The 72089-nt window shown below is 41.4% G+C and overlaps 2 protein-coding genes across 2 annotated transcripts in view; both read right to left on the bottom strand.

Moving 5' to 3' along the window:
* LOC120557118 (V-set domain-containing T-cell activation inhibitor 1-like) overlaps positions 1-9612 on the bottom strand; it is a 19046-nt gene extending 9434 nt beyond the window's left edge. Inside the window, exons 1-2 of the mRNA XM_039797151.1 lie at positions 9438-9612; positions 8653-8910 (exon numbers count right to left, since the gene is read on the bottom strand). Coding sequence (XP_039653085.1) covers positions 8653-8910; positions 9438-9510 — 331 coding nt within the window. The 5' untranslated portion in view covers positions 9511-9612. The remainder of the gene's footprint in view (positions 1-8652; positions 8911-9437) is intronic.
* A 17657-nt stretch (positions 9613-27269) lies between these two features.
* On the bottom strand, positions 27270-55083 carry LOC120557665 (butyrophilin subfamily 2 member A1-like). The gene is made up of 10 exons (XM_039798211.1): positions 54792-55083; positions 53834-53935; positions 51550-51765; positions 41390-41518; positions 40098-40373; positions 34428-34523; positions 33645-33968; positions 33066-33193; positions 28912-29128; positions 27270-28242 (listed from the first exon to the last, which is right to left on the bottom strand). Exons 2-10 carry the CDS (start codon positions 53904-53906, stop codon positions 28154-28156), a joined length of 1548 nt encoding a protein of 515 aa, XP_039654145.1. The 5' UTR covers positions 53907-53935; positions 54792-55083; the 3' UTR covers positions 27270-28153.
* Between the last annotated feature and the right edge of the window lie 17006 nt (positions 55084-72089).

Genomic DNA, 72089 nt, shown 5'->3' with positions numbered 1-72089 from the left:
TCACTCACTGTGTTTCTGTCTCAGGAAAGGACTTTGTTCATGTGGCTTGGGAAGTGGAAAAGTTGCATACAGTTACATTAACTACATTTTTTTAAACTGTCTAAAATAAACTGTTGCATCACAACAGTTTTCATGTATTCTGAATATAATCTGTGTTAAATATAAAACCAATGTTACATGCCTTCAAAATATCAAATATTTCTAAATCACAGTGACTTGTGTCTGCAGACAAAGGTTTTCCTAATTAGTCTTATTATATAATCTACATTATGAAATAAATGATTAAAATGCTTTACGATGAATCACTGAAACATCAGCCTAACTTCTCTTTAGTTAGAGCTAAATGAATCTGATATAACTGCTTAAACACAAAATAAATCTGATTATTTGAGACCTGAACATGAGCTCCAAGTTTTAATGGAGACGTGTGTTTGCTGAGCCAGTTTAAAAGGTGGAACACAATGCAGATTAAAGTTGATTTTAGGACAGCAGAGATGCCACATTGTTGGAAATGGAAGCTAAAACAATTTAATTTAAATAACAACTTACCCCTAATAAACAACAACCAGCATCTGCAGCAGTGTAGCTTGAAGCTGAAGTTCTCAAACTGGGGTCCAGGGACACCAAAATGTCCTTAGGGGGTGTTCAGGGGTCTCCTCCAAAATAAAAGCGCAATCTCACTGCAATACATTGAAGACTTGGCCCTGTTTACATCTTTTTAATAACCTTGAATTTAGACATATTTTATAAATATATATATACTACTCTGAAAAGAAGCGAGTATAGTAAACATCTCAAAAACCCGTTGGCATTACAGCTGTTATTATTTATCAGATGGGATCAGGAAGAATATGGGGGCTCGTATAGTCTAACAAATACATTTAAAAATTCACAACAGACCTCAAACCAGTAAGGTTACTGACAGCTGGCAAGGAGTTACATGGGGAGATGTAGCAGTAGCTCAACTAATATTAACTTCACGTATTTGTGTTTAGGAGCAAAATAACAACAGAATTATGATCACAAATTGGACTGAAGTAGACCTTCAATAAACAAACTACAATGAGCCGGATCCACAGGAAAAGCCTCCACCTACAGGAGTCAGCTGGAACACCTGAACACAACGGCTGGGACTGACAGTTTCTGAAAACTAGTTGGCAAGCTGACAGAAAAGATGAAATATATAACTGCTGGAAGTCTCTCCTAGCTCACACATGCAAACTACCAAAAACTGAAAAAAACAAAACAAAGGAAGAAACCGATTCCAGTAATACGCTGTGTCTTGACTTGCATGAAGAATTTTTCACTTTTATATGATTAATAAAGTTAAATAACTCAGGTCAGCTGAACACATTAGGAGCATGATGGGGGGTTAGAAGTTGAGCTCATTTCACAGGAAAATGTTGGAGACCACTACTCTAAATTAAACTCAGGGAGAGGGCTCACTCAGAATCTACTACAATCTAATAATACATAGTATCTGTTAGGGGTGGTACGGTTCATGAAAAAACATCCGAACCGCTTGGTTCACTAGTCTCGGTTCACTAGTCTCGGTTCACTAGTCTCGGTTCGGAGCGTGTGTGTGCTGCACGGTTCGTCAGTACACTGTTAATGGTCACTAACCTCTTACTGCCGTAGTGCCCACTTTCGACACCTATGTTAAAACACTTACAGGAAATGACCAGCAGGATGAGTTTGACGAACGCAACCCATGGCAGCTGATTGGTCTACATGTGGTACTGAGCCGCCCCTATACTTTAACCACATTCCTTCTTCATTGTTGATGGTTTGAACTGCCCCTATGCTTTGTCGCCACCCACTTTCATAAACGGTGAACCGTTTAAGGTAGAGTCTTATGTAAGGTATCAATGAACTCAGCAGAGTTCCTTCTTCATTGGTGACGGTTTGGCCCGCCCCTATGCTTACGCCATGCCCCCTTTCATAAATGGTGACCCGTTTAGGGTAGAGTCTTATGTGAGGTATCAATGAACTCAGCAGAGACATCCTTTTTATTGGTAAAGGTTTGGCCCACCCCTAAACGTTGGCCCCTTTCACAGCTAATGAACCGTATGATGTAGAGTCTTGTGTGAGGTATTGTTGAACTCAGCGGGGAGTTCCCTTTTCATTGGTGACGACTTGCGGTGTCTGAGTGCCATGCAAATGCACGGTAGCAAGGAGCGGTGTCTGCCCACCATCGCTGCATGCAGCTTTATTATTATTATTATTATTATTATTATTATTATTATTATTGTGAAATTAGTGTTCATAAACGAGTAATGTATGATCTTTCAACAATTTCAAGGGAATAATATAACAATTTATGGAAAATATTGTTAAAGCTTGTGTCATGTTGTGCCCCCCCACTGGTTGCGAATGGTTCCAATCCAAGGAAATATGCTGTGCAAAAACAAAACATAAGGACTCCGGAGAGTAAACTCCCCAGCTAGGTTAGTAACAAGTATTTCTGGGACATGGATGCACACAAATGGAAAAAAATGGAACACAATGCAAGATCACACCTGTTACACAAGCAACAGTTAAGACTCAGTTCCTTTCTAACATTTTGTTCTAAAATAAGGTCCCATGGTGGTCCACCAGAAGGGAAGGGACTTTGCCTCTCTTTTATGACCTATCTGGGGTCGCTGTCTTATCGAGGGGAGTGCAGGGTTAGGTGGGGTCATTGTAAAGCTCCCACCATCAGCATCATCATCATCATCATCATCATCATTAATCTTTAGTTTATTTAGTTCTCGGAGCTACAATTGAGGGCAAGCCCTCATTTTCAATGTAGCCAAGATTACGCAAAAATAATTTAAAGATGAATTAAAATTTAGAACAAAATCCACCAAGAGTGCAAAAAGTTACGAATACAGTGACTGGAATAGAAACAAGGACACTTATGTGAAATCAAATAAATAAAAAAAGAATAAAGATAAAATCAAGGACATTCAAATTACTAAAGACAATTACAACCAGAAACAGTACCATTTAATACCATTGATCTAAAACTGCCAAACATGTTTATCCAGCGTCTTTTTATCAGCTGAGAAGCAAAAGAATGAACTCTGTTGTTTGTGTGAGTAACATTACATCCTGGTACCAAACACACAGGTATGCACTGGGCTAACAGGTTTATGGGCTCTGTTTATGCATGTTTCTGTCAACCCATCAGATGTAATTACAAATGTGGATTGTTTTTGTGTCTCCTGCTTTTCTCTGGAAAGGTAACAAAGGGGTTGCAGCAACGAGTCGTCCTTAACGTGTGTTCTGGTTTCAGAATGATGAAGACAGCTGGGGAACAGCTTCTATCTAGTTAAAGCTCAGGAAAAATGTTGCATATTGTCTAAACAAATGTTGCCACACATTTACCCCCTCACCTACAGTAATAATTAAACAGAATCTAAAGTTGATCAAAAATCAACTCCATCAGCTCCCAAATCATGAGGAAAAAACTGACTGTTCAGTTCTTTAATGTCCCACTTCAGCTTTATGGAAATACTAAATCTCTGGCGTACCATTTAAAGATTGATCTGATGCCAACAGTCAGATCATTGGACAAATGTACAGATGAAACCATCTTAAATTAAGTGACAGGTACCATAAGATTTTCTTCTTCTTCCTGTTCCTTTTTTTCATTCATGCATGTTATGAATGAATGAATGAATAAATAAATAGATGTTAAATCCCCCTCCCAGCCAGAAGCCAGCCAGCTCCCAGCTGGTTGCCTTCCAATCTCCAGCCTACTTCCAGTCACCCCCTCCTCCTGTATCCTGACAGAGTGTGTGTAAATCCCACTGTAACCACATCCATTCATTCAGTTGAAGGGGTTTCACCATGGACAAGGAGTAGTGAGTGACCTAATCCACCATTTATTGTACATGAAATGAAGCTTTACTACACTGTAGCTATCCCCCAGAGACATGAAGCAAATCAAGTTCATTCCAAGTCAATGATGTCTATTATGCAGTAGTTATAGCCTACTGTAGTAATTGTTCTCTAGTCTCTCTAGTCTAGCTACTTTTTTAGTTAGTCTATTTAGTTATTGTAATTTAACCCTACATAAGGCCTACATTTGTTCATTTTACCTGTGCATGGTTTAAGGGTTGCTCATTTCAAAGGTTAGCTATGTAAACATGTTCCTATTGGCAATTTTACATACATTATAGTCAAATGAAATGATGAAATAAAAGGATGTTTTGATGCTTTGTCATCTTTACTATGCAACATTTAGGATGGAATGTTATTTGCATGTTACTCAATAAGAGTGTCCGTATCCTTTTATTTAGCTGACGGGCCAGTCGGTATGTGATCTGTTCTGCCTGCACAATCCGATATGCGCATGCGCATGAATACGCAGTAGAAAACGTGATGGTTTCCCTAAACTATTTGTATCACGCATGCGTTAAAACACTTGACGGCCAGACGGCTAAACTGGCAGCATATTTTTGTGGGCTACATTTGATGTTATTCATTATGCAGTTCACGGCGGGTCTGTTTTATAAAGATATTTAAATTAAAGGTCCAATATGTAATATTTGTACTGTAATAAATCCAAAAATGACACCAATGCCTCATCAGATATTAAGGAAACATGTTAAACTGAAATACTATCTTTTCTGACAACAATGCTAATTTCAGTATTTTTCTTTTTGAAATTTACATTCCGTGACGGAATTTATGTTTATGTTTTGATCTGTGTGTTGTTATCAACGGCCCAGTTTGACAGCCAGGCCGGGTTGCCAGATATACCTGTAAAAACGTAAACCCAGCGCGCTACAGCTGTAACTGTAGTACAGCCATGAAAGCAGCAAACAAACGAACAGGATCAACGGAGATAGATTCTACATGACATAAAAAAAAGAAAACTGTCATGTTTCTAACAGTTGCGTGACCAGAGACGAAACAACCCCTGGTAAATATTGGAGATGTATTTGAAAGATGGAGACAGCTTAGAGCCCAAAAGGACGCAGAATTGGCTTATTTTCTCCTGAACAGGTAAGCATTAGCTTCAGGCTAATTTATCACAGCTACTAGGGACGGGCATTTTTTGTCATTTCAACATTTGTGTACTCGCATTGAATTAAAAAGCTAGAGTAACCGAGTTGGTTACTCGCAAAAACAATTGAGACATAGCCAGTAAAGTGATCCCGACTGGTCCTGGCTAACGCCGCCTTGCTAACCCTGCTAGCTAACGTTACCGGAGAACCAGGAAAGCAACCCACGGCTGTTTACAGCGTTTAGCCTCGTCAGCGGCCGGACCCGACAACGGTGAGTTATTTTAAGCCACGAGAGGGGGGCTGTAAATCGGAAAGAGAGGACTGTGAGTTTGCAGTGTGTATAGCGATTGTTGCCGTAATTCTGAGCCAATGAAGTGTGTTCCGTCGGCAAGGTAGTGGTATATTTAGCGTTTCGTATTGTAATTCTAAGCCGAGAAAGTGTGCCTGACTCACGTGTTGAGAGGACGGTGAGGTTGTTGTGTTTTTAAACCGAAAAAGTGTGTCTGTCAGTTGGTTACAGAGCTCTGAATGAGCACGGGCTTTTATGACTGTCAATATAGCCAGCATCTACCGTTAGCTACTCCGCTGTGCTGTGGAGTAATGTCTGGCTATGTGAGAAAAGCGTCGTTGTGAATGCTGCGGTCTCAGCCTGGCAACCCCCGTGAACTTCGAGTCTGGGCAGGAGGGGGCGGGGGAGACGACTCTCCAGTATTTTGAATTGGTACTGCAGTAACTATTTTAACTGCTAGCTGCCAGTATTACACACAATATTACATATTGCACCTTTAAGTACTTATTGTCACTGATCCAAAACGCATATCTAGGTTAAAACGTCCGTGTACTACACCTTGGTGACATTGTTATTTTTGTGACATGTAGTGTGGGGATGTTGTGATGTTTTTAAATGTAGCTTACGCTATGCAATTGCTGCCAATCCAAAATAATAAAGGAGTTGTTACATGAACATACACCATTTTGGTTACATATGGAACGAATCTGAGTCTTTCTGTCACTGCAGACCTTCAGTTTCCTCCACACTCCCCTAAACAGGATTATCTTCTGTGAGGGAGGGAGTGGGAATTTAAGTTGGCTTCATCTGTAGTCATCATTCCTAAAAGTACAGAGTTTATAATACAGCCACTATAAGTTATATAGAGCAGTTATACTGGATCTTATTTCCTTGTGCCTGAGACAATAACACCCCTTTCCTGGGTGAAAGTCATGTGTTTTCCCCGGGATGTGAACGCCTCTCCACTGTTTGAAAGCCCTGTGTTTTAGGAGCCAAACATCCACCCAGACCTCCTCCCTACAGCAACAGTCATTGTGCTGCTGACAGTAATAAATACGTGGAATATATGTGAATTACAGTGCATTACTTTTCGTAGCTACAGTATATGAATGGTTAATGAGAGCAGCCTGCTGAGGTACACAGTAAAGGCCTAAAAACATATCTGTTAAAAGAATGCTTTCAAGTTCAACAATGTCCCACATTTTGTCATTTCACATGTAGCTTACTTGGAGCTCTGAAAACAAAAAAAACAAGTAGGTGATGAATGTTAGAGACAGGCTTTAGATTACATTTATCTCATTTATTAGCTTTTATCCAAAATGACTTACAAAAGTGCATTCAGCCACGTGAATACAACCCCAAAAAGTGCAAGAGTCAAGCAACTACAGTACATCAACTGAAAGTGCTACATTTAGATACAATAAAAACTTTTTTTTAAGTTGCTTTTATGTGACCCATGGCGTCTCCTGTTACTTCTTTCTACATTTCACTTTTCTTTCTCTAACCTTTATCTATGGCTTCCTGAGATAAATTTGTGATTTCTGATATTGGGCTAAATACATAAAATTGACTAAACTGCACGTGACCTGTCACCAGGTGGCAGTGTATAAAAAAATAACATTTACTGAATAAGGTCAAATGGCTCTTACAATATACAAAAATAATATAATAAGCATTTACTTTGTAATTTTCTTGTTTACATTAAAATAAATTTTTTGATAATCTCCTCGAGCATGTAGTTAAAAGTTATTGGTTTTAATATTGCATAAGAATAATCTTTCACAAAATTCATTACTGATCAATTACTTATATTTGTGCACTTTCATTTGCACAAATGAAATTGAAAGATTTTTGTGACAATATTTATGAACAGTATATTATGTCCGACTATACTTGTAACTTAAAGAAACTGACGATCTGACATTCACGCCCACCTCTGCACAGCTGGCCAATCACAGCATTCTATACCTTAATTTATTTATTTTACCTGTTTAAATTTTCTTCAATGAATGTTTTAACTGCTCTTTCATGTTTTATGTGAAGGACCTTAAATTGCCTTGTTGCTGAAATGTGCTATGTAAATAAAGCTGCCGATTGCCACTATAGAAATAGAAGGTTAGGCTAGGGTTAGCACTATTGGAAACTTACTTGTATTACTTCTTTTTGTTATTTCTATTTTCATGTAAAAGAAAAACAACTGCAAGAACAGCAAGAGTTCCAGCTCCATATAGGTGCATATAGGTCCATATGCTCGTGTTGTTGTCTGAAACACATCACAAAAAGTTTAGTTTAGTAAGTTCATTTTAAAAAAGTTAAAAAAATAAAATAAAACAATGTAAATGTACACTCAGACTGTAACTACATATGTTCAGTAGATTGGTTATAGACTATTAACTCATTCTCATGAATGGGTTCGTATGATATTGTACAGAGACTTATGCACAACAACTCGTATAATATCCTATGAAATCATGCGACCGCCAGCCGGTCATGTGATGCTGTGTACAGAGCTCTGTGAGTCGGTCCTTTCAGCAGCCGTGGGTGTCTAGTTGAGTTTATCTGACAAAAAGTGAACGTCATGCAGCGACGACAATTAAGTTTAGACACCAAAACGACTAGTTGAGTTTAAAAAAAGATCATGGTTTGGAATCAAACACTCCCAGAACACATGTTTCCTGGGTGTAAATCTTTTGCTTTCCCCAGGAAGAGAACTCCGCTCCCTGCTTGAAAGTCCTGTGTTTTACAGCAGCAGTCACTGTGGTGCTGACAGTAGCCTAATAAATACGTGGAATACATACAGATTACAGAGCTTTACTTTTTGCAGCAATATGTCTACAAATGGTTGATGAGAACAGCCTAAGACTAAACATAAAGAACAGTTCAATGTGCTGCTAAAACACATGAACAACTCAAGGAGGAATCTTACCAATAATAGCCACATAAATCTCAGCAGGAGTCCTCCGGTTGGTTTCCTCCTGTGTGACGACACAGCGACAGCAGCCGGTCTTGGTCACAGTAGTCTGGAGGGTGATGTGGTATCTGTCTCCTCTTTCAGAGACCTGCGGGTCTTCAGCAGGAAGTTTGTTTCCATCTCTGTCCTGCCACTCTACTCTAGGTTTGGGAGCAGCACCTCGAACCTCACACTGCAGCAACACTCCATCATCTGTGGCATCAATAATGTTAATATCTGGCTCTGGAGCAACTGTGAACACAGGATAAACAATGACTACAGAATCATTACATTTAGGCTAATTTTCTTTAGAACTGTTGAATGAAAGCTCTCACCAACAACAAGCTTAAGGTGGAACATTTGATGAAGACGTGGGAAATGACAGGTGTAGTCTCCACTGTCAGCCTCCTTCATATTTCTGATGATTATGGAGGCGTTGCCATGTTTCAGTTCATCTTCAAAATGTGAGACTCGACCTTTGAACTGCTCACTCTGACCTGGACGACCGTTATTGTAATGAAAGCCTTTTTCATACATGAACACCTCCTTCAGACCATCATCTTTCTGAGCAACTTTCCTCCAGTCAAACACTTTTGACTCAACGTTCTCCTTGGTGCTGAGAGAACATGGTAACACAACATCTGTCCCTTCTTTCACTATGATATATTTTGGCTCTGGAAGATAAAAACATATGTATTAATCCGTATGTTTATCTGCAGATTAATTCATTATTAGTGCAGAAATAAAAACATTTGAACACGTCACCAGAATCATTCTACCAGACCAGTTAAAAAAAGTAATTTGTAGTCTAACTTATAAGATTTATTAACTGCATTTTAAAATTGTAGTTTATTATGTAATTTACACAATTATTCATAAGACCAGTAATACAGTAGTATCCAAAATTAGTGCACATAGCCATGCAAGCAACGAAACACAGCCAAGAAACACTGATTATAGCCTCTTTTTTATATATGCAAACATGCAGAGCAGCAATAAGACAAAACAACAATCATGATCGAGAAGAACAATCCGATCAATAACCTGTGCAGAGAAGGGTTACATGTGTTGTTGACGCTAACAATTAGTAGATTAGTCACTACTGCTGATGATTCAGCTAATTACTAGTGACTGGCCCTGTCTGACTGTCTGAAGCAAGATAATGAAAACTAATCTAGGCTACAAAGTTAGTCATTCTTACCGTTTTCATCACAAAGTCTTTTCCCGGTCAAACACAGAAGACACAAACACAGCAGATCCAGAAGTAGCTCCATAGTTGTTGTTTAATCAGGTTATAGGAACAAAGATGGAGTTGCTCTGACTAATAACAGCACACAGTTTTATTACAGATGTAATCACTCCTCAGCTCAGCTCAGCTCCTTTCTGCCCATAGACTATTATATAACAGTCTATGTGTCCGCTCCAGCAGCATCTAGAAGAGGCGGCGCTCTGTGATGTGTTCCTAGAGTTACAGAAGTCTTATCATTGGTCCTGTGTCTTGTTGTGTTTAGGTGTTCTTTCATGTCCTTGTCTCTGCATCATTTTAATAGGTTATGAAGGACAAAGATTTAATTCCAGAATATGAATTAAGTTCAGTATGTATAGGTCTCCGTATCCCTTTGAGGTCTGTGTCCCCCACCCTGAACCAAGCCTATATATAATTTTTCATTTAAATGGAAGATTAAAAAGACGTAAACAGCATGTTCCAAAGTGTTGTCTAAGTGTTTCAGTTTTGGGGGGGTTGTAAAATGTTAGGAAAATTTACCAAATAATCTCTGGAATCTACTTCAAAAAAATCTTACTTGCGCAAGCAGAGTCAGTTTACAGCACTCAGTGTAAGCACAGAAACATGACTGACTAGTGATCTCAACAGAAGCTCTTTTAAGAAGCAGGGAGTCAAGTTAGTCATACATTTCACATAATCAGTAACTTTCTTCTTCATCTCTGGTCAAGCTCGACATTTCCTCCACATTATGCGCTCCGCCCTCAGGGGTGCATTATGTGCTCCTTGCAAGGTCACTCAGCTTTCATGATTAACACAGAGAGTAGACTGGGTAAACCCAGCCCCATCTGGTTGCAATTTGATGTCACCCTGCAGCTCAGGCTGGAAAACTGTACATTTTTCCATCCTGCTTCTGTTCCAAATCTGCGGGGACCAATCACAAACTAGCGCGCTATTGGCGGTTTTAACACAATGACGACAGAGAAGCCACGGCAGGCTGCTTTTTGTTTACATTCCACATGGTGGCCACCGAAGCGCAGCAACCCGTACGTCACCTAGATCGTTGGTCTGATTGGTTGAAGGACTATCCAATTGCATACAGAGTCATTTGAACTATGCCCGTTGATCACGCCTCTTGTGCAGTAGAAAATACAGAGCAGACTCCCCAGACTAATGTTCAATCTTAAAAGATTGAGCTTGGTCTGGTGCTAACCAGACTAATGAAAGACAGTAATACTAAAACAGCAGTTATGAAACAGAACAGTTTTCTAGTAAGCATAATTTTCCTAACATGAAGTTAAATCATGGTATTCCTTTTATGCAAGTTTCAGCTGAAAAGACAGTCACATTGCGAAGAATGATGTCAATATTAAAGGTACTCTAAGCAATGTCACTTGTTTTTTACACTACAACATTTTTTGTCACATACAGCAAACATCTCCTCACTATGAACACACTGTAAAAAAAATGTGGTCTCTGTAGACAGCCCAGGCTCCACAAACGCCAACAAAAACAAAGTTTCAAAAAAGCAGAATTTATAAATCCAGGATAACCGATAAAGTGAGGCTTGACCTAGTCTAATCTGTGCATCCTGGCTTGGTGCGTTTCACGAAGGCCGAGCCAGGCTGAGGATGAGCGACTAGGTCGAGCCAGGCTGAGGAGGAGCGACTAGGTTGGGCCAGGATGAAGTCATTCAGATAGATACGCGTCCACGGCTTTCCTCAAAAGACCTCGAGGTCAATCACAGATTTACTGATGCCAAACTTGATACAGAGTGAGCAGCAGCTGGTTGAGGAAGTATGATGACGTGAAACACAGTATTTGTATAAAAAGAAAAGAAACACGGCTGCTGTGATGAAACAGCGAGAGAAAGCAGGGCGTCACAATTACGGATTGACTGAATGCGTAAGTAGCCTAAACATATACATTAACTGACCAATGCTCTGAATTGAAACCGTCATAATCATACCATTCAAGGATTAGGCTACTAATCATTTGCACAAATTAACAGTTGTACTCTTTGCCTTAAAAGTAAGCAGAAGATAATGTAGGAGAGGAAATTTACCATGAAGATCAATTTTCTACAACGATAGAATATAATGCGTAAATATCTCTTTTTTGGGCTGTGTTTTTCCCCTTTTTTTTTTTTTTTTTTTTTTTTCTCTCTCATGGGCTAAAATATAAAGAATGAATAATAAATAATTATAAAAAGAATGGTCACAACTTTAAATAATAACTTAATTCTTAAATGAACATTAATATGCACCTGTTGTATTTTAATCCAGTCTGATAACAAAACAGGGTAAAACCACTGCCGGGTGATCAGAAAAGGCTCCAGGATTAAATAAGTCCTGGCTGTTAGCCTGGTAAGGAGCAGTCTAGCTGTTAGCCTGGCTGTTAGCCTGGTCAGGAGCAGGCTAGCTGCACAGAATAAATCTCCATGGTGATTTATATGCCTCCGCTTTTGTGGAAACCGAGTCAAGGCTAAATTCATCCAGGATAACTGGGAAATCTCGCGTAATCCCCTTATCTTGGTTTTGTGAAACAGCCCCACTGGCCCAAAAACATACACAAACAGTGTTGCCGCTTTAGCTAATAACCGACAAGAAGGATTTTGGGGGGGGGGTGGGGGTGGGTGGGGTTATTGCCGCGGCACCCGAGCGCGGGGGACGGGATGAGGAGGAGGGAGGAGCGAGCTAGTCTCAGTTTGTTTGAAAATACTTTGAACGTCAACAAGAAGTAACGTCACCCCACATCGCTTAGAGTGTAGTGAATGTGACATACATAATTCACCTTATTTGTTAAATGTGGTTCTACACACTGTTGATTATTAACGCAGCACCTTGTTGTTAATACGGTTCTACATGCAGTGATAAATGTAATACATATACATGTTAGTAATTTACTGTCTTTACTCACTGCATGTTATTATGACTGATCAGGACTGCGGCCCCTTTAAATGTTCTGAATGCGTGATGACGTTAGACGCTGGTCAGTGACTTTTTTCCTTGTGGAGTTGTGTTCTTGCAAAATAAAATAAACTAGCGCACTCGGTGCGTAAACGTGAGAAATTGCCTCTGTTAAATATACTTCAATTTCCACACTGGTGACCCCGGACGTTAGTCTGCTGGACGCATCCAGAGACAGGAAACGATCATGACCACTAACGCTGTTAACCCTGAAACTCCCCTTTTCTTGGGAATCGTCGGCATCTGCATGGTTCGGCCCAGACAGGCGCCAGTTTGCTCTCGCGGAGATCACCGGCGACACAACAAAGTACATTACGCTGTGTCGGCCTCGAAATTCAACGGCATCTAGAGTGGTGAGCCTTCTAAAACACTCCTCCGGCAACTGAGAAGTATACGCCGCCAAAGCCCACCTGTTGAAAACGTTTGAACTGTCGGACGCTGAGAGAGCCAGCAGGCTTTTCTCCCTTCAAGGACCTGGGTGACAAACCGTCTGAGCTCATGGACCGTATGCTGGATCTCTTCGGTGAGCACAGACCAGATTTTCTGTTCATCCAGCTTTTCCTTGCGTCAGCTGCCTTCCCAAGTGAGAGCTGCACTAGCCAACACCACAATCACTGACTGCCGGAAACTGGCTGAAGAGGCTGATACATTTTTCCTGGCGAGTCAGGGAAGTTGTGTGGCGCCGCTTTTCCCCACCGCACATCGCTTCCTCTGGGCCGGGCCGGACGACTCCACCCTTCTTGCTGCAACAACTTCTCGCCGGGCAGCAGTCTTCTGTCCCCAACTGTCTTGCCTGTCGTTTTGTTACCATGCAAAGTTTGGAACCAAGGCTAACAATGCCGTTCGCCAGGCAGAGCCGGCGTTCAGTAGTGGCCATGAGCGTCGGCCGCGTGGCGTACTGCTTTTCATCCGCGACAAGCATCTCGCGACGGGCGCGTTTTTCGCGACACGGGAGCACAGAGGAGCGCTCCTACCTGCTTCCGCTTTTGGACATGTTGACCGGCAGCCACGGCCCCCTATGGAAGGCGTAATGGTAGCCCCATCCGCACACGGGACAAGGTACGTTTGAATTGTGTTGTTCGAGCGACACCGGTTTGGCTGGGACTTTGTTACAGCAAAGTTGCCATTCCCTCCTCGGCTCGGATTTTTTTGTGCACATGGGCTGTTAGTGGATGTAAAGAACCGCCGTTTGATCGACCGCGTCGCCTTCTGTTCTTATATCGCACGCCCGGCGGGGCTGACTCCATAAGATGTCTAGCATGCTCTCAGCCTCAGATGTTTTCCACCGGGCTGCTGGCGGTTTCCCAACCCTCACTCAGCCCACTTTCTCTGCATCTGCTGTGAAGCATGGTGTGGAGCACCATCTCACCACTGCTGGTCCGCCTGTCTAGCGTCGTCGCCGGCGCCTCGACCCAACGCTTGCCGTGGCGAAAGGCTGAGTTCGCGAATATGGAACGCCTGGGCATTATCCGCCCATCCGACAGCCCGGTAGCGCCGCCTCCACCTTCGTCCCTAAACCTGGCGCCGGCGGGACACGGTGGGGACTTACCGGGCGCTTTAATGAGGCAACGACACCTGACCGCTACCCAGTCCCAAACATACAGGATTTTTCAGCGCATCTGGCTGGTAAGGTGATTTTTTCCAAAGTGGACCTCGTCCGGGGATATCATCAGGTGCCTGTACACCCACTGGATGTTCCCAAAACGGCAGTGATCACGCCGTTTGGTCTTTTTGAGTTCCTGCGCATGCCGTTCGGCCTTAAAAACGCAGCTCAATCTTTTCAACGCCTCATGGACTCTGTTTTGCGGGACCTGCCTTTTCTTTTTGTGTACTTGGATGACATCCTGGTAGCGAGCACGTCCACGTCTCAGCACCTGGCACACCTCCGCACACTGTTTGAGCGGCTTAGCCAACATGGGCTGATTGTCAACCCTGCCAAGTGCCAGTTTGGTCTCTCCACCATTGACTTCCTGGGACACAGAGTCACTAAAGACGGTGCAGTTCCTCTCCCGTCAAAGGTGGAGGCAGTGACACATTTCCCACGCCCACTCACTGTCAAATCCCTGCAGGAGTTCCTCGGCATGGTGAATTTTTACCACCGTTTCATCCCTCGAGCCGCTCAGCTCATGCAGCCCTTGCACGAGGCCTTGAAAGGTAAACCCAAACACGCTGTGGACTGGACTGAGAGCAGGGACAAGGCTTTTGCTGCCACTAAGGCAGCCCTGGCAAACGCCACCATGCTGGCGCATCCTTTTCTCCTACGGCTCCATCGCCATCACCTTCAACCCCCAGACTCACGCTGTTGGTGCTGCTCCACGAGCAGTGGGTAGACGGGGCCTGGCAGCCACTGGCTTTCTTCAGCCGCTGCTGCGAGCCAGCGAGCGCGGAAGTACAGCACTTTCGACCGGGAGCTGCTGGTCTCTACCCGCCATCAGACACTTCCATTCCCTGCTGGAAGGTCGACACTTCATTGCTTTTGTGGACCACAAGCCGCTGACTTTTGCTATGGCGAAGGTGGCTGCGAGCCCGTCCGCCAGCAACGTCATCTGTCCTACATTTCAGAGTTCACTACGGACTTGCAGCACGTTGCCGGTAAGGACAACCACGTGGCGGACTGCCTGTCGCGGGCTGTGGCAGGAGCTGTCCATCTTGGTTTGGATTACACCCGCACGAGCAACGGATCAAACTACGGACCCGGACGCGGTAACGCCTGAGGACCTGGACTTACGGGGCTGCAGGTCGAGGAAGTGGTTTTTGGCGATGCCGGCGCCACTTCTTGTGGGACGCTTCCACAGGCAGTCCTCGGCCTCTCGTTCCCACGGGTGGAGACGACAAGTTTTGATGTCATGCCGCTTTGTCTTTCCCACCCGTTCGGAAGCCTCACAGAGACTGGTTGCAGCAAAGTTTGTTTGGCACGGCCTCAAGAAGGATGTTAGGCTCCGGCTAACACCTGTGTTGAGTGCCAACGGGCCAAAATACACCGCCACACTAAAGCCCCGTTGGAGTTTTTCCCGGTTCCGAGAGACGCTTTGACCATGTCAATGTGGACCTGGTTGGTCCCCTACCCTCCTCCCATGGGTTCACATACCTGTTAACCATGGTTGACAGGACCACCCGGGCCTGAGGCTGTGCCACTGACATCAGTGGCATCTTGCCATATGACACGGGCATTTATCAGCACCTGGCCCGTTTCGGCACTCCTTCGGACATATCCTCTGACCGGGGCGCGCAGTTCACGCCTGAGCTGTGGAACACTGTTGCACAGAGCCTCGGAGTGAACCTCCACCGCCGACCGCATATCACCCACAGGCTAATGGGCTCTGTGAACGTCTCAGGTCGATGAAGCGTTGCCGCGGGCCAGCCTTAAGGACAGCAACTGGGTCGACAAGCTCCCATGGGTCATGCTGGGCATCAGGACTGCGCCGCGAGGGGACCTTCAATCCTCTTCCGCGGAACTTGTTTATGGACAGCCGCTGCGGGGGTTCCAGGGGATTTTGTCCCTAGCACCACGGTTCCTTGGTCTGCTACACTCCAGCGGTCTACTCTGCTGGACAATGCAAGGCTTTTCGCACCTGTCCCCACTTCCCATCACGGCCTCCCTCAGTCACACGCACCGCCGGGCTTCAGACGGGCGACGACGTTTTCATTCGCCAGGATGCCCACAGGGGACCTGCGCCCGCCTCTACGAGGGCCCATTCCGCGTTCTGGAGTCAGGGGACAAACATTTTGTGGTGGACAGGGGGTAAAGCGGAGCGCCTCTCCATTGACCGGCTTTAAACCAGCCACTTGGACGTGGCCAGGCCCATCGACCTGGCTCGGCCCCCACGACGCGATCGGCCTCCTGCCCTGTCCCCACCCCTTCCCTCTCCCCCCGGCCTCTCACACTACATGCCCGCACCCGTGTCAGGACGGGAAAGCCGGCCACAGTGGGCGCCTCCCCACCCGTGCAGCGCACCTGTGGTCGGTTAATATGGCCACCTCCCCGTTGACTGTTTGGTTATTTTCTGATATGGTGAATTTTGGGGGGAGCGGTGTGGTGAATGTGACATACATAATTCACCTTATTTGTTAAATGTGGTTCTACACACTGTTGATTATTAACGCAGCACCTTGTTGTTAATACGGTTCTACATGCAGTGATAAATGTAATACATATACATGTTAGTAATTTACTGTCTTTACTCACTGCATGTTATTATGACTGATCAGGGACTGCGGCCCCTTTAAATGTTCTGAATGCGTGATGACGTTAGACGCTGGTCAGTGACTTTTTTCCTTGTGGAGTTGTGTTCTTGCAAAAAATAAACTACACACGCACTCGTGTGCTAAACGTGAGAAATTGCCTCTGTTAAATATACTTCAATTTCCACAAGAGCCCCTTTAACTCTTTTTTTTAAGATTATTTTTGGGGCATTTTAAGCCTTTATTTATATAGGACAGCTGAAGACATGAAAGGGGAGAGAGAGGGGGAACGACACGCAGCAAAGGGCCCCAGGGCGGAGTTGAACCTAGGGCTGCTGCATCGAGGAGCAAACCTCCACACATGGGCACCCGCTCCACCAGGTGAGCGACCCAGGCGCCTGATATTTTATTTAAGATTTTCAATAGTAAAGTTCAAAGGGCTGCAACTAACGATTATTGTCATTGTCAATTCATCTGTAGATTATCAGAAAATGGTGAAAAACGTGGATCAGTGTTTCCCAAAGCCCGAGATGACGTCCTCAAATGTCTCGTTTTGTCCACAACTCAAAGATATTCAGTTTACTGTCACAGAGGAGAGAAGAAACTAGAACAATTTGTTTTCATGAAAAATGACTAAAACCGATTCACTGATTATCAAAATAAAAGACGATTAATTTAACAGTTTACAACTAATCGATAGATTGATTAATCTTTCTAGCTCTAAATTAAAATGATAGAAGGCACTATATAACTGCATTATTGATTAACGACATAAACAGTGCAAGAAAATAGTAAAAGTGTACTGTACATACTTGTCTTATTAAAGGAAAAAAACACATAAGCTATTCATTTCTTTTTTTTAAGATAGTTTTTTGGCATTCCTGCTTTTAACAGCTCGTGATAGAGACAGACAGGTGAGAGAGGGGATGAGATGCAGCAAATGGCCCTGCCCCGAACTCAAACCTGAGTGGCTGCAGTAAGGACTCAGCCTAAAGTACGCGCCACGCAGCCCTAGCTCCTGCTTTCTTTGCAGATGAGGATTTCACATTATAACATTTGATAAGCTTATAAAAAAACATAGACTACCGGTCAAAATTTTGGGGTCACTTGGGGTCACCACTCCATTATAGAAAGAATACCAGCTGAGATCAGTTGCATTGATTTTTTAACCAGGGCAGCAGTTTTCAGATTACATTATGTACTTACATAATTGCAAAAGGGTTCTCCAATGTTTTCTCAGTTAGCCTTTTAAAATGATATCAGATTAGTAAACAGAATGTGCCTTTGGAACATTGGATGAATGGTTGCTGATAATGGCCAATGGAGATATTGCATTAAATATCAGCCACTTCTTTCTACAACAGTCGAGAACCCTTTTGCAATTATGTAAGCGCATAATGTAATCTGAAAACTGCTGATTAAAAAAACAATGCAACTGATCTCAGCTGGTATTCTGTTTGGAATGGAGTGGAATGGAAATTTCTAAGTGACCCCAAACTTTTGACCGGTAGTGTGTATATACACTCACCTAAAGGATTATTAGGAACACCTGTTAAATTTCACGTTAATGAAATGATCTAATCAACCAATCACATGGCAGCTGCTTCAATGAATTTAGGGGTGTGGTCCAGGTCTAGACTCCTGAACTCCAAACTGAATGTCAGAATGGGAAAGAAAGGTGATCTAAGCAACTTTGAGCGTGGCATGGTTGTTGGTGCCAGATGGGCTGGTCTGAGTATTTCCCAATCTGCTCAGTTACTGGGATTTTAACGCACAACCATTTCTAGGGTTTACAAAGAATGGTCTAAAAAAGGAAAAACATCCAGGATGCTGCAGTCCTGGGGGGCCAAAATGCCTTGTTGATGCTAGAGGTCAGAGGAGAATGGGCCGACTAATAGAAGATCAACTTTGACTCAAATAACCACTCGTTACAACCGAGGTCTGCAGTAAAGCATTTGTGAACACGACCACAGCCTTAACAACCTTGAGGTGGATGGGCTACACCAGCAGAAGACCCACCAGGTACCACTCATCTCCACTAAAAATAGGAACATGAGGTGACAATTTGCACGAGCTCCCCAAAATTGGACAGTTGAAGACTGGAAAAATGTTGCCTGGTCTGATGAGTCTCAATTTCTGTTGAGACATTCAGATGGTAGAGTCAGAATTTGGCGTAAACAGAAGGAGAACATGGATCCATCATGCCTTGTTACCACTGGGCAGGCTGCTGGTGGTGGGGGTGTAATGGTGTTGGGGATCCCTTTCACCTTCAGGACTGCCTTAATTATTTGTTTCATTGATTCAACAAGTTGCTGGAAGCATTCTTTAGAAATGTTTGCCCATATTGAGAGGATAGGGTCAAACACAGTATTAGTATGGTGTTCCTAATAATCCTTTAGGTGAGTGTATATATAACTGTCACTATTAAGGTTGGTTTGGTCAGCAATCATATATAGTATATAGGCTACTTCTACATTTGGTGAAGCTGAATGTTTCAATCAATTATTACTGACTTTTTGACATACTATATTTTGACATACTATATTGTGAGACGAGAGGACGCTGGCGCTGGTTATTCGCCGCTTCTCCGTCTGCTATTCATCTGCTATTCGTCTGCTATTCTCTTGTGTTTGTGTTCGCTGTACCCCCTACCTCTGGACAGCCTCTGTACCTGGCAGCCTCTTGGTTCCTCGACAGTCTCTCTGCTGGTTCCCCGGGCTCCCCTTGACCGGACTCTTGCCGTGCTGGTCGCTCCCTCGTTCACCAAACGCGTGGCGGCAATTTCAGCTGCTTCCGGCTAACCCGATTGCTGACCCCTCCTCATAGGCAACCTCCACCAGATGCGAGCCGCCGCAAAGACAACTACATTCCTCTCCGGTCATGCTGTGGATCATTTTGGCAATCACCTCATTCATCCATCTCCACCTCCACCTCTGTGCTCCTAGCCCCGCACACCACTATCACGGGCTCTCCGCCCCTCCGCCGCCGCATGATCAAATATTCAACTCTGCAACTGGTCCATCGCAACTACTCCATTCCATCCCGTATCCCAGTCATCAAACAGCTCGGACTTCTTCCGCCGCGTTACATCCACAGAAGCTCGCCCCCGCAAGTTTGTTTTCTTCCACCACGGACAATCCATTCCATCCATCTGGTCACCTGCACGCTCTGTTGCACCTGTCCCACGTCATCTGAATGCTTCACCCACTGGTTCACATAGGGCTGAACGCATCATCAGGCTACACAGAAAACCCGGACCGGACTACAGTGCTTTCCCCACTTCACATACACTCAATCATACTCTCCAATCATTTGCTAATCGGCTCACTGTCCCCCTCAACGTACAAACCCCCACACCCCAACGACCACGCGACGCTAACCGAACCTCAGATCTCTCCAGCCTGCCCCCATCCCACCACCCTCTCACCATGCCAACTTTGCCCTCCTCAACACCCGATCGGCTCAACAATAAAGCCCCTGTCCTCCATGAACTAACCCGACAACACTCTTGACTTCCTTCTGCTCACCGAAACCTGGCAACAACCCAACGTACTTCTCCCTCAACCAAGCATCCCCCGGCTACAACTACATCTGCAAACCCCTCCCACCGTGGAGGTGGCCTTTCGGCGTCATTTTCAATCAGAACTTCCGGATCACAGAACTCACCCTCCCCCCTCAGTATCATCGTTTGAATATCTCGCCCTTCAAAACTCTTTTCCTCCATGACAGTCATCCTCATTTACCGGCCACCTAAACCAATCCCTCCTTCCTCTCTGATTTTACTGAACTCCTCACACTAGCCTCATCTCCTCTCTCCCCGTCTGCTGCTACCGGTGACTTAACACATCCACGACCGACTCCCCCCCACAAGCTCTCATCAGAATTCAAAATTTTACTGGATAACTTCTCTCTCACCCAACATGTCACATTCCCCACCCATGAAAAGGTCACATCCTCGACCTGGTCTGCTCCACCAACCAACCAGTGCTCGACCTCCATCCATGCCTCTTTCCCCTCTCTGATCACAAACTGATACGGTTCACCATCCCTTCTCCAACCCCGCCCCGCCTCCTCAGAGAAATCACCTTCCGCAACCTCAAATCTATCAATCCCCACCATCTCTCTGACCTGCTCTCCACCACTCTCCACCTGGACTCAACCCTCACCTCACCCAATGACCTCACAGACCACCTCAACTCCACCTTGTCTACCTCCCTCAACACCCTGGCCCCCTCAAAACAAACTTCGTCACTTTTAACACCTCTTCACCCTGGTACACACCTGCACTCCGAAAAATGAAACAAACTGGCCGCCAACTTGAACGTCTGACAAAGAAATCATCCCTCACAGTCCATCATGAAGCCTATAAATCCCATCTCACGCCTACAAAGATGCCCTCATTGCTGCCAAATCTGCCTACCTCTCCACCATCCTCACCGACCCCTGCCAAAACCCCCAGAACCCTCTTCTCCACATTGAACAACCTCATCAAGCCTCGGACCAACAGCCTCCTTACCTCTACTCGCGCTCTCCGCAACTGAATTCCTCCACTTTTTTCACTGACAAAATCAATCTCATTTACAAATCCCTATACCCTGTATCTGACCTTCCAGGATCTACTCCAGCACCTACCTTGGACCCTCCTCTCTCCATCCCTCCAGACCTCCCGACCCCTCCCTCCACACTTCCTCCTCTCCCAGTTTAACCCAGTCACTCCTCCTGAAATCTCCAAACTCATCAGCTCTTCCAAACCCACCACCTGCTCCCCTTGACACCCCTCCCTACTCCACTTCTGAAGTCCTGCCTCCCGGTCCTATGCCCCTACCTCACTAACCTCTTCAACTCCTCACTGTCCCTTGGAACTGTCCCCTCTGCTTTCAAAACTGCCGCTGTCACCCCAATCCTTAAAAACCTGGTCTGGATCCCTCCTCTCTCAACAACTACCGCCCAATATCCAACCTCCCCTTTCTGTCTAAAACCCTGGAACGAAGTCGCCTCACAACTACAAACCCATCTTCTTGCCAATAACCTATTCGAACCTCTCCAATCTGGTTTTCGCCCCTAACAGCACAGAAACCGCTCTCCTCAAAGTCCTCAACGACCTCCTCACCTTTGCTGACACCCGGTTCCCTCAACATCCTCATCCTCCTGCCGACGGTGCAGCCTTCGATACTGTGAGCCATAACATCCTGCTCACCAGACTCAAAGACCCCGGTATCGACGGTACTGCACTCAGCTGGCTCCACTCCTACCTTTCCAACAGATCCCATTTCATCTCTCTCCACAACCACACCTCTGCCACAGCCACAGTCACTCAAGGTGTTCCCCAAGGCTCCGTGCTCGGCCCCTCCCTCTTCATCATCTACATCCTCCCTCTTGGTCAGATACTCCGCCACTTCAACTTCGGCTTCCACTGCTATGCTGGGGCCACCCAGATCTACCTCAGCACCAAATCCCCCACAAATCCTCCCTCTCCCACATCAACTCCTGTCTGTCAGCTATTAAAACCCGGATGCAACACAACTTCCTCAAACTCAACAGCGACAAAACAGAATTCCTTCTGATCGGCTCCAAATCCACACTCAGCAAAACCAATAACCCCACTCTCACCATGGCGGCACCATTGTCCCCCCATCTCCCCAGGCGCGCACACGCGTTCTCTTTGATTCCACCCTCTCCCTTGAGCCTCACATCCGTCAAGTCATTAAAACCTCCTTCTTTCACCTCCGCAACATCGCCAAAATCAGACCCTCTCTCACACCCCCGCTGCTGAAAGACTCATTCACGCCTTCATCTCCTCCCGACTGGACTACTGCAACTCACTTCTCCTCGGCATCAGCTCTACCAACATCAACCGACTCCAACTGGTCCAGAACTCAGCCGCCCGCCTCATTACCTGCTCCAAATCCTGGCACCACATCACCCAGTCCTAAAACAACTCCACTGGCTTCCCATTTCCCACCGGATCACCTACAAAATCCTGGTCCTCACCTATAAAGCCCTCCACCATCTGGCCCCCTCATACCTCACTGACCTCCTCTCCCCTTACCAACCCTCACGGTCCCTCAGATCCACCTCAGCCGGTCTCCTCTCCATCCAAAAGTCCAACCTGCGCTGTTTTGGGGACAGAGCCTTCTCCAGAGCAGCTCCCAGGCTCTGGAACTCCCTCCCCCAAGAGATCCGCACCTCTGAGTCCCTCACCATCTTCCAGTCCCGCCTCAAGACCCATCTCTTCACCTCAGCCTACCCATAGTCCACCTGCCCCCCTCCCTTTTTCATCTGTATCTTGTTTTGTTCTACTTGTTTTGTTTGCTCGTTTTGTTTTGTTATGTTTTTATAATCTACCCTGCCCTGTAAAGCGACTTTGAGTCCATGAAAAGCGCTATATAAATTCAATTTATTATTATTATTATTATTATTATAAAATGAACTGTTAGCAAATGATTTAAAGTTTTTATTCAATAATTTAATCTGCAGATATATTTGTTTTAAGACAAAATATTTTGGATTTTCTCAAATTAGTTGAGCTACTTCTAAATCTTTCCACGTACCACCTGACAACTTGATTTCTTCATGAGGTTTATATCTGACTGATTAAAACCCACCCAACGTTTTACCTGTGATTATATGAAAAAAGTTGTAATAATATAAAACAATTTACACTTAACACCAAAAAGCATCTCTCTGCTGGTGAGTGATGTCATGGCGCCCTCTGGTGGACACCAGCAGGAACTACAAGCAGAGCGCCAGAAAACAAATACACACATTACAACATGTTTACAGTTTTTATTATATTAATTTAAATGTTTTGATCTCATACACTGACCCCACTTCATACATTTATATTTATTTCATTTTTAGTATTTTTTTAAAAGGGATATCGGGTTACAAAATAAATACATAGAATTTATTTAAATTTCATTTAAAAAGTGTCAATATATGAGATAGAAATATTCAAATTCAAATTATAAAAACTGTAAACATCAGAATCAGCTTTATTGGTCAAGTTTGCGTAGACAAACAAGGAATTTGTCTCCGGTAATCTTTGCTCTCAAAGTACAACACTTAACATATTCAAGAATAAAAAATAAAAACAGAGATGACGGTAAGAATATGAAAAATATTCCTTAGTGTACAATATAACAATACAATAGAATTTACAATTTTACAAAAAATATACAATAAGAGGGAAAGAATAGTGCAATATCAGTCAATAGTCTGAGATTTAAGGATTTAAATATGAGTACAGTGCAAGGCAGATCAGTGCAATGGTAACATATTAATAACAATATTGTAATTGTAGGGTTGAAATAGACATGAGGGAGATGAGCAGAACAGTGTTGATTGACTTTGTTCAGTGTAAGGGGGGGGGCTATTTCTGAGTGTTCAACAGAGTGACTGCTTGGGGAAAGAAACTGTCTCTGTGTCGGCTGGTTTTGGCGATCAGTGCCCTGTATCTCCTACCAGAGGGAAGGAGGGTGAACAGTTTGTGACCAGGATGTGAGGGGTCTGCAGAGATTTTTTGCTGCTCTTTTCCTGACCCTGGAGCGGTACAGGTCCTGGATGGAGGGAAGGTCAGCTCCAGTGATCCTCTCTGCAGCCCTAATTTTCCGTTGCAGTCTGGCCCTGTCCCGTTTGACGGCTGACCCAAACCAGACAGTGATGGAGGTGTAGATGACAGACTGGATGATGGCTGAGTAGAAAGTGGTCAGCAGCTCCTTAGGCAGATTAAACTTCCTTAGCTGTCGCAGGAAGAGTAACTTCTGCTGGGCCTTTTTCTGGACACAGTCAATGTGGAGAGACCATTTTAGGTCCTGTGAGATGGTTGATCGCAGGAACCTAAAGGAATCCACCGTGACTACTGTGTTGTTCTGGATGGTGTGTGGGGGGGGTGTATTTAATGAAGTTATATTTTGAATCAACTGGGACAATGCACCATTTAACAGTAACCTTGTATAAGAACAAGGAGAGATGCATTGTACCAGGTTGTAGCACAAGTGCTATTATCCGCCCATCGTCCCCTCCACATCAAGATAAGGATATTCAATTTCATATCTTTAAAAATAGAGTTCAGCCGTTTCCAAAGACAGTCTGTTAAATGCCTTCAAAATACCAAAATATCCAAATTCTAGTGACATGTGTCTAGAGACAAAGGTTTTCCTTATTAGTCTTATTTATATTATCTTATATATCCACTTAAAGAAACCAACTCATAATTCAAATCCAAAAGCAGGACAGACTAGTGGAGCGTGAGAGCAGAACACACAGCAAAGCACATTCTCCAACACGATCAATGACCTGAACTCTACTGTATATTACATATGTAGTTAAATGATGGAAGCAAGTGTCATACAGAACAACTAGATGAGAAATTAGGGAAGGAGTGCAGTAAGCTGGGCACTGACACAATCACTTGATATTAATACCAAGAATGCACAGTAATCCTTTAAAGGCAATTAATATGCTTTAGGACCCAAAACACACAACAAAAGAGCAATGCTCCAAAGAAGAAAATGCCACTGCACACTTTAAAACCCACACATTAACTGTTCACTGTTCATGCAGGGAATAATAGAAGAATTAACACCTCAATCCACTCTAGCAGGCAATAAGGGGTCTCTAAAGCTAGATCTGAGCCTATAACCAAGTCAGGCCCGTAGACAGGGGGGGTTTGGGTGGTTCAAAAAGCCCTCCCCCTACACTCAAAGGTCCATAGTTTAAGTCTGTTTTTGTTTCTTTAAACTAGGCTAGTTTTGTGTTGTTGTAATGAACAAGTGTCTTTTAAAATAACCGATAATTCAAATCCCTCTCAATTTAATGTATCAACAATCTAAGCAGCTAACTTTATGCACTTACAACAAAATGTTTGAGGCGTGCATGTGTGAGTGAGCGTGCGTTTGGACTAAAAAAGGTGGTATGCGTATGACATAAATATCAGCAAAAGTGTGTTAGTTAAGATATCAGCAGACAAGCTAATCCAACACAAATAAGTGCATAAAAAGTCACCAAAATGAAGTATTTGAACCTCATAATTAAATACAAAACGAGGAAGAAAACTGCAAAAAGTCCACTTTTGAAAAAGAAGTCCTTCCACAAGGCTGGCTACGGGTCTGCAAGTCCTGAATGTCACAGGCCCGTCAGTGATATCCTATACCTGTTAATAATATTTAAAAGTAAAAGACAAAAGAACTCAACTAAGAAAGAAAACTAGTTTTACAAAGAAATGCCTGTTACTCAGTCCTATAAAACAAATCAACATATGAGACCACTTTCCATCATATTTTAGGACCCAACATCAAATGGTCGAGGCCGCGCACGGGGGCTACCTTTAAGTCATTTAGGTTTCATTCAGACCAGCAGCATGTTCTAATGTCGTGATGACCGATACTAAAGAAGGAAAAACAAAGACAAGACAATCAACATGTCAGATATTCTACTAGATTTGATACATTTCACGGTTCATGACTTACAATCATTATCTCCGCTCCAAGTTTGAACTCATCTAAACAGCTGACTGGAGTTGTTTTACAGCAAACTTTCTCCCGTCCCTGCAGTATTCTGGGCTCTATGGAAACAAATGCACTTCCTAGTTGAGCAACTTTTCCTACACACTCTCACGTTACTGTAGATCTTATGAACACAGCACCTACCGGAGGCAAAATGTTTGGCCTTCAGCATGTACACCCGATGCCTCCTGGAGAGAGAGAGAGAGAGAGAGAGAAACGCAAATCACCGGTGTCCCAAAATAACCTCGCCCCAGGGTCATGACATCATTCCAATTACACATATTTTAAATGTCATAAACAATTAAGGCCTACTACTTTTGCAATGGGAATAAAATTCAAAAACTGTAAACAACAAAACATGCATTGATCAGAGGTCAGCTGAAGAGGAAAACCATCTTTTAATTGAAATCTTTAACTTCTAACAACTAACCCCTGATAGACAACAACCAGCGTCTGCAGCAGCTTGAAGCTGAAGTTCTCAAACTGGGGTCCAGGGACTCCAAAGGGTCCTTAGGGGGTGTCCAGAGGGTCTCCTACAAAATAAAAGCTCATCTCACTGCAACATATTAACCACTCTGCACTGTTTACATCTTTTTAATACTAAGTCACTAAAAATAAAGTACAGTAGATACAATTTGAAATCAACTTTGGTCATTGCTCTATATTCATCCAGGTTTTGGACTTTGGACTGGCCTTTAGACTTTTTAAACTCTTTATCCAACACAACCCACTCACTTCTCCACTGTTTATCTTCATGTCCAGTATGTTGTAAACACACACCACGTTCTCCAAAACCTGGAGGAATAAATATAGAGCAGCAGAGTGGTGTCGAGATGTTTCAGGTCGGGACTGCTGTCTTAGAAACTGACCCAAGAAAGTCAAATCACTTTAATTCCTTTTAGGCAAGTTTAAGCTGAAAAAAACTGTCACGCTGCAAAGAATAATATCAATATTGACTTTTAATTCAAGATTTTCAATAGTAAAGTTTGAATACATTTAAATTGAAATTACATACAGGCACTATATTATCGCTTAACAACAAACAAGTGCAAGAACACAGTAAGATGTACTGTACAGACTTTTTCTTGTCATATAAAAGTAAAAATACATTACAGTTAATCATTTTGGTTTTTTTAGGATACATTTTTTGGCATTTCTGCTTTGAAAAATACACAGGAGAGAGAGGGTATGACATGCAGCAAAGGGCCCTGTGGCGGACCAAACCAAAGTCACCGTGGTGATGACTCGGCCTAAAGTACCGGCTCTACCCGGTGACCCCCCAGGGCACTTTATTCACTTTCTCACTGAGTTAGATAAGAAGATTAATACCACATCTCTGCCTGAAAAAGGACATATTATTCATTTTCATGTTTTTTGTCACATATACGATGTTATAATGTAGGATTTTCATGTTAAACGTGGCCAAAACTTCAAATAATGAGAAACATATTTTAGAGAAATCCCTGTGAGCTAAAACGTTCAGATTTCCAATCAGTTGTGTAACATTTGGTTTAGAAGCCTCTGTTGGTGATATTTCACAGTACAAAGTCCTGCTATATACTCTGTTACAGTAGCTCAAGCTTCAACTAGTGATACAAGTACAAATGCAAAATACAAGTATGAACCTGAAAATACTATATAAGAGTTGCCCTTTAACCATTCTTTCAAATACAGAAGCAACCAATGATTATCTGAAGAGCAAAGAAATGTAATAAAACACAATATAAAATGGTAAACAATATTTAAACAATAAATAAAATGAGCTTTTTTTGCACAATATTTCACACTCCACATCATCGCAGCAAACTTTGTAATTTGGTGTGAATACAAGAAGACAAGACTTATAAGAGCATCATCATGTTGATCTGGTCCTCTCTGCTCTACACACCTCTGAAACAGGAATACTGTACAAGTCTTACAAACAGTTACACAATCAACTAGAACTGCAAGACTAAATCAATGAGCCTATTCATTGTGATATAAGACAAGCATGAAATAACTGAAAACTAAAGAAATGTTTCCAGCAACACAGACATTATCAAAGCCTTTCTATCATTAATGAATGAAGTTCGATTCCATCCATTCCATTCATTAATGGATGAAGTTCATTTGGCTCTGGAGTTGAAGCTGCAGGAAAAAAGACAAAACAATATTAAAGAAATTAAATGAAACTTTCTTGTTCATATTCAGGCTGCACAATCACAGTTTTACTGCTAACACATCATTTATTTTTGGTGTCTGATCTACACAGATCTGCCACAAAATACATTCTTTTCTGTTTGGAAATAAAGTTCATGTTAATGCACAAACATTAACCAGAATAGCAGGTGCACTTAGAAACGCCTACTGCTCTGTGTGTGTTGCTGTGTGATTAGAATAGAGTCCTACATCAAATCTATTCAATAATTTTAAGACTAGAATAAAATTATCTTGAGTACATCATAATATCCTGTCGTATGAATTTAAGCAGTCTCATCTTTTCACTCTCGGCTTCACACATATGGCTGTAAAACTAGAGGCCAGAGTTCAAACAACATTAAAAACTATGCATAAAAGTTAACTTTTGGGCTGGTTATTTTTGAAAACAAAAAACAGAAACATCAGGCAGTGTACACACTCAGATTTAATCTACTACAGACTGCTGATATTTCATTAAGAAATGTGAAACTGACGCCATCAATGAGTTCAAAGTTTTCATCATGTTTGTTCAGATGCAGCAGCTAGATAACAAGGTGGAGACCAGGCTCCAGTCCTTAAATGAGAGGACATCTTTAACTGGTTCATCAAAGTACTCACCAACAACATCAAGCTTAATGTAGAATATTTGAGGTTTCTGAATGAATGGAAATTTACATCTGTAATGTCCACTGTCAGCCCTCGTCGTATTTCTGATGGTTATGGAGGCGTTGCCTTGTTTCAGTTCATCCTGAAAATGTGAGACTCGACCTTTGAACTGCTCACTCTGACCTGGACGCTCGTCACTGTAAAGATCACCATTATCATACAGGAACACCTTCTGTCCATCACCAGTTTTCTGGGAAACTTTCTTCCAGACAAACTGTGTTAACCGAAAGGGTCCTCCTTGGTGCTGAGGGAACAGGGTAAAATAACATCACTGCCTTCTTCCACTTCGATGATCTTTGGCCCTGGAAGATAAAAACATGTATTAATCAATATGTTTACATGCAGAGTCATCAGTTAGTAATTATTAAAGCAGAACAATTATTTAAGCAGAATTATTCCACAAAGGCCATTTTAGAAGCAGTTTAGTTTGTAGTCTAATTTCTCCTCTAACATAATTATATCTGCATATTTTTTTAAACATAACCAAAATATTTGAACTATTGTACTGCATCATATAATTGACATACCCTTCATTACATATATTCAATAATTTTAAGAATAGAATAAAATGATCTTGAGATTATAATATCCTGTCGTATGAATTTAAGCAGTCCCATCTTTTCACTCTCGGCTTCACACATATGGCTCTAAAACTAGAGGCCAGAGTTCAAACACACATTTAAAACTATGCATAAAAGTAGAGTTAACTTTTTGGCTTGTTACTTTCAAAAACAATAACAAAATGCAGATGCATCTCTCAGTAACATCAGGCAGTGTGCACACTCAGATTTAATCTACTACAGACTGCTGATATTTCATTAAGAAATGTGAAACTGACACCATCGATGAGGTGGAGTTCAAAGTTTTCATCATGTTTGTTCAGATGCAGCAGCTAGATAACAAGGTGGAGACGAGATCCTTAAATGAGAGGACATCTTTGTTAAATCAAAGTACTCACCAACATGAAGCTTAACGTAGAATTTTTGAGGTTTCTCAATTAATGGAAACATACATCTGTAGTCTCCACTGTCAGCCCTCGCCGTCGTATTTCTGATGATTACGGAGGCGTTGCCTTGTTCCAGTTCATCTGGAAAATATGAGACTCGATCTTTGAACTTCCAACTTGGACGCTCGTCACTGTTAAGATGACCTTTATCATACAGGAACACCTTCTGATCATCATCAGTTTTACGCCAGACAAACCGTGTTGACCGAATGTCCTCCTTGGTGCAGAGGGAACAGGGTAAAGTAACATCACTGCCTTCTTCCACTGTGATCAGTTTTGGCTCTGGAAGAAAAAAACATGTATTAATCAATATGTTTACATGCGGAGTAATCAGTTAGTAATTATTAAGGCAGAAAAAAATTGTAAGCAGAATTATTCCACAAAGGCAGTTTTACAAGCGGTTTAGTTTGTAGTCTAATTTCTCCTCTAACATAATTGTATCTGCATATTTTTTTATAGATGACCGACATATTTAAGTTGTTAAAGGCATACTTCACCGATTTAGCATTAAGCTTTGTATCAGCAGAAACACGGTAGTATTTTTGAATGACCGTGCTGCCCTCCCTCATGTCCCCTTGAGACGAGAGATCTCTGTATTGTGGGTCTGGAAAAAATCTTACGATGACGGAAAATGACGATTTTTGCGCCATCGGAAGACTTTTTGCCTAAAGACAACGGACTACAGCAGGTAGTAGGAGCTACTTCCGCATGTTTTCAACCCGCCCATAGGGGGTTGGACTGTCGTCTTTACCCGAAGCTTGCCGAAGCAAAACAAGTGTTAGCCATCTTGAAACTTCAACTTTCTCAGCAGAAAACTTTTACAACAATTATGTGCATTCAAACTACCTCACACGTGTACCACCAGGATACATTGGTACAGATCGGAGAATATGCAGGAAACTTTATTACATACGGAATACTCGACAAACTATGCAAGCTTTGCCTGCTACGGAGACCAGCACCTCAGCCTGCGGTCTCGCTCTATGCCGCTAGCCGGTAAGGGGACATCCTCAGCGGTGTGGGGAAAGTGGGACGAGGGTAGGAGTTCCAGCTAAGTGGAAAGCTAACGCTAGCCGGCCACCTGTTCCATCAATCCTGCTTGCAAGTGTCCGGTTATTAGACAACAAACTGGACTACATCCAACTTCAACGAAACTCCCAACGCAAGTTCAGAGATTGCTGTTTTTGTTGTTGTGGAAACACGGCTGAACAACAGTGTACCAGACTATCCAGCTACCAGGCTGGGTGCTCTGTTGCCGGGTAAGACTAGTGGAGGTGGGCTGTGTTAACACGGACTGGTGCTTGTATCCAACTAACTGCTAACTGCTGGTGGAGTTTGTGACTGTTAAATGCCGACCATTCTACATCCCACGCAAATTTACGGCTGTGTTTATACTCTGCTAGTATGCATTAGCTGAACTTTACGGAGCCTATAATGTGTGTGCACTAAATGTAGCCTGATTCGTATGTCGTTTTTATATAATGTCATTTTTATATATTTTAAATGTGTAACACCACTTGAGCCACGGTGAAACATTTTGTGTATGGGTTGAAATGACAATAAAACACACTTGAGATGAGTTGACTGTCTCACTGTCTGTCTATGGGCCCTATTTTAACGATTTGAAACGCAAGTATCAAACGTGAAATGCAAGTAGCTTTGTGGGCGGATCTCGGCCGCTGTTGCTATTATACCAGCGGGATAAATGAGTCTTGCGCCCGACGCAAATCTAAAATGGGTTGGTCTGAAGTAGCTAGGTGTGGTTTGGGCGTAACGTGCAATAAACCAATCAGAGCATCCTCTCACATTCCCTTTAAGAGCAGGCGCGCTTGTTCCATGGCGGATTGCTATTATAATGGCGGATTTGCCTGGTGCACGCCAGCGGGAGCTGTCCAAGATGCGGCAAAGTAATAAATGCCGTCTTGACCGGGTGGCGATGTTGCTGCTCGTGTCGGGCGCATCTCCTCAAGTCTGGAGAGGATTGCTGCAGCCATGGAGCGTAGGCCTCCAAACGCACCACCTGCTCCTGTTTTGCCCCTTCCTCCTCCCCCCCACTCCATCTCCGTCCACCCGCTCCACCAGGAGCACATCACGCATTGCCACTCCCGGACCAGATCCCACCGGAGTGTCCAATGCCGCCGTAGTTCAACATCACGTCTCCTTAAGTCCTCTAATATTTCCTCATTTATGTCATCAACACATCCATGATTCATGGAAATGTGTAAAACACAACAAGCCACAAAGAATGCTGGGACTTTTTGAGGATTGTACTGTTAAGTGTCCCCTTATCTATCCAAACACCTGAAGTGCATTTTCAGTAATATTTTTCCTTGTCATTATGTATGGTTTGCAAAAATGGGAACTGCTGCGTCCGTTTAGATGAGAGAAGCAAAGTGTTTGCGCGTTGTGCACACGCTACATTATGGCCAAGCATGCGCCCCTAAAATAGCATCTGAATAACGCGCCACTGACTTTAAACCAGGTTTTTCCTGGTCAGTGGCGGAATTGTTTTCTGAAACTGCAAAATAGCAATAGGGAACGTTTGTGCCTGATACGCTCCTTTTCGCGAACCGGAGCGCAAACACCCTAATTATTGTAAAAACTGTATCAAAATAGGAATATATATCGTTGTACAAAGGGCCCTATGTCTGTAAACGGTAGGCGTGGCTTGGGAGTGGACTCTAAAGCAGCGAAGCAAGTGCATTCTGGGATTTGGTGTCTTTCATGCATGAGCCAAAAACACAATTTCTGGCTTTTCTCGGCCTAGAAACCACCAATTTCTAAAAACAAAATCACATTTTTACTACATAAGTGACCCAATTTAAAGATATTTTCATCTTTCCAATGGTGAAATATCCCTTTAAATAAGAGGAAAACTTTAACTATTGAATGAAAGTACTCACCAACAACAAGCTTAATGTGGATTCTTTTAGGTTTCTGGATTAATGGAACAATACATCTGTAAACTCCACTGTCAGCCCTCGTCGTATTTCTGATGGTTATGGAGGCGTTGCCTTGTTTCAGTTCATCTTCATCATGTGAGACTCGATCTTTGAACTGCTCACTTTGAACTAGGCACGCCTTTTTTATACCGGAACACCTCCATCTGACTTTCATCATTCTGAGACATTTTCTTCCAGTTAAACTGTGTTAACCAAATGTCCTTGTGCAAGAGTGAACAGGGTAAAGTAACATCACTGCCTTCTTCCACTTTGATAACTTCTGGCCCTAAAAGATAAAAACATGTAAGAATCCATTTTTGTACATACCCTTCAGTAAATATAGTCAATAATTTTAAGACTAGAATAAAATGATCTTGAGTACATTATAACATCCTGTCGTATGAATTTAAGCAGCCCCATCTTTTCACTCTCGGCTTCACACATATGGCTGTAAAACTAGAGGCCAGTTCAAACAAACATTAAAAACTATGCATAAAAGTAAAGTTAACTTTTTGTTGGTTATTTTCAAAACCAAAATGCAGATGCATCTCTCAGTAACATCAGGCAATCTACTACAGACTGCTGATATTTCATTAAGAAATGTGAAACTGACACCATCGATGAGTTCAAAGTTTTCATCATGTTTGTTCAGATGCAGCAGCTAGATAACAAGGTGGAGACCAGGCTCCAGTCCTTAAATGAGAGGACATCTTTAACTGTTTCATCAAAGTACTCACCAACAACATCAAGCTTAATGCAGAAAGTTTGATGTTTCTGAAAACTACATCTGTATTCTCCACTGTCAGCCCTCGTCGTATTTCTGATGGTTATGGAGGCGTTGCCTTGTTCCAGTTCATCTTCAAAATATGAGACTCGACCTTTGAACTGTTCACTCTGATCTGGAAGCTCGTCACTGTAAAGATCGCCATTATCATACAGGAACACCTTCTGACCATCATCAGTTTTCTGCCAGACGAACTGTTTTGACGTAATGTCCATGGGCCAGAGGGAACAGGGTAAAGTAACATCATCGCCTTCTTCCACTTTGATGCGTTTTGGCTCTGGAGGATAAAAACATGTAATAATTAGTATGTTTACCTGCAGAGTCATCAATCAGTAATTAATTATCAGAATTTTTTTTTAAGCAGAATTATTCCACAAAGGCAGTTTTACAAGCAGTTTAGTTTGTAGTCTACTTTCTCCTCTAACATAATTATTTCTGCATATCTCTTTTACACACGACCAAAATACTTCAACTGTTTAAGCTTGTAGTGTATTATATAATTTTCATACCCTACATTAAATATAATAAATCATTTAAAGAATAATTAATTACGAATCCAACTGACTTGATCCTACTCTGGTGTAAATACCAACACAATGATTAATGACTGAAGATAAAACAACTGCAAAGACTCGCATATCTGACGATGATGATGATAAAATGATGATGATCTAAATAATCTGTTGTGTTGCCTGCTCATCATGAATATGTTTATACAAAAATTTTTTACACTTACCTTTTTTACGCCTGTATAAAAGCACAGCTAGAATAACACCAGCAACAAGAAAAAGAACACCAATAACTGTAGCAGCAATCCATCCAGTGGAGAACCCTGAAACCGAAGACAAAAAGTTAATGTAACACTCAGAATGTAACAGCATATGATATAGTATCACAGTCTACACAAAGAGAACAACTGCAGGTGTGCATGCTCTCGAAACTAAAATCTAAAACTCTTTGCAGATAAAACCAGCCGTAGGATGAATGTGACCAGGAACAGAGATGTTAGCTCTGATCTTCTGGACAGTTTCCTCCTGCTCGGATACACAGCTGAGAGTTGGTTCTGGTTTTAGTCTCAGTAGCTAATGTATAGTTATTATTAGGATTCCAAGCCTGGGGGGGTGCTGGGGGTCACAAATGCCATAATTCAATAAAAAAAGGAAACTGAAAAAGCAATGATGAAATGTAAAATTATAATTTGAAATTGTAAAGTGACAGTGTCAAATGTCAAATTTAAAATGCAAAGCTTAAATATAAATACTCAAAGTGAAATCTTAAATTGAAAGATGACATTGAAAATTGCAATGGAAATAAGAAAAGAGAAACATGTGAAATGGAAAAGCTTAAATGGTAATACTTAAATTAAAATCTCAAATAGAAAAATAATTATTATAATTTTCAATTTCAATTTTGAATTTTATCTTTTGAATTTTATCTTTTGAATTTTACATTTGGCAATTGCCCTTTGACATTTTAAGATTCTCCTTTTCCATTTGGATTTAGCGTTTGGCTTTTCAAAAGCATATGTAAATGAGGAGGCGTGGCCCAAAGGCTGGTGGGAGGGTCTGAAACGGAACTGGGTGCAGAGGCACCTTATGGACGGCAGGGGGAGCTGACTGCTTGGAAGCACACTGTCTGAAACTACTACAGCGACATCAGAGCAAGTTGAGGCAGCAGGGCTGTAGGGAGGACTGTTATTTAAAAGGCAATGGCTTCAACTTGGTGAATGTGTTCTTACATGTCTGACCATGTGGCCTCACACACAAACTCACCAGGACTAAAAAGGAGCATTGACAACTCCACGCAGTTCCCTATCGGTCTGACAGCGAGAAAGCGGCAGACAGTACAGCAGGTAAGAGGCTGCCTTTTGCGACTAGCTAACATTATCAGCTGTTATTTGCATGCATGACTACTAGCAAAATATAACACAGGCAGTGTCAAGTCATTTAGGGCACAATATACTATGTTAAAAAAAAAAAATCAGCTTCCTGCAATTGTCTGTGACCAACCTGGAGATGCTGGCTAACAGTTAGGACCAGCCGATTGGGCAAACTTAACTAATTAACCTGCATCTGATTCAGTTCTGTGTCATGGCAGTTTTAATATTACCTGTTTGGCTTCCATCATTACTGTTTTTTTGATGCTAGCATTATAGCTGGTCTGGTTGAACAGTGTATCTGTAGAAGACACAGACATTACCCAAAACACTTTAGTCTAAAACTATAATAGGCCTGATATAATGCAGGATGAGACTGTTGAAGCAGTGCAGTGGATGAGGTTAAGACAAGCTTGACTGTTTTTCTGTTTCACTGACGTGTACTTCTCTCTGCAGAAAGGTGTTTCACCTGAACATCAGAGTGAAGGAGCTCTTGGTGTCACAGCTTTGGATCAGCGGCTTGCTGAAGAGTTTCCACAAGCGCTCACTGGGTCACATCCCAAGCTGGACTTGGATAAAAAGCTGATTCTGTAACCACTGGATCAATGGACACAACTAGACTCAGACTCTACCTCTCGCTGACACATTGCCACTTTATTAAAGTCTTGTATTTTATTTTAGCTTGTAATTTCATATATATGAGGTTCTTGGTGAACAAATACTGGACTCAGCCCCGGAACTAGACCCCTTGCTACGAAACCGGGCCCTGGCGGTAAGCCCGGCCTGTCGTGATGCGATTCCTCAGATTTCAAGTCCGGGAGTTGGTTGTGCGTGACGCTCGAAAGCTTCGGGGGAAGCTGAACTACAAGGGCTTCCCAATTCACATATTTGAGGACTACTCTCCCGAAGTGGCTGAACAACGCTCTGCTTCTGTATGTGTGTGTATGTGGTTGTGTTGGTTGTGTTGTTTTGTGTCTCCCCCCCCCTCCATCCATGCTTCTTGCAGCTGCTCCCTCTCTCCCACCTCGCTGGACTCCGCTTCGCCTATTCAAGTAATGACAGTAAGGTATGTCGAACACGGACAGCATAATTAGATTCATCTCATGGGATGGAATGTAAAAAAAAGCTGAAAGCGATTTTGACCGCTTGTCAGTCTTACCACTCTCCCTCGTGGGCCAGATAAATTTGATTAAGATGGTTGTTGTCCCCAAATTCCTTTATCTGTTCCAGCACATCCTGGTGCTACGCTCTAAATCTTTTTTCGACAAACTGGAGGCGGAAAACCCACTAGGATCCGCAAGGTGATATTACAGTCCCCTAAGACTGAAGGGGGTATGGCACTCCCTAACTTCAGGCGTTATTACTGGGCAGCTAATCTGCAAAAACTCTTATGCTGGATGAGCGACGACGGTGCCTCACTACCTGCCTGGGTACACTTGCAGAGAGCGAGCTCACGCCTCCCACTGCGGTCGGCCCTCTGCTCCCAACCCCCTTGCCTTTAACACCTGTGGGCACATTCTCTATTGTATCCTTCTCGCTTAAGATCTGGAGTCAGGCTAGTAAAAACTTAGGTTTACAGGGTCCTTCCATCTTGACCCCACTGCTTAAAAACCATGTCTTTATACCTTCAAGTTCAGACTTGGCATTCAGGGCCTGGCACAGTAATGGCATCGTCAGTGTTAAGGACCTATACAAGGATGGCATATTTGTGTCCTTCACAGAGCTCTCTTCTCTTTACAATTTGCCGAAGTCACACCTTCTTCGCTTTTTCCAGGTTAGAGACTTGATTAAGAAGACATTCCCCTACTTCCCTCACCCCAAAATAATGGTCTAAAATATACCACACTGTGCGGGACGCCTGTAACAGGTGTAACCAGTCCTTTGCCAACCATACTCATATTTTCTGGTCTTGCCCCAAACTAATATCTTTTTGGATGTGCATTTTTTACACCATGAGTAGAGCCTATGGGCATACTATCCCCCCTTACCCTTTATCAACCATTTTTGGCATTTCCCCTGACCCTTTCCTCCCTGTTGTGCTGAGGCGGGCCCTGGCATTTACATCTCTGCTAGCTCAGAGACTGATCCTGCTCAACTGGAAGCTTTCCCGCCCTACTCTATCTCTTTTATTTTGTCTATCCTTTTTTTTTGGTGGTGGTGTGTCCTTATTGGTGTGTGTTATGTCAGTGTGCATGGGTGTGTGTTGTTTGTCCTCATTTTGGACCTGTATTGGGTTTAGAGCTTAGATCGGGCCCAAAAAATCAAGCCCGACCCAGCCCGAGCCTGTGCACGTTGTGTCCGAGCCCGGCCCAGCCCGACACATTAACTGGAATTATGAGCCCGAGCCCGATTTCAACCCGACACTTTTTTAATCCGTGGGCCGTCATAACTGACGTTCTCAACTACAATTCAGAGTTGTTTGAACTGCAGAAATCTGTTTAAAATGATCTTAATGAATAATGCAACAAGAGCGAAGCATGTAAACTGCGCTGTTTGTTTATTCAGAATGGAACGGATCGCAAATGGATCTGAATGAAGAAACGTAAAAAAAAACTCAACGTAGGCTATTTCTCTGGGAGGGCATGCCTCGCCCTCAGGGGTAGCCTATGCTTGGAGAAGTAACAAAAGAGGACGTTGAAGGCTGACTATCATCTTTTCTGCCATGGCGAGCCTGCTTCATGTGTCTGTTCATCATCCAAGTCCCCGTTTTATTTGCTGTCATAGGCGAACAGCGGCCGCACTAAATGCACTCAACAAAGCCGACACATGTTGTCACTTCCCACAACTTGTTTAAAATGGTTCCATACCTCCGACTTTCCTCCAAACTTGCTCAAAGGTAATTCTCCTGTTTTTCTTTTTTTCTTTACATCCTCAAGCTCCATGTTGCACTTAAGCTCCACCATACAGCCCAGCAGCCCCGGTGTGATGTGTGCGAGAGGAGGAACTTTTTGGACACATTTGTTAGGCTACTTTGGCCTAAATATAGCCTATATAGATACTAGTTCTGATTATGGCATAGCTTTCTCCCCACCCAATTAGGCTAAAGTAATGATTAAAAAAAACACAAATGCTTGATCAAGGGCCCGGCCCGGCCCGGCCTGAGGATAGTGGTGGAAAATAACGGCCCAGCCCGGCCTGAAGTCGGGCCGGGCTCGGGTCGGCTCGGGCCTCGGGCAGAGAATCTAAACTCTAATTGGGTTGGATTGCGGGTGGGTGGGGATTTCCGTTTTTACGTGTCGTTCCGGTTCCTCTGTAATGTGTTTACCTTGTTTGTTGTGTTGTGTCACTTCCCAGTTGTTAATTGTTGAAAACTAAATTAAAAAGTTGGAAAAAAAATGTCAAAGGGCAATTGCCAAATGTAAAATTCAAAAGATAAAATTGAAAATTGTGATTGAAAATTATAAAGTGCAAAGACTAAAATATTTTTTTTTTCTATTTGAGATTTTAATTTAAGTATTACCATTTATATTTAGTATTTATATTTAAGCTTTGCATTGTAAATTTGACTTTTTACATTTTCACTTCAAATTATCATTTTACATTTCATCTTTGCTTTTTCAGTTTCCTTTTTCTTTTTTAAATTGAATTATGGCATGATTATTCCTAGTAGCATAGTAAAATAATAATATTTTTTAATTGATCTGTTTTTTTTCTCTTTGGACTTTCATTTTGAATTACCCCCATACCTCTCAGACCTGCTTCTTCCCTACACTTCCCCCCTGAACACTTTGTTCCTCCTCAGCTGTAATTTGAACTGTCCCAGCATTCAGACTCAGCACCATGGGGGCCAGAGCCTTCAGCTGCTCTGCCCCATGTCTTCCTCCTCACATTCATCAACTGGACTCTCTTCATCAATTCAAATCACAACTTAAAACACATCTGTTTAAATACGCATATACCCTACATAACTTCCACCATGTCCACTTTCATTTTATTGATTTAAATGTTTTTATTTGCCACCTTGATTTTACTATATTTATTTTACATTAAATAATGTTTTTATTTATGTTTATTAAGGTGTCTGTGGCTGTATTATTATTATTATTATTATTATAACTACGGCAGCAAACAATGTATAAGTTATTCAAGTGAAGCTTTTATTGGTGGTATAGACTGGTGCAGGTACCTCAGGCTACATTTACACTACTACCTTTTGGTCTGGACGGGCACAAATGGAGAACTTTGGAAAAAAGACGTCAGTCAGTCTTTTCGTTGTCAGACGTGTTAAAATGGACGGAGATTAGTTCTGCTACTGGAGCTGAAACTCTTGTGAGGACGGAGATCGTGTTTGTGTCACAACGCTGCTAAAAAAATGAAAACCTAGTAATGTGGATGTAGCCTCAGACACTAAAACTGACACATATCCACCAGGAGGTGGAGCTATAATCAAGGTGAAGTTGTTTTGGCCAGTAACTCAATATAGGTGAATCTGATACAGGCGACACACATTTCCGCCTGTAACATTTTGCAAATAAATAACACATAAACAAAACAATTTAAAAATCAAAATATCACAAGGAAGAATCTCACCACTGATATACACAGAGATCTCAGCATAAATCTGATGTCTGATTTCCTCCTGTGTGGCTACACAGCGATAGGTGCCGGTCTTGGTCACAGTAGTTTGGAGGGTGATGTAGAAGCTGCCTTCTCTTTCTGAGTCCTGTGTTACTTTAGCATGAAGGATGTTTCCATCACTGTCCTGCAGCTCTACTTTAGGTTTTGGATTGCCATGAACTTCACACTGCAGCTTCGCCGAGTATGCTGTTGCATCAAGTATTGTAACAAATGGTTTTAAAGCTGCACCTGTGAACATGAAACAGATAAACAGATTATATAAGACAATCAGCATTCAAATGTAATATTAGGATGTGTTTTTCATCCCTTCCCTGCTTTTAAACGTTTAACAGTGTGAGCAAAACACAGGGAGAAACAGAAAAGCACAATTTAAGCCTTAGTTACACATTTCAGCGTTGCAGACTTAACTTCTTCCAGTATGAGTCAGATTCTGGTCCTGCAATGTTTTTTTATATTCTACAACAATATAAAAAGTTGTTCTAATAAAGTGAGGCCAATGCACATTAAAAATATATAAAAATGAACCCTTTAAATCATAAACATTTACACAAACGTAAGAGATGTTGGCATATAAACCGCTGTTTTAATCAACATTTATTCACCAGATCTGGTGAATAAATGTTGATTAAAACAGCTTCATCATGTTTTATATGTATTTCCTTTAGTTATTATTTCGGTCTATTTCGGCCAGAGAAGCTGGATTGCTTTGTTGTTAAAACTATAATGCTACATCTATCAACATTTGTTTAGATGTTATCATGGTTTTCATTTCTTTATTTTAATAATATTATTACGATCTCATTACCGGTGAAATATTACAGTAAATAAGACAGAACAGTAGCCTACGATATGAGCCAAGCTGGACGCATTCAAAGCCGATATCCCACAATGCAATGCGGGCATTCATATCAGAGAATCGGACAGCGATCAGCGGGTCTTTATCGACAATATCACTTCAATGTACATATATATAATCAGTGTTTTTTCACCAGCAACAACACGTTCCAGAAATTATTTTGACATCTTTCACATCTGATCTGTCTTTTAAGACACCATCTAAAAGGCAAATCAAAACGTATGTTAGAGTGCTTGTGTGATATTATCACACTAAAACTGATTCCTACATAAACCTGACTGGTTTAGGGTTAGGTTGAAGTGTGCTTGAAACAAATTAAGTTGTATATAGACTGCTAGAATTTCAGAAAATGAGAGGATATCTTCAACTGTTTAACAGAAGTACTCACCAACAACAACAAGCTCAATATAGAATGTTTGAGGTGGCTGAAAATTTGGAAAATCACAGGTGTAGACTCCACTGTCAGTCACCTGTGTATTTCTGATGATTATGGAGGCGTTGCCGTGTTTCAGTTCATCTGGAAAATGTGAGACTCGACCTGGAAAACAGTTTTTGTTATTATTGCTGCCTCCATTATAAAAGAACAAATCCTTCTGACAATCATCTTTCTGAGCAACTTTCTTCCAGTCAAAGAGTTTTGAAGTAATGTTCTCCTTGGTGCTGAGAGAGCAGGGTAACACAACATCACTGTCTTCTTTCACGGTGATGACTTTTGGCTCTGGAAGATAAAAAAAAAACTAAATAATAATAATAATAATAATAATAATAATAATAATAATAATAAAATTAATAATAATAAATTAATAAAAAATTAATCAGTATGTTTACATGCAGAGCTATCAATTAATAATTATTAAAGCAGAAACAGTTTATACAGCAGTTTAGTTTGTAGTCTAATTATTTTTGCACTCACCAACAACAAGCTCAATGTTGAATTTTTGAGGTGGCTGAAGTTTTGGAAAATCACAGGTGTAGTTTCCACTGTCAGATATCTTTGTATTTCTGATGATTATGGAGGCGTTGCCGTGTTTCAGTTCATCTGGAAAATGAGAGACTCGACCTTTGAACTCTTCACTCTGACCATCTAGACCGTTGTTGTAATGAATGCCTGCGTTATACATGAACACCTCCTTCTGACCATCATCTTTCTGAGCAATTTTCCTCCAGTCAAACAGTTTAAACTCAATGTTCTCCTTGGTGCTGAGAGAACAGGGTAACACAACATCAGCTCCTCCTTCCACTGTGATGTTTTTTGGTCCTGGAAGACAAAATCATGTATTAATCAACATGCTGATTAACGCGTCACCAGAATTATTTATATTATAACAGCCGCTAAAAAAGTAGTTTAGTTTGTAGTCTAATTTCTCCTCCACCACAAGTGTTTTTAAGATATGTGTATATATACAGTGTTGGGAAGGATACTTTCAAAATGTATTTCGTTACAGAATACAGAATACATGCCCACAAATGTAATTTGTAACGTATTCCGTTACGTTACTCAATCTGAGTAACGTATTCTGAATACTTGGATTACTTCAGGATTACTTCCACATTGAATTGCGTTTTATAAGTGTAGGAATGCAGCTATCACATCCAGCTTACTAAACAGGCCTATAATGGTGTGTTCTTTTTATTCCAACTAGCTGAATGTGTACCTGAACAAGCAGATAGATTATTGTATTGGTAGTCCCGAACTGCATACTACAAAAATCTAACCGCAGTCTTGCTACCACGAGCTAATTTTAACGTTTAGCTAGCATGTCAAACGGGGCTAGTCAGTCTTTAAACGGCTCTGCAGCTAGTAAATCAGCACGTAGGAGAATGTAAAGTCGCACGTCAATGTTAAAATAGCAAGGTGACCAGTAAAACTACAGCAGACGACTACCCTTGGCTAATTAAAAAAATAGCTTACTTTAAGATGCTTCTTCAGGTTGGAGGTGGAGTAATTTGGACGCTGAAAGGAGGTTGGTTGCTGGCAAGCAGAGGCTGCACTGCACAGTTATATTTCGTTCTCCCTGTTCGTTCTTTAATGTGAAATGCTGTTTGAATTTCCAAGATAGAAACTTATTCCTGCCCTGGCTCTGTCGTGCCGGTTCCGACTCCATTGTGACTGATCACGCAAATAGCTATTTTTTTCGATTTCATATCGGGGCTTCTGAAAAATATAGTTGCCTTAATTTAGTCAGAGTGAATAAACGCGTGAAACAGATAAGTATCGTCATGTAATCCATTGATTTCAACAATGTAACTGTATTCTAAATACCAACTATTTAAATTGTAACTGTAACGGAATACAGTTACTCATAATTTGTATTCTGAATACGTAACGCCGTTACATGTATTCCGTTACTCCCCAACACTGTATATATATATATACACACAGTATCTCACAAAAGTGAGTACACCCCTCACATTTTAATAAATATTTCATTATATCTTTTAATGGGACAACACTGAAGAAATGACACGCTACAATGTAAAGTATTAAGTGTACAGCTTTGTATAACAATGTAAATGTGCTGTCCCCTCAAAATAACTCAACATACAGCCATTAATGTCTAAACAGCTGGCAACAAAAGTAAGTAAGTACACCCCTATTACAGTGCCTTGCGAAAGTATTCGGCCCCCTTGAACTTTTCGACCTTTTGCCACATTTCAGGCCTCAAACATAAAGATATAAAACTGTAATTTTTTGTGAAGAATCAACAACAAGTGGGACAAAATCATGAAGTGGAACGAAATTTATTGGATATTTCAAACCTTTTAAACAAATAAAAAACTGAAATATTGGGCGTGCAAAATTATTCAGCCCCCTTAAGTTAATACTTTACGCAGCTAACCTTTGCTGCGATTACAGCTGTAAGTCGCTTGGGGTATGTCTCTATCAGTTTTGCACATCGGAGACTGACATTTTTGCCCATTCCTCCTTGCAAAACTGCCTCCGAACTCAGTGAGGTTGGATGGAGAGCGTTTGTGAACAGCAGTTTTCAGTTCTTTCCACAGATTCTCGATTGGATTGCAGGTCTGGACTTTGACTTGGCCATTCTAACACCTGGATATGTTTATTTGTGAACCATTCCATTGTAGATTTTGCTTTATGTTTTGGATCATTGTCTTGTTGGAAGACAAATCTCCGTCCCAGTCTCAGGTCTTTTGCGACTCCATCAGGTTTTCTTCCAGAATGGTCCTGTATTTGGCTCCATCCATCTTCCCATCAATTTTAACCATCTTCCCTGTCCCTGCTGAAGAAAAGCAGGCCCAAACCATGATGCTGCCACCACCATGTTTGACAGTGGGGATGGTGTGGTCAAGGTGATGAGCTGTGTTGCTTTTACGCCAAACATAACGTTTGCATTGTTGCCAAAGAATTAAATTTTGGTTTCATCTGACCACAGCACCTTCTTCCACATGTTTGGTGTGTCTCCCAGGTGGCTTTTGGCAAACTTTAAACGACACTTTTATGGATATCTTTAAGAAATGGCTTTCTTCTTGCCACTCTTCCATAAAGGCCAGATTTGTGCAGTATACGACTGATTGTTGTCCTATGGACAGAGTCTCCCACCTCAGCTGTAGATCTCTGCAGTTCATCCAGAGTGATCATGGGCCTCTTGGCTGCATCTCTGATCAGTCTTCTCATTGTATGAGCTGAAAGTTTAGAGGAACGGCCGGGTCTTCGTAGATTTGTAGTGGTCTGATACTCCTTCCATTTCAATATTATCGCTTGCACAGTGCTCCTTGGGATGTTTAAAGCTTGGGAAATCTTTTTGTATCCAAACCGGCTTTAAACTTCCACAACAGTATCTCGGACCTGCCTGGTGTGTTCCTTGTTCTTCATGATGCTCTCTGCGCTTTACACGGACCTCTGAGACTATCACAGAGCAGGTGCATTTATACGGAGACTTGATTACACACAGCTGGATTCTATTTATCATCATTAGTCATTTAGGTCAACATTGGATCATTCAGAGATCCTCACTGAACTTCTGGAGAGAGTTTGCTGCACTGAAAGTAAAGGGGCTGAATAATTTTGCACGCCCACTTTATCAGTTTTTTATTTGTTAAAAAGGTTTGAAATAGCCAATGAATTTCGTTCCACTTCATAATTGGGACCCACTTGTTGTTGATTCTTCACAAAAAATTACAGTTTTATATCTTTATGTTTGAGGCCTGAAATGTGGCAAAAGGTCGAAACGTTCAAGGGGGCCGAATACTTTCGCAAGGCACTGTAGTCCATGAGCCAGGGCCCCAAATTTGGGCCATCGGTATCATCTGGGGGGACAAAGGCTCATAGTGATTTTTGGCAAGGTATACACCCCTAGTGCTAGAAAAATCACGATAGCAGTGCAGGGGTGGTAGCGAATCACTTTTTTTCAGCTCATGAAGTTACTAACCCCCTAAGATAAATTCCGCTTTTGAAATCTGGTGTATATCTGCTTTAGGCTCGTGGTAGGGATATTGTCAATATTCTATAATATGGTGCTTGGTATCGTTGGAAAGGGGAGCTTTTAGGCTTTCATTTAAGCCCAGTACTGAATCTGTCTGTCAATCACAGAGGTCACATGACTTCTTTAAACCAGAAATAACACACATTTTCTCCCAATTTCGCCGCAAACCGTGCTTCTTTTATCCCTGGGGCATGACAAAACACCAGGGACACAAAACTCAACAACTTCAATACTCAAGGCACTCTGATGATTCAGAAAATGTACAATATAACCATACTATTTATATGTGAGAGCCTTAAATTAGACTTATGCAGCCGGCACAAGTCTTCAAAATAGAATTTAGCCAATAGAATGGACAAATAGAATGCCCTATTAGTCCAGGGCCAAATGGCCTCTTTTTTCATGTACAGTTGTAATAAAAAGTAATTGTTTCAATAGTGTTGTCAACATAACACTTGTAAGTGGTTTAACAAAATGCTTCTATCATGTATTTTGATATTCAGCCACTTTAAGTTAGAATGTCAGAAAGTAGCTCATGCACGTAATGTTGATGGATCTTGACAGTTTGACAAGGTTTTGTCAGTTTTGTGAAAAGATCGTTGGTTCAGTTGACTGGTTATAACAACACTACCAACTATGCCATCTTCAATCAACTTCCAATGAGTTCCAGGGGTATTAAATGTAAGTACAAAATACTTTTTCTCTTGTGCTTGTGAATTGATGGGGAATAGACAAAGGGACATTATAGCTATAGTAAGGGTGGGCGATATATATCGTCTACGATAATATTGTCGTTGTGTTAACGATTTGCAAATTGACATTATCGAGTATTTAAATTACTTAGAAAATAACACTTCAAAACACGCATTGGAACGCTACACATTCACTAATGTCAACAAAGATGGCGGCACACAAATGTGCAGCGGCTGCTAGCTCTCCTGTCGGTGTATATTTATACAAGTACAGCCACACTGACCTAATCAATATAGGACTACGATACAACACAGCCGTTACAGGAGCCTTCCATGCGGCTCATAACGTCCGCGGGACCTAGCCAGAACGGACGCTCCGTGGATTGTTGTCGGCATCTAGCACGCTATATATGATAATTTTCCATAGAGGCAGGCAGATGTTTATTTTTAAAGGCCAGTTATTTCATGGATCCAGGATACTATGCATCCTGATTAAGTTCCCTTGGCCTTCACCATACCTAGAGATTGGCATGGGGTACTTTCCATAAAATCATCTCTCAATGCAAATCAAACTAGCTATTAGGCTAACTGACATAAAACCATGCCAATCTCTAGGTATGGTGAAGGCTATGTGATGATGTGGGGCTATTTTAATTCCAAAGACCAAGGGAACTTTATCAGGATGCATAGTATCCTGGATACTATGCATCCTGATAAAGAGATGATAGAGAGATGATTTTGTGGAATCCACCCCATGCCAATCTCTAGGTATGGTCTGCCTAAACAGCTCACTTACATGAGCTGTTTACGCAGAAATAGGGACACATCTGCTGCAGCATGCCCACAGCAGAGCGCGTCCATTATAAACCTGAAGCTGCACAGACCAGGGAAGGCGCGCAGCAGCTCCGTGTCTGTGCCGCTGTTTGTCTCTATTTCTACAGCGAGAGTGGACACTAAGCGACGCACAGGTGTGCTTCAGAGCTCCGTGTGTCTGAATCAGACCCGTAGACTGGAAACGTCGCGTAATGAAAGGTTGACAAGTAAACGTGTGGCTGAGGGGGCGCCCTAGGATGATCATGTTTAATAAACACGTTTTATTTCGCTTGTCATTCAGAATTCTATTATTAATGGGACGTAGACCTAAGGGTGACACGGCGCCCCAAACACATTTATCGCCTACAGCAATCGTCAGCCCTGTGTGTCGGACTTGAGAAGCTCCACAATCTGCCGTGACAGCCGGCGGCTGCCTGCCGGATTTGCTGCCTTCACGGTCGGCCTCTCGGTCGGACTTTTGGAAGTCTATAAGTAACGTTAACAGACAGGGTGTCTGTGTGTGCCTGTGTCTGTGTGTGTATGTGTGTGTGTGTGTGTGTGTGTTTGTGTGTGTGTGTGCTGCGGGGCAGCTCTGTGTCTGTGTGTGCAACCAATCAGCGTGCAGCTCATCTAAATATTCATGAGCATACCTTATATGGTAGAAAACCTCTCGTTCATTGTAAAGCCAATTCACAGCGTTGCATTAGGGAGCATAGAACAGCACCCAAGCCATTTTCAACCCAACCAATGTTACGTACCCTATTACGAGACCTTCAGGAACAGTGTGAAATACCCTATATAATCATTCTATCACCCTTTAAATTCTTCACTTTCTTGTGTGTAAAACTGTGTAAATGTTCACAGTAAATAACAAGCGTTGTTGGTCGTCATTCGAAACCATTCCACTACAGAAGGCATGTTGGGTTGGTGAAATTAGAAAGCTAATGTAAGCTAAGGAGCAGCAGCCAAGTAGGGTTCGGTTCAGTGGAAAACAATTCTAAGGTTTGGCAGAAACCTAACCCCATCAAAAAGCCCAGAATCCAAACGTGAACACTGGATTCGGTGCATCCCTACTTTTAAGTCATGTCCAACACATAGAAGAATGATCTCAGTTTCATGGTTTTTCATGCTGAATAGCTTATTTACAAGAAACGTCTGAGCACATCTCTGGTAAGCAGATGATCTAAAGTAATGCTTTAGCATCATTCTTTGTAGAGAAACTCAGTTTTACAGATCTGTCGATTAAATTAACTAATCCATTAGTCAACAAAATCATATGAGTGTTCGATAGCGAGCAACATCATTAAAACCATAGTCTGGATCAACAGAAGTACATTTCCAGGATGAAGCCTGACATCTGGCACCTGGCTCACACGCCAGATGTCAGGCTTTGGCCGTCACCTTCCGCCCTCTGTGTTTGGGAATGATTGTTAAGATTTACAAATAATATGTTTACGGCATTTCCTCTCTAACTCGGACGTTTTGGGACCGATTGTTGGGATTGCTGTGGACGAAGTAGGTACGGAGATACACTGGTAAGACCCAATGAGGTTTAACCATGTATCAGCTAATTTAAATAGCTCACGTTACTGTATTGTGTCAACAGTTGACTTCATTTAATATTGTATGTGGCGTTTTCTTTTGTGGGGTGCAAATGTTCCACCAAAACAAGTTCCTTCCAGAAATTATTTTGTAGAGCCACATCTTATGGAGCTAGATTTGTTTCTTTATTACATGCGAGAAAATAAATGATCTGAGAGGAAAAAAAAAGTTTGAGAGCAAAAGTTATCACACTGATAGCAAAAAAGCATTTTATAAGAGAAAAAAAAATATTTGAGAGAAAAAGTTTTCATACCAACAGCAAAAAATAATAATATTTGAGACTAAAAAAAGTTTTGAGAGAAAGTATTTTCCTCATAGAACATAAAAATATAAATTTGAAATTTTTTAAATTATTTCTGAGAAAAGAAAATCTCTCTCAAAATACTTTTTAAACTCTCAAATATATATTTTTGCTATCAGTGTGAAAACATTTTCTCAAAAAAAAAGTGTTTCTCTCAAAACGTTTTTCTTCTTGCTCTCAAAACCTAAGTCTTTGCCTCGATGCAATTTCTTGCTCTCGTGTGACGATTGTTCTCGCTGCGAAAATAATGTCATGGGCGGGGCCACTTTCCTATTGGCCAGTCGGGTGAGCACCGTCTTGTCTTGGGAGTCAAACTGAATCATTACACTGGCTGAGCAATGCCAGCCAGGGGGGTCCAGATACATTGTGCAACAAGGAACAATGGCTGCCAGGCCGACCAGAGAGACCCATAAATGTAAGTATTTTCGGCTTAAAGAATTGATTTAAAAATTACGACAGTCTTGTTTTGTGCTCTACACAATCATGTACATAGATATTTGCAACTATATTTGTAACTGAAACGTTTTTTAAAATCGCTAGCTTGCTATGCTAACGTTAACGTTAACGTTACATTGCTGATTTGCACAACAGTCCGCGCATTTCTCTGCCTTGACTGCATGCATGTCTACATTGTTAACTAAACTCCATTAGCAGCGAAATTCGTTTGATATCAGTGCATAACACTACTTGCTTTGGAGACACATGCTTTACATATACCGTCCTGTATACACACGGACGCCGGAGGAAACCCAGCAGCTGATCCACTTTCTGGCTGAAAACGAGCAGTAATCATTTGAATTCATTCCTGTTCATGTACCTGTACATTGTTGTTGGTTATGATACAGGACACTAATGAAAGGAATGGGGTTGGAGGGAAAGGTTACTGGCCAACAGGCATCACACTATGGTCTGGAATTTCAGAATAGCTGTAGTTTTGTTTGTTTGTGGTCTTGTGTGTCTTTTATTTTTATACATTTGAGTGCCTTTTTAGTGTGACATCTAAGTTATTGTTCTAATAGTTGATAATGGTTCTCTACATTTTTCTATAATGTTTTTGCATGTTATGTTTTTTTTTTGGGAAATAAAGACTTTTTAACAAAAACTGTTTCTGAACATCAATGACATTCAAAACAGTGATAACTGAAACAGATAAACACACCATGCAGTGTATAGAAATATTGATTGCAAACAGACCTAAGTATATATGATGATGTACCCAAGTGGCGCCTCTCATTTCAATAGGGTATGTCACCCCTAGCCCTTACCGTTTCGAGGGACAAGGGCTAGGGTGAGACCAAAGGGGAAGAGGTAAGATGAGAAATGAGATTCAGCCTTAGTTCTAGATCTGCAATTTACTTTGTCAGCTCTAGACCTCACGCTAGATGGAAAAATATTTAGAATAAACCCTGTGTAGCTGAGTTTGCAAGCTACACATGCAATGTAGCTAAACGTGTAGTGCAACAACCATACAAAGACTATTTTACACAAAACTAGGTGGGACACTTTCAAACGGTATATCAATCACTATCTAACGTTGGCTAGCTATAGGGTTGCCACCTTCCATGCAGACTAGCTGAAAGTTGTACAGGAAGTTGTATATGATGATCAAGCAGTTGCTCTTCAGGTGCTTTGAGGCTAGCAAGGGCAAAGGTAGAAACTAGCTCACTAAATAAGGAGTGAAACTATCTAAATCAACATATTCATTTGGCATTTGATTTAAAAATGGTACAAACCAGGTGAGTTTGCAAGTTTACCTAGCATGATGGCTAATTAGTGATTAGCTTTTCTAGCAATTAGCATGCTAATAATATAATACACATTCATGAATATGAGTGCTATTCTTTGTCCATGTCAATCTGCCAAACGCATCAGTAATGGCAAACTAGCTTACATTTAGGGTTAGCCTATTTAATGTTTAATCTTCAGTGATGCTGAGCTTGCTCAGCCAGTGTAATGATTCAGTTCGACTCCCAAGACAAGACGGTGCTCACCCGACTGGCCAATAGGAACGTGGCCCCGCCCATGACATTATTTTCACAGCGAGAGCAAAATCCTTTTTTTGAGAAAATGTTTTCACACTGATAGCAAAAAATATATATTTGAGAGTTTAAAAAAGTATTTTGAGAGAGATTTTCTTTTCTCAGAAATAATTTAAAAAATTTCAAATATATATTTTTTTATGTTCTATGAGAAAATACTTTCTCTCAAAACTTTTTTTAGTCTCAAATATTATTATTTTTTGCTGTTGGTATGAAAACTTTTTCTCTCAAATATTTTTTTTTCTCTCAGATCATTTATTTTCTCGCATGTAATAAAGAAACAAATCTAGCTCCATACATCTGATCTGTCTTTTGAGACATCATCTAAAAGGCAAATCAAAACGTATGTTAGAGTGCTTGTGTGATATTATCACACTAAAACTGATTCATACATAGACCTGACTGGTTTAGGGTTAGGTCGAAGTTGTAACAGAATAGTGCTTGTAACAAATTAGGTCGTATATATACTGCTACAATTTCAGAAAATGAGAGGAAATCTTCAACTGTTTGACGAAAGTACTCACCAACGACAACAATAAGCTCAATGTTGAATATTTGAGGTGGCCGAAGACGAGGAAAATAACAGGTGTAGTTTCCACTGTCAGTCACCTTTGTATTTGTGATGATTATGGAGGCGTTACCGTAATTCAGTTCATCTTGAAAATGAGAGACTCGACCTTTGAACTCTTCACTCTGACCATCTAGACCGTTGTTGTAATGAATGCCTGCGTCATACAGGAACACCTCCTTCAGACCATCTGTCCGAGCAACTTTCCTCCAGTCAAAGAATTTAAACTCAATGTTCTCCTTGGTGCTGAGAGAGCAGGGTAACATTACATCAGCCCCTTCTTCCACTTTGATGACTTCTGGCCCTGAAAGATAAAATCATGTATTTATCACTATGTTTACACATGTCACCAGCATTATTCCACAAGTTTTGAAAAGAGTTTAGTTAGTAATTTATCCTCCACAATTATTTTTAATACATGTACTTAATTTGTAGAACTATATGTTTAAAATGGGATTTTATTATGTATTTTGCACGATGAAAGGATCAGCCGATTAATCATTAGTTGAGTGACGGAACTATTTTGATCGTCTCAGTCATTTTAGTAAAAACATGTCATGTTTCTAGCTTCTTGAGTACTTTAACTTTTACTTTAAGTACCTTTTATTTTACTTTTACTCAAGTAACATTTTCAAAGCAGGACCTGTAACAGAGTATTTTCACAGTGTGGTATTAGTACTTTTACTAAAGGATCTGAACACTGGTATGTTGTATGGATCAACTGATTCTGACTTTATGTCTGTGACATCCTCCTGCTGTACAACATGTCTTCATTTAGAGTTGTGATGAAGAGTTTTTGAGGAAGTGGAATCACGTGAAAAAAGACACACTCTCTCCTCACATACACAACTCTCCTGTAGAAATGCACATAAATAACAGTGATGGAATGTAATTAAGTACATTTACTTAAGTTGAAATGATTAGACCATTAAACACACACCTGTTTGGATCCTTTACACTTTCAAAATGGGAGGATATTTCTGCATCAAATACTTTTGCAGGACTTCTGCTTGTAACATAGTATTTTACAGTGTGGTATTAGTACTTTTACTGAAGTAAAGGATCTGGATACTTCTTCCACCACTGCTAAATAATAACAAAGTTAGGCATGTTTAGCACTTAAAATGGTTTAATGTGTCACCCTGCAGCAGATTCTGGGTAAATGCTAGATCAGATCTGCTAGACGTGTCGATGTAGTTAGGTTTAGGCATGAGGAGTGGGGATTGGTCCTGTGAAGTCTAGCGGATCCAATCTAGCATCTACCCAGATTCTGAGCTCAGGGGTTTCTAGTTTCCTCCCCCACCCAAAAACTACAAAAAGCCTGAGGTCGTCTGTGAGGAATATATACTATTTACTACAAGTACTACAGCTGAAATGATCAGCCGATTAATCAGTCGTTTCAGTCATTTTTCACTTAAGAAAGTAATGTTTCTTCTTAAATGTAAAGATTTGGCTGCATTGAGTAGCCTATTTGAACTGTTGCTTTTAGTAGGCCTACCTTTTCTTTTCGGCAGGGGAGGGTTCCAAGCCCGAACAGGCTCCTTTCCTTTGACCTGTCTCTCTTAGTTATGCTGTTATAGTTCTAGACTGCCAGGGGACTTCCTTCCTTCCTTCCTTCCTTTGACTGCTCTCTCCTCTCACTTTTCCATTTGTGTGAGGGGATGCTTGTTACCAATCTAGCTCTGAGGAGTTTACTCCCCGGAGTCCTTGTGTTTTTATTTTTTTCTCACCCAGCATATTTCCATGGAGTACATTGGCACCAAAATCTTGGTTGCAGCTGTCGCCGTGGTCCTGCTGCACTCCCTGCTAAGCTCTGCGGTGCCCTGCAGTGTCATGCTGCGTCCTGCTGAACCCTGCTGCTTCCTGCTACGTCCACCCATGCTCTGCTGTGCCGCGCTACATCCTGTAACACCCTGCAGCGCCCTGATATGACATGAACTACTACAACTACCATTTGAAGTCACTGTTCCATTATCTTTAAAGTGACTATTATTGCCACTGTTCATCACATCCCCAACCGGCACCGTCAGACACCGCCTACCAAGAGCCTGGGTCTGTCCGAGGTAAATTATAGAGTGTGGTCTAGACCTACTCTATCTGTAAAGTGTCTCGAGATAACTCTTGTTATGATTTGATACTATAAATAAAATTGAATTGAAATTGAATTACAGATTCTAAACTCGGGGGTTTCCTCAAACCCAAAAACTAATGTCATGCCAAAACTAGCTTTAAAAAGCACAAGGTCATCTGTGAGGAACAATCAGATCAATAATCTGTGCTGTGAAGGGTTGGGTGAAAATAACTTATTTGTCCCTCCACCTGCCTCTCAAAAGTCGAGCCCTAAACTTCTAAGTTAGTAGAATAATTCTTACCGTTTTCATCACAAAGTGTTTTTCCGGTCAAACACAGAAGACACAAACACAGCAGATCCAGAAGAAGCTCCATAGTTGTCCATTGAATCGTTGGATCAGTTACTGTAACAAAGTCAGAGTTGGTTTTGATTTATACTTTCAGTTTCATCTCACCTGCTCTACAGGTGTCGCACCCAAAGCCTTCACAATAAAAGCTCCCAAAACACTCAAATCATTATTAATTATTGTCCCTGTCATTATTACTATTAGTAGCAGGAGTATAATTTTAATATCCCAAGTTTATTATTGTCTTATGTGATATATGGTATTTCTTTTCTCCATCTTCTACTTTGTTGTATCATCTCACTCACTGTGTTTCTGTCTCTGGGCAGAAAAAAATATAGTAGACAGTATACATATAGACAGTCTAAAATAAACTGTTGCATCACAACAGTTTTCATGTCTTCTGAATATAAGCTGTGAGCAGTTTAAATAGAAAACTGATGTTACATGCCTTCAAAATATCAAATATTTCAGTGACTTGTGTCTGCAGACAAAGGTTTTCCTAATTAGTCTTATTATAATATCTACATCATGAAATAAATGACTTAAAATATTTTACGATAAGTCACTGAAACATCGGCCTAACTCCTCTTTAGTTAGAGCTAAATGAATCTGATATAACTGCTTAAACACAAAATAAATCTGATTATTTGAGACCTGAACATGAGCTCCATGTCAGATCTGAGGCACTTTACAATCTGATCCCCAAAAACCTGACTGTTTTAGCCCAAATGAAAGACCTACAATTGTTTTAAACAGTTCACTGTCACAAACCCAAGTTTTAATGGGGAGGTGTGTTTGCTGAGCCATTTTAAAAGGTGGAACACAATGCAGATTAAAGTTGGTTTTAGGACAGCAGTGATGCCACATTGTTGGAAATGGAAGCTAAAACAATTTAATTTAAATAACAACTTACCCCTAATAAACAACAACAAGCGTCTGCAGCAGTGTAGCTTGAAGCTGAAGTTCTTAAACTGGGGTCCAGGGACACCAAAAGGTCCTTAGGGGGTGTTCAGGGGGTCTCCTCCAAAATAAAAGAGCAATCTCACTGCAATACGTTGAACACTCGGCACTGTTTACACACGCACACACACACACACACACACTCTTTGTATGTGTACAACACCTGGTAGAAGAAAGCTGATCTGTCGCTACACGGCCACTACAATTCCTGTTTATCTGTAAGGTAAGAACCAGACGCAGGCCGGTTTAGCGATGACACTGATGCATACCGTGCTTGACTCCAACCAAACCGTGTCCTGACCCACCTCTTTCAACCACACCTGGGCGTGGTTTAGCATACCGAGTGATCACACTAGTCGATCACACCAGACTTTGTGCAAGACTACTGCACTGCAACTTAAGAAAGTGCATGCAAATACCTCACAATACAACAAATTAAGAAAATACATGCAGAGCTGCTAAGTACAGTACTAGTGTATACACCTATTTTCAACCACTGCCCATTAAGCATATGCAGTATTGCATAGGTCACTGTCTTTTAAAGAGATGTAGCAGTAGCTCAACACATTTTAACTTCACATATTTGTGTTTAGGAGGAAAATAACAACAGAATCAAGGTCAAGGGGCGTTTCTGACTTTTGACCTGTTATTTTCAAGCTCAGAAGTCAGACAACCTCTGAGTAAACCAAGCTCAAAATCCAACATGGCTGCACGATGCATCAAGTGAAAGCTGTAGTAACATACAGTTTATTAGCTCTTCTGTCTAATTTGTGTCTCACTAAATCAGTGGTACACACAGTCCTGTCCATCTTCTATCTGTGGACATGTTGTTACGGTGTTTGTATGCACAAAAAAACACAGTATTGGTTGTTATCAACTAGCATTGCTGACAATGGCTAACCTGGCAAGAGCTAATGAAAACAAAGAAAATCCGACTTGTAAATGGAATGCATTCAACTCAGGTGTGACGCCATTCCCAGCCAAAATCAAAACTGGTAATACTGGTCGGTGGTGTCTCTTCATAACAACACAAGATCACACCTGTTACACAAGCAGCAATTAAGACTCAGTTCCTTTCTAACATTTTGTTCTAAAATAAGGTCCCATGGTGGTCCACCAGAAGGGAAGGGACTTTTCCTCTCTTTTATGACCTAGCTGTGGTCACTGTCTTATCGAGGGGAGTGCAGGGTTAGGTGGGGTCAGCGTAAAGCTCCCAGCATCAGCATCATCATCATCATCATCATCATCATCATCATCATCATTAAACTTTAGTTTATTTAGTTCTCGGAGGGACAATTGAGGGCAAGCCCTCATTTTCAATGTAGCCGAGATTACACAAAATAAAATTTAGACTAAAATTACACTAAAATTTAGAACAAAATACACCAAGAGTGCAAAAAGTTTCAAAAACAGTGACTGGAATAGAAATAAGGACACTTGTGTGAAATCAAATAAATAAAAAAAGAATCAAAATAAAATCAAGGACATTTAAGTTACTAGACAAGACAATTACACCCAGAAACAGTACCATTTAACACCATCGCTCTAAAACTGCCATACATGTTTATGCAGCGTCTTTTTATCAGCTGAGAAGCAAAATAATTAGGGCCCGAGCGCCGACAGTGGCGAAGGCCCTATTGAAACTGAAGAAATTATTCTTTCTTTTTCCCGTCAAATGAATTGCCTTTTTGAGGGCCTTAACATATTCAAAAACTCACCAAATTTGGCGGTCGCATCAAGTCTGGTGAAACTTTACGTATTTTAAGGGTTTCGGGAATAGGCGCACAAAAATGGCTCGCTAGCGCCCCCTACAAAGTTAAGAAAATTGAGCCCCTGCAGTGCGTTTAACGTAGACTCACGAAACTTGGTACACATATGTAACATGTCAAGATGTACAAAAAACTTCATTAGAGCCATACCCTAAACCCAACAAGAAGTCCGCCATTTTGATTTCAATGTTCGAAAGTAGTGCGATTTTGGCCATTTCCACATGTCGTACTTTAACTCCTCCTCCTAGAGATTTCATCCGATCAACTTCAAACTCGGTCTGTGCCATCTTAAGACGTTAAAGATGAAAAGTTGTTAAAAGAAAAACTTTTGGTCATAGGACGTGGCCGTGGCGGGGCAGCCATTTTGTGCGTTTCGCCGCCGAAACAGGAAGTGGGTGTAACTCTAGTGTACGTTGTCCGATTACCTCGAAACTTTTCAGGATTCATAAGAGTCCAACCCTGAGGACAAAATAAAGGCCGATATTTACTTAAAGTCATAGCGCCCCCTAGTGGCAACAGGAAGTAGGCCTAAAAGTCAAGGTGCTATACTTTAACGAACTCCTCCTAGAGATTTCATCCGATGGACTTCAAACTTGGTCTGTACCATCCCAACACCTTAACGATGAAAAGTTATTAAAAGAAAAACTTTTCATCAGACGGTGTGGGTGTGGTGTGGCGGCCATTTTGAGTGTTTAGCGATGAACAAAGAAATTGTTGGAACTTGAGTGTACATTGTCGTATCTGCCCGAAATTTCTCATGATTTACAAGGGTCCAGGCCTGAGGACACCTACAGGTCAAAATTGACTTTTGGCCTTATATGACAAACATCATCCGATTTACATGAAACTTATAATGTGTGGTCTACATGTGATACTGAGCCGCCCCCTATACTTTAACCACGCCCACTTACTCAGGCCACGCCCCCTTTCATAACATTTGAACCGTTTAACATAGAGTTTTGTGTGAGGTGTCATTCAACTCAGCAGAGAGTTCCTTCTTCATTGGTGATGGTTTGGTCCGCCCCCTATGCTTTAGCCACGCCCCCTTTTATAACTAATGACCCGTTTGATGTAGACCCTTGGGTGAGATATCATTGAACTCAGCAGAGACTTCCTTATTCATTGGTAATGGTTTGGCCCGCCCCCTATGCTTTAGCCATGCCCCCTTTCACAGCTGATGAACCGTATGACGTAGAGTCTTGTGTGAGGTATCGTTGAACTCGGCAGGGAGTTCCCTTTTCATTGATGACGATTTGCGGTGTCTGAGTGCCGAGCGAATGCACGGTCGCAAGGAGCGACACAGGTATGCACTGGACAGGTTTATGGGGCTCTGTTTATGCATGTTTCTGACATGTCATCAGATGTTATTACAAATGTGGTTTGTTTCCGTGTCTACTGCTCTTCTCTGGAAAGGTAACAGGGGTTGCAGGAATGAGTCATCCTTAAAGCTACATTGTGTAAGAATTTCTCCCATCTAGCAGTGAAATTGTATATGACAACCAACTGAATATTACTTTCTAGCCCCTCCCATTCCGAGCGTGTTTTAACTCCTACGGTGGCCGTATTTTACCAAGAAGGACGACTTCGTCCATGAGTGCTCCTTACAGTGTAATAACAGTTTTACTTATTTTAGTACCATTGCATTGCTAACATCAGCTATCAGGTTCCCAAACATATGCAAGCTAATGTTAGTAAAGTATTGGTGCTATTGTTATTCTGTACATTGTACGGGATTAATAGTGTAAGGCAATGTTTACAGCGTAGGAGAGAAGCAACGTCATCACTGACGCAAGGAAGGAAGGAAAAGCATCCTAGACGTCGTTCTAGCGTTATGCACAACCATGCTATACGATGCAGAGCAACTATAAAACTTTGAATTTACACAAATAGGAAGAATTACCTTTTCAGAAGAAAGCAGGCAACTTAAAATCCTTGCTCCTTATGAGCTCTTTCCATCTTGAAAAAGCCACTCCAATATTAAATTTGGTCTTGTTGCTTTGCCTGTCACGTTGTTTTAATCCTCTTTTTAACTTCCTTGGCAACTCCGTTACATGTTCTCGAGGCTTTCAAATCTGCCAGCAGTAATGACTAGTGAGTAATCTCCCCTGGCATTCCTCACGGCGCGATTGAGTGTCAAAGCGCGAAATGCGGAGGTATGTCTCTCTTTGGCTAATGTATTTTAAAGATGGTGGCGCAACATGGCAGTCGCCATTCGAGCGAGTCGCTCGTATGTATTCTGAATGATTCTGAATGGCAGATTCTACGCTTACGAGAATACTTTGATTATTTGGTGGAAGTAATTACACATGAATGAGCACATATTTGTGAAATAACAAAGTTTTTTTTTGCTAAGAATCAACTCAAAATATTACACCATGGAGCTTTAACATGTGTTCTGGTTTCAGAATGCTGAAGACAGCTGGAGAACAGCTTCTGCCCATTTAAAAGTCTGAATTTTTCTTTTGTTGCATCTTGTCTAACAGAATGTGTCGCCACACATTCACCCCCTCACCTACAGTAATAATTAAACAGAATCTAAAGTTGATCAAAAATCACCTCTAATAGCTCCCAAATCATGAGGAAAAAAGAGACTGTTCAGTTCTTTAATATCCCACTTCAGCTTTATGGAAATACTAAATCTCTGGCGTACCATTTAAAGATTTATCTGATGCCAACAGTCAGATCATTGGACAAATGTACAGATGAAACCATCTTAAATTCCCTTCCCAGCCAGAAGCCAGCCAGCTGCCAGCTGGTTGCCTTCCAATCTCCAGCCTACTTCCAGTCACCCCCTCCTCCTGTATCCTGACAGAGTGTGTGTAAATCCCACTGTAACCACATCCATTCATTCAGTTGAAAGGGTTTCACCATGGACAAGGAGTAGTAAGTGACCTAATCCACCATTTATTGTACATGAAATGAAGCTTTACTACACTTAAGCTATCCCCCAGAGACATGAAGCAAATCAAGTTCATTCCAAGTCAATGATGTCTATTATGCAGTAGTTATAGCCTACTGTAGTAATTGTTCTCTAGTCTCTCTAGTCTAGCTATTTTTTTAGTTAGTCTATTTAGTTATTGTAATTTAACCCTGCATAAGGCCTACATTTGTGCACGGTTTAAATGTTTCTCATTTCAAAGGTTAGCTATGTAAACATGTTCCTATTGGCAATTTTACATACATTATAGTCAAATGAAATGATGAAATAAAAGGATGTTTTGCTGCTTTATCATCTTTACTATGCAACATTTAGGGTGGAATGTTTCTTGCGTGTTACTCAATAAGAGTGTCCGTATCCTTTTATTTAGCTGACGGGCCAGTCGGTACGTGATCTGTTCTGCCTGCACGATCCGATATGCGCATGCGCATAAATACGCAGTAGAACACGTGACGGTTTCCCTACACTATTTGTATCACGCATGCGTTGAAACACTTGACGGCCATACGGCTAAACTGGCGGCATATTTTTTTGGGTTACATTTTATGTTATTCATTATGCAGTTCACGGCAGGTCTGTTTTATAAAGATATTTAAATTAAGTACTTATTGTCACTGATCCAAAACCGCATATCAACGTCCGTGTACTACCCCTTGGTGACATTGTTATTTTTGTGACATGTAGTGTGGGGATGTTGTGATGTAGCTTACACTATGCAATTGTTGCCAATCCAAAATAATAAAGGAGTTGTTACATGAACATACACCATTTTGGTTACATATGGAACGAATCTGAGTCTTTCTGTCACTGCAGACCTTCAGTTTCCTCCACACTCCCCTTTACGATTCATTGCTATGTGGTATTTAGGGTGGAACAGATCGTGCAGTGTCGTAAATCATCATAAAACAGGATTATCTTCTGTGAGGGAGGGAGCGGAAATTTAAGATGGCTTCATCTGTAGTCATCATTCCTAAAAGTACAGAGTTTACAATACAGCCACTCTAAGTTTTATAGAGCAGTTATACTGGATATTTCCTTGTGCCTGAGACAAAAACACCCCTTTCCTGGGTGAAAGTCTTGTGTTTTCCCCGGGACGTGAACGCCTCTCCACTGTTTGAAAGCCCTGTGTTTTAGGAGGAAAACATCCACCCAGACCTCCTCCCTACAGCAACAGTCAATAAGCTGCTGACAGTAATAAATACGTGGAATACAGTAAATGAATGGTTAATGAGAGCAGCCTGCTGAGGTACACAGTAAAGGCCTAAAAACATATCTGTTAAAAGAATGCTTTCAAGTTCAACAATGTCCCACATTTTGTCATTTCACATGTAGCTTACTTGGAGCTCTGAAAACAAAAAAATAAGTAGGTGATGAATGTTAGAGACAGGCTTTAGATTACATTTATCTCATTTATTAGCTTTTATCCAAAACAACTTACAAAGGGTGCATTCAGCCACGTGACTACAACCCCAAAAAGTGCAAGAGTCATGCCACTACAGCAAATCAACTGAAAGTGCTACATTTAGATACAATAAAAACTTTTTTTTAAAAGTTGCGTTTATGTGACCCATGGTGTCTCCTGTTACTTCTTTCTACATTTCACTTTTCTTTCTTTAACCTTTATCTATGGCTTCCTGAGATAAATTTGTGATTTCTGATATTGGGCTATATAAATAAAATTGACTAAACTACCCAGATGGCAGTGTATAAAAAAATAACATTTACTGAAAAAGGTCAAATGGCTCCTACAATATACAAAAATAATATAATATGCATTTACTTTGTAATTTTCTTGTTTACATTAAAATAAATTTGTTGATAATCTCCTCGAGCATGTTCTAGTTAAAAGTTATTGGTTTTAAAATTGCATAAGAATAATCTTTCACAAAATGTATTACTGATCAATTACTTATATTTGTGCAATTTCATTTGCACAAAAGAAATTGAAAGATTTTTGTGCCAATATTTATGAACAGTAGCCTATATTATGTCCGACTATTCTTGTAACTTAAAGAAACTGACGATCTGACATTCACGCCCACCTCTGCTGTGATTGGCCAGCTGTGCAGAGGCGTATCATTTGAACTTCTCTCTCATTTGTTACGCAACTTTTCATGTGAACAACCTAGTTCGGTGTAACATTATTCCTATATTTATTATTCCCCTCTCTATGACGGAAAGGCTGAAGACTTTTGTTTGATGGTACCTTTAAATGAAAAAAATCAAACCATTCAAATTCATTAAACTGTACTTTAACTTTTATTCTCGTATTCTATACCTGTCTTATTTTATTTGACCTGTTTAAATTTTCTTCAACGAATGTTTTAACTGCTCTTTCATGTTTTATGTAAAGATCTTTGAATTGCCTTGTTGCTGAAATTTGCTATGTAAATAAAGCTGCCGATTGCCACAATAGAAATAGAAGGTTAGTCTAGGGTTAGCACTATTGGAAACTTACTTGTGTTACTTCTTTTTGTTATTTCTATTTTCATATAAAAGAAAAACAACTGCAAGTACAGCAAGAGTTCCAGCTCCATATAGGTCCATATAGGTCCATATAGGTCCATATAGGTCCATATAGGTCCATATAGGTCCATATAGGTCCATATAGGTCCATATGCTCGTGTTGTTGTCTGAAACACATCACAAAAAGTTTAGTTTAGTAAGTTTATTTTGAACAAGTTAAAAAAAGTAAAACAACGTAAATGTACACTCAGATGTTACAACAGATTGGTTATAGACTAACAACTCATTCTCATGAATTAAAATAGCCCCACATCATCACATACCCTTCACCATAACTAGAGATTGGCATGGTTTTATTTCCGTTAGCCTAATAGCTGGTTTGATTTGCATTGAGAGATGATCTTATGGAAAGTACCCCATGCCAATCTCTAGGTATGGTGAAGGGTATGTGATGATGTGGGGCTATTTTAATAGTAAATATATTTACTATTGCTGTTTACCATAAAGCAAAAGTATTTCTTATCCGATTACTTGATTAATCAATGGAATAATCGGTAGAATACTCGATTACTAAAAGAATCGATAGCTGCAGCCCTAGACGCTATGTGATTCAGCTAATTACTAGTGACTTTATAGGTGCGGGCCTGTCTGACTGTCTGAAGCAAGATAATAAAAACTAATCTAGGCTACAAAGTTAGTTAATTCTTACCGTTTTCATCACAAAGTATTTTCCCGATCAAACACAGAAGACACAAACACAGCAGATCCAGAAGAAGCTCCATAGTTGTTGTTTAATCAGGCTATAGGAACAAAGATGGAGTTGCTTTTACAAATAACTGCACACAGTTTTATTACAGATTTAATCATTCCTCAGCTCAGCTCGTTTCCGCCCATAGACTATATATATATATTACAGTCTAAGTTTCTGTGTCGTGTTCCTGGAGTTACAGAAGTCCGGCCACGTCAGACACCGCCTACCGAGAGCCTGGGTCTGTCCGAGGTGTCTCCCTAAAAGGAAGTTTTTCCTTGACACTTTCGCACTAAATGTTTGCTCCTGGGGAAATTACTGTAATTGTTGGGTCTTTGTAAATTATAGTGTGGTATAGACCTACTCTATCTGTAAAGTGTCTTGAGATAACTCTTGTTATGATTTGATACTATAAATAAAATTGAATTATCATTGGTCCTGTGTCTCGTTGTGTTTGTGTTCTTTCATGTCTTTGTCTCTGCATCATTTTAACAGGTTATTAAGGACAACGTTTTAATTGCATTTGAATTTAGTTCAGAATGTATAGGTCTCCATGTTGCATTGAAATCTGGTACCCTTACCTTCCGGTGTCCCCTACCTGAACCAAGCCTATTTATCATTTGCATTACCATCCTATGTATTGTTTTACTTGCATAAGCAAAGTCAATTTACAGCACTCAAGTGCCCGTAATAAACCTCAATGACATCATCTCAAATCAAAAGGAACAACTTCTGAAACAATCATTTCTCTGAGGAGTGCATCATGAAAGGAAAGATTATAAATGACTGAATAGTGATCTCAACAGGTGGCTCTTATAGGAGAGCGGGAGTCAAGTTAGTCATACATTTCACACAATGAGTAACTTTCTTCTTATCTCTGGTCAGCGCTCGGCATTTCCTCAGGATACTGTACATCCTGTCCTCTTTGCACTCAGCTTTCATGATGAACCCATGAAAGACAGCAATACTAAAACAGAAATTCTAAAACAGTTATGATGCAAATGGTTAGGATGCAAAGAAAGTGAAGCAGAACAGTTTGCTAGTAAGCATGATTTTCCTAAGTCATGTTAGTATATGTATATACTGTATATATAAATCATGTTATTCCTTTTATGATTCAGCTGAAAAAACAATGTCAATATTTTAAGATAATTTTTTGGCATTTTAGGGCTGCATTTATATAGGACAGTTGAAGACATGAAAGGGGAGAGAGAAGGAGAACGACACAACAAAGGAGCCCAGGGCGTAGTCGAAAAATCGGCCCTCGCGATGAGGAGCATACCTCCACACATTGGCGCCCGCTCCACCAGGTGAGCTCAAAGCCCAAGATGACCTCCTCAAAGGTCTCGTTCTGTCCACAACTCAAAGATATTCAGTTAACTTTGTTACTGTTTGGCTCAAGGCCGGCAACAAAAGGGAGGTCTCACACACACACAGATAGATTAACCAAAAGGCAGTTTATTTAACTAAATATAGTAATAACACAAATTAACTAAACATAAATGCAATAGTGGGGCGTGTAAATGTAGTAGACCTCAGTTGTGATTGCCATGTGTGGATGAGTGAATGAATGGTGTGATGTGTGTTGTAAGGTGTAACAAACCAAACAAAGAACAAAATGGTGGCTGGATGTAGGAGGACCAGCTGACAGAGAGTGAGACTCCCAGGGCGGCAGCTTCTTCCTTTATGCCTTTCTGTACCAGCCACAGAATGGCCAGGTACAGACGACCCTCCCAGCTCCACCGACCACTTCGCCCCCCAGTACCTGCAGACAAAGGAGAAAAACATGACAGGCAGGCAGATTGAGAGAGGTTGGACAGCTGAAGAACGAGGAGGGGGGAACAACACGCAGCAAAGGGGCCCAGGGCGGAGTCGAAAAATCGTCCCTCGCAGCGACGGGGGCATACCTCCACACATGGCGCCCGCGCCAGGTGAGCTCAAAGCCCAAGATGACCTCCTCAAATGTCAATCTGAATGTGGAATCTGAAGTTATGGCTTTTTTCATAAAGAATGACTAAAACCAATTATTGATAATCAAAATAGGCAATTCATTTAACAGTTTACAACTAATCAATAGATTGAATCATCTTCGCTGTTTGTCTGTTGAAGGCACAAAACGCATATTTGTAAAAAAAAAAAAAAACAAAAAAAAAAAAATATTCCTTTTTTTTATAATATTTTTGTTTTTTTTTTTTTAACGAAAGGCCAGAAATTATACAACGCCCACCCACTGCAAATGCGGGTGAATTTTTGCAATTGGCGGCGTAAACTGTCAATCTACCTGCCACTTTGGCAGGTACCAATGAATTGAGTGATTCAGATGCGTAACTATCGGTAAGCAGGGTACGCGGTTGCTTACGGGCCTGGTCCAATCAGGGGCCCGCATCCCTGGAAGACATTGATTGACAGCCGGGGCTCCCTATCGCATTTTCATTACTAACACAATCCCAGCAGTCCCGTGCAGCCACTGACCAAGCGGGAGTGAGAATGAGTAAAATTAATTTCCTTGTTTCTGTTATGAAGACGAGACGTGTGTGTGACTCGAACATCTCACATTACCAACAAAACGTACAGCGAAAGGCCATGCAAAATATTTCAGACGTCCTACCAACCTGTAACATCAATGTACGCTGTAACGATTTTTCACTCTAAAGTCTCTGAAAGTTGCTGCTGTTTCAATCTTGTCAGCTGTCTGCAGCGGCCGGGGCTGTTGCTCGTAGTACCCTATAGTTGCTCCATTTCCCCCGCGACTGACGTGCACACACACAAACATGTATCACACACGGTGGGTGCAGGCAAAAATGCAGATGAGACTTACAGGATGATCTAAATTGAGGACAGCTACTTTATTGTAAGTGCAATTCTAAGTTAAAGTCCAATAAGTACTTTATTAAACCATATGAATGTGTGTCCCAGCCCAGGATATGACATGAACTAACAATGTAAAGATCAACAAGCCACTGACAGATATGTTCATATTTGATTCATTCAATAAATTATTATTTTGTGTCTTAAATCCACCAGCCGTTTTCATATTATACCAACATCATCATCCTGAGCCTTTTTGGTAAGGTTCCTAGAACATCTCAGCCCAGAGTAATTCATTAATAGTACTAATTATTATTCTCCCCAAAACAAAATTTTAATTTTTTTAAGAACTATACAAAAAAAGTTACAACTTTTTTGCAACAACTCATGTGTTATGGTCCACATTCACCAGTGTTTTTGTTGTTGTTGTGGTGCGTGTAGGCTACTCCTGATTTTGTCAGTCCTCTCATCTCTTATATGCAGTGGCATCGCACGAGCCAACACCGGCCCCCCCTAGGCAGTATTATATCAAGGCGGGCCCCCCGACTACAGCACGTGATGTGCGCGAATGTCACACGTAGGCTACCATGAATAGGACAGGACAGGATCATAGAGACACAGCGAGTCCTGTTTTTCACCTTCATGAGGCAAAAAAAAAACTGGCTGTTAAAAAGTCATGCGGGCCCCAAAATCAAAAAAGTTAACTTCATGCCGTGGTGATAGAGACAGACAGGACAGAGAGAGAGGGGATGAGATGCCCTGCCTCGGACTCAAACCCGAGTGGCTGCGTTGAGGACTCAGCCTAAAGTATGCACAGAACCCGGTGAACCACCAGGGCGGGGAAATGGAAATCACAATCAAAATTTGATTGTACAAATTTTATTCTTTTTTAAATAGGGCTGTGCTCAAAATATCAATACATCAATATATTGTGACACATTCCTTTCTGATACGTGTATCGATACGGATGCTTCTGTATTCATATGGCAGCAAATGTTATGCAGTTTTGAAAAATAATAGAAAACCATTTTCTTTGCACCTATTAATAACTCTGGAATTACAAACTGAAGTGTCTTAAGTTGTCTCTGTTATACAGAATAGTAAAGAATAGCTGTTATAGTAAACTCTGTAAGAGTTTTAAAAACAACAAGCCCTGGTTCACAGCCAAACTCAGACAGCTAAGGTTGGTGACAGAAGAGGTGTTTAGGGGTAGAGACAGCGACTGGTTGAAAGAGTCAAAGTACAGGTTTAGTAAGGCGGTGGGAGATGCTAAAAAACTGTACTCTGAGAACCTCCAACAACAGTTTTCAGCTAAAAACTCTGCTTCTGTCTGGAAAGGGCTCAGACAGATCACCAACTACAAGCCAAAGCCCCCACCGTCTGTAGAGCATGCACTCAGCGCGTTGCCTTCATTTCAACCTCCGGGCACCTGGACTACTCCAGACCCTACACCAGGATCCTGTTTGTGGACTTAAGCTGTGCCTTCAACACCGTCCTCCCTACTCTGCTCGGGACAAGAAGGGGTTATGGTTAAGGTTATGTTTAGGAAAAGAAGAACAGGGAAAGGAAATGTGACACGGCGGGAACGATCCCCGGTCTCTGGGGGCAGCGGGACAGCAATGGGACGGTTGGGTTTAGGAAAAGAAGAACAGGGAAAGGAAACGTGACACGCGGACACAAAGTCCTGTGTTGTTTGTAACCCATCACCACCCCAACCAACTCTCCCTACGCGGCTTTTCACCTTTTCACTATTAAGCGTAGTCGCTCTTAATACATTAGTTTAAAAACCTTGCTGACCAAAAAAATAAAGCGAGAACGTAAGCGTACGTATACACAAATCAGTAGATTAAATTACTGGATAGAGACTGGGTTGGGAGTTTAGGAAGGGCGCAGCCCACCCACTACATCACCCCGGCGACCCCACAGTCAACATTGTCTTCTTCTTGTCCTTCCACTTCCTGGGCTCCATCATCTCCCAGGACCTCAAGTGGGAGCTGAACATCACGGCCCAAACTGAAAGAGACGCTTGTGAAGGAGGCATCTTGTAAACAGCAGCAAAATGTTTAAACTATTCCAGGTAGTAGAGTGTGTACAGTACACTTTGTGTGAGTCTCATGTAGTGACATAAATGCATAATAAAAGTTGGCTTTTTAAGAAAATGTGCCGAAATGTTGGGCTATTTTGCCGTTTTTCAGTCTGGAGAAGTCATGTGATGCAGCCTAACATCACACAGTGTGTCATCACCATAGATGCACACACACACACACACATACACACAACACACACACAAAGATCCCAGTTTTAAATATCTGTACATATTTATGTCAAATGCTAAAATTCTTTACATTTTTATTAGAATTTACTTTTTGTTTCATATTGCTTAATAACCATACAAAAAAGATTTATAAAATGATATAAACCCATCCTAATATTGTGTTAATGTACATATAATGTTTATTGTGTTTTGTCTGATGCTTTGGCAACATTGTTATTGAAACATTCATGCCATTCAAGCCCCTTGAATTGAATGGAATTGATAAGGAACATATTCTGTGTATGATCTATGGCCATCACATTCTGGAACCTGTCATGAAGAGTGACATGTCACAGTGTGACACATTCTAAACCTTCCATGGCATTCTATGGTTGTGTTTAGAATACAACCCTGGGTGCTTACAGCCAGTTAACAGTCTGAACTCATTACCGACACATCTCTTTTTGTGACAGACCAAAACTTCCGTACTACAACAACAGAGCAATACTACTCTACACTGCAGTACTCCACTATCACAAATACTTTTGTTCAGCGATCATGGCAACAATGCCGGCGACAGTCGTCGAGGACCGGAAGAAAAACCAACTGGAAACTCAAGAACGAATCAACCAGCTGGTCTCTGAAAATGCTGGCCTTGAGGAAGAGAAAACGAAAATCCTGACGGCTCTACGTTCAGAGAGAACCATAAGGAAAAATTTCCAAAAGGAGAGTAAGATCAAAGAGAAGGAGAAAAATGAAGAGATTCACTCTCTCAGAGAAAGTTTGAAGGAAGAGAAGAACATCTCCCTGTCAGCCAAACTTCACTGGACTGGTGAGTTCAACCGGGTCGTCGGGCTCTTGAAACAGGAGCAAGAGAGGAACAGAGAGAGCCAGGAGAAGAAGATTAATGGGATATTATCAACCATACCAAACCAGAATTTGATGGACAAGGACGCAAAGCTCCAAACTCTGGCAGAGGACAATGATAGGAAGTTGAGCCATGTCGTCCAGGAAAAGGATGATCTGATGAAGATGAAGACGGCTCTAGAAGTGAAGTATTTGGAGAGCGAAGCCAAGCTCACGGAGAAGGAAAGGCAGATCTTCCAGAGGGAGGCAGAGTTTGAAACAAAACTCGCCACTCTGGAAGACCAAATGACGTGTGAGCTCGCCGTAAAAAAAGAGGAGCTTTGAGAAACGACATGAGCTGGAAAGAGAGAGCAGAGAGATGGAGTGGAACAACAAAGAGAGCCAAATGGAGAACGAAATCAAGTTCTTAAAAGAGAAAATCTCTGCTCTTCAGCTACAAAACCACAGCCTCCAGGAGCTTGAAAAGAACAGCAGAAGGATGAGGAGGAAGTGGATTAACAAAGAGAGCCAAATGGAGAACGAAATCAAGATCTTAAATAAGCAAAACTCTGATCTTCAGGTACATTACCACAGCTTCCAGAAGATCGAAAACAACAGCAGAAGGATGGAGACGGAGTGGATCAACAAAGAGAGCCAAATGGAGAACGAAATCAAGATCTTAAAAGAGAAAATCTCTGCTGTTCAGGTACAAAACCACAGCCTCCAGGAGATCGAAAAGAACAGCAGAAGGATGGAGACGGAGTGGATTACCGAAGAGAGCCAAATGGAGTACAAAATCCAGATCCTAAAAGCGCAAAACTCTGCTCTTTATGTACAAAACAACAGCCTCCAGGGGATCAAAAATAACAGCAGAAGGATGGAGAAGGAGTGGATTACCAAAGAGAGCCAAATGGAGAACAAAATCAAGATCCTAAAAGCAGAAAACTCTGAACTTCAGGTCAATCTCCTTAGCCTGCAGGAGCTGGCTCAAAAAACAGACAAGGAGAAGGCCAGAATGAAAAAGCAGGAAGAGAAGGCCAAGAAGGCGGCAGAAAAGAGGCTGAAGAAGGAGAGGAAAAGGGAGGAGGAGCGAGAGAATAAACAGAAGGAGGAAAATAAGAAGCAAGAGAAGGAAGAATTGAAAAGACAGAAGAAGGAAAAAGAGGAGATGGAGAAAAAAGTCAAGAAAGAGAGGAAGGAGCAGGCGAAGAGAGAAGGAGGGATTGAAAAGACAGAAGAAATAAAAGAAGGCTAGAGTGACAGAAGAGGAGAAGAAGGAGAAGAGAGAGGATTAACATCATCAACCTTTCTCTCCTCCACTTCACCTCGATCCCCCCTCTCCCCCTCCCCCCCAAAAAAAACTGGGTGATCCGGTTACCTGCCACATTTCAAAAACTTGCAGGTTAAAATTTTAAAATAATGTTGGTGTACTCCAGGTGATCTGGTTACCTGCCACATTTCAAAAACTTGCAGGTTAAAATTTTAAAATAGTGTTGGTGTATTCCGTGTGATCCGGTTTTACTGCCACATTTCAATTATTAAAATATATATATATATTTTAAAATAAATCTCTTATCTGTGCATTTGTCTTTTTAAATGGGTTCAATAAAAACACACATCTACTGTGAAAACCTGACAGCAAATGTTTCACATATTTACCTTGTTTGATTGAACTGAAGATGATCTTTCATTTTCACCTTAACACAATATGAAGTCATTCTGGAGTCTAAGGGCACGTTCACACCTTCATTCTGTAGACTTGGTGTGATTCGGGGTTATAGTTGTAACATTGTTGCATTTTTCACATGTTCATTTAGCGCTCACAGTGCACTTTGTCAGGTGCACCAAACACTGTAATCAAACGGTCGCTGGTCTATTAGACAGAATATACAGGTGCAGTGGCGTAACGAGCCAACACCGGGCCCCTATGCAGGATTATCAAGGCGGGCCCCCCCGACTACAGCTCGTGATGACGGCGCAATGTCCACGAGTAGGCTACCATGAATAGGACAGGAGAGGATCATAGAGACACAGCATGTAAGAGATGACAAAATCAGGAGTAGCCTACGCGCACCACAAGAACAACAAAAAAACACTGGTGAATGTCCACCATAACACCAGAAAAAACACACAAGGGAAGTCCTTCCAGGATTTCGTGGCGTTTTTTTTAGATTGTTGCGGCCCAAAATGCCTGATTTCATGGGAGCTTTTGTAAAAAATTGCGATAAAAGTTGCAATGTCTTTTGTATGTTTGTTGCAATGAAGTTGCAGAAGAAAGTGAAAGTTGTAAAAAAGTTGCAATTCTTTTTGTATAGTTCTTTAAAAATAAAAAGGAAAGTTGTTTTGGGGAGAGTAATAAATATTACTATTAATTAATTACTCTGAGCTGAGATTTCCTAGGAACCTTAGCAAAAAGACTCAGGATGCTGTTGGTATGATATGAAAATGGCTGGTGGATTTAAGACAAAAAATTATAATTTATTGAATGAATCAAATATGAACATATATGTCACTGTCAGTGGCTTGTTGATCTTTACATTGTTAGTAAATTTCATATCCTGGCCACACACAAACACACACACACATTCATACGGTTTGATATTGGACTTTAACTTATCATTGCACTTACAATAACGAGTGTAGCTGTCCTCAATTTAGGTCATTGTGTCGTCTCATCTGCGTTTTTTCCTGCATCCACTGTGTGTGTGTGTGTGTGTGTGTGTGTGTGTGTGTGCGTGCGTGCGTCAGTGGCGAGGGAAATGGAGCAGCAGCCCTGCCCGCTGCAGAGAGCCGACAGTATTGAAACTGCAGCAGCTTCAGCAACTTTAGAGTGAAAAAACGTTACAGCGTACATTGATGTTAAAATGTATATAGGTTGAAATGTTTTTCGCTGTACGTTTTGTTGGTCAATGTGAGATGTTCGAGTCACACACACGTCTCGTCTTCATAACAGAAACAAGGAAATGAATTTGACCCGTTCTCTAGCAAGTGCTAGTGTTAGCTGGTAACTTATGGAAAAGTCTGACAATTTCCAACCAGTTCTGTGTACTGCCGTACATGCAGATGAATGTCTCCAGTACCCAAATGTCCGCGTTTACCTGCCGGCTGCCAACTCTGCTGGATGACTCGCATCAGAAGGGTTGAAAATCAGCAACTTTCCCTGTTTAGCGTTTAGCTTAGCGCAAAACAATGAAACCGCAGTACAGGACTGAGGAGGTGCGACTAGGTGGAACCAGGATGAAGTAATTTGGATAGATGCGCGTTCATGGCTTTCCTTAGCAGACCGTGAGGTCGATCATGTTGTATCTTCTAATGAAGAACTGAATGTCCAAAACATCCACATATGTTTGCAAGTTTAATGCAACTTCTTCGATCTTTGTTTAACCCTTGTGTTGTCCTTTGGGTCACAGGGACCCGTTCAG

This window comes from Perca fluviatilis, chromosome 4 (assembly GCF_010015445.1).
Source record: "Perca fluviatilis chromosome 4, GENO_Pfluv_1.0, whole genome shotgun sequence".
NCBI lineage: Eukaryota > Metazoa > Chordata > Actinopteri > Perciformes > Percidae > Perca > Perca fluviatilis.
This window is presented reverse-complemented; position numbering and strand designations above follow the sequence as displayed.

Coding starts and splice junctions, on each gene's coding strand:
- LOC120557665 (XM_039798211.1), bottom strand. CDS start 53,906: ATGGAGCTTCTTCTGGATCTGCTGTGTTTGTGTCTTCTGTGTTTGACC. Junction 40,374..41,389: donor TATTGAGCTTGTTGTTGTTG/GTGAGTACTTCT, acceptor TCATGTTCACAG/GTGCAGCTTTAAAACCATTT. Junction 33,194..33,644: donor CATTAAGCTTGATGTTGTTG/GTGAGTACTTTG, acceptor TTTATCTTTTAG/GGCCAGAAGTTATCAAAGTG.